We start from the raw sequence: 72,089 nt of genomic DNA on the forward strand, positions 1-72,089 counted from the left end.
CAAATCAACCGGCGGAGGTAAGAAATTCCAAATACTTTAGGAGATATCGAATTTTTTAATTTTCATCACAATACCTGCGTAGTATGCGGCAATCACCATTGTTTCTTGTCATAGATAATAAGGTTTCTTGTTTACGAGTATCATGTTTCTTTTTGGACAATTTTGTCACGTGACTGTTCTGTGATTGGCCAGTATTCAAATGAACCAATAGGTGATTATTTATTCCGTGATTGGTCAGTATTCAAATGAACCAATACGTGATTATTTATTCATTTATTGTTCAATACGATGTTTAATTAATCGGTCAACTTCTGCCGTGAACGACTACATCATTTCCTTATAGTGGCAAAGGAAATGTACCCGCCTCCAACTTAGGTGAGTTTTTAACGTTTCTAATTTTAAAGTTTTTTTTTATTTGGATATTGTTGCGCAAGTATTAAGTAAAAAAAATTATGTGAGTTGTTAATGTTCATCATTTGTCCGGGTTTTGTTAGGTCAGGTCAGTTACATTATAAATAATTTAAAACTAAAGAACCATTAAATTAAATTCACATTATTTTTAATGTCCGCTTAGTTTGAAAGTATTTATAATGTAACTGACCTGACCTAATCGACCATTTTATTTATTACGCATTCACTAACACACGTCAAAATAAAAAATGGCGACGTTCGAAGGGTTAAACGGGCGTTGTATTGCTAAATTAAAAAATTCGATATCTCATAAAGTATTTCGAATTTCTTATCTCCGCCGGTTGATTTGAAAAGAGGAAGTGAAAGAGCACAGAATAAAAGTGTTTTCGGATTTTTAGCATTTTTTTTTGCATCTACCGCGTCTGTACATATTTACCTAGTGCTGTACTCCATTATATCTATATATTTTTTTAATTTCTTAACCTATACTGTACAGGAATTTTTATGCTGTACATATTTGTGTTTTTCCTTTCGTTTTGCATTTTGTTTGGGTAGTGCTGTACTGTTAAAATATTGAATAGAGCTAACTTCAGCCCAGTGTTGCACTTTAAATGTGTAGTCCTGTACTAGCATTTTATTTCATGTGTGTAGTGCTGTACTTTTTTCCTATGTTTCATTTAGTATGGGTGGTGCTGTACTCCATTATATCTAGAAAATTTTGTCTAATTTCTTAACCTGTACTGTACAGGAATTTTTATGCTGTACATTTGTGTTTTTCCTTCCATGTTGAACTTTATATGTTCTGTAATGTACTTGCATTTCTTTTCGTGCTGCATTTCGTATGTGTAGTGTTGTACAGTTCGTTGCATTTTGTATGGGTAGTCAAGCACTTTTTGCACTTTTAAGTGTAGTGCTGTGCGATATCATGTACATAGTTTTTGTGTTGCCTTTTATGTGTAGTGCTGTACAAAAGAATGTGTTGCATTTTGTATGCAAAGTACTGTACCATAGCACAATTTCTTTTATTTACGTGTTGCATTTTGTATGTGCAGTGCTGTACACAAGAACGTGTTGTATTTTGTATGATCAATACTGTACCACTTGGCTCCGCCTACATCTCCAGGTGGGGGAAATGAGGGGAAGGAAAATAAAGCTGGAATAAAGCCAACTTCAGCCAAGTACCTATAAGCCTATATTTGTGTGGTTTTTAACTAAAGATAACATTAAAGGAACTAACCCATACATTAGCATTCATGTTCTACCGTCAACGACCATATAGCGGTATAGCTACAGTAAGTAGAAAACTTGTTAGATGCTTTAGCAATTTTTTAAATCGCGAATATCCTGCTAATACATCACATAAATAAAAAATCAGACTGAAAACAGCGCACATAAAAATATGGCACGGGAATGTTTGAGAATAATAAGCCTACACAAGACATTCCACAATAATCTTAGCTTTTAACCTACAGCTTTACACATTTCGAAGACGCATAAAAGATTGTTTCTATACTTGCTTACGTGCGAAAGTAAATACAAAAAATAGTACACTAACATGAAATAAATAATGTTCAAACTTACAATTTATGCACCACACATAAAAATCCTAAGTACCAAAATACTGTGCCAAAACAAAACATTACACTTCACTTCACAATAGGTTCTGGCCTACGAACAAAACATAACATAATACCAAATCTTTGATAATACCAACGGATAATGGTTGTTGGATAACAAGGTTGGATAATACACAAAGACATCAAAGATTTCTAAACTTCAGTGACGACAAGCATGACGGGAAATTTCAATATAAATTCACAGATACATTTCAGAATAAACCACATTTTAATATTGCTAAACGAATATTACTGAAATCTTCCTGAAACTTCATTTATAGACATGAGTACTACATGTTCAATGAAATGTTTATGAAATATTCCAGAAACATGACAGTTTAATGTAATCTATTCGAAACTGTTACTGCAATACCCCAAACATGTTACTGAAACATTGTGTGCTGTATGGGAGGATCCCTTCCTACAGTGGTGAGTGGCATTGGAACCCGGGCTTCGTATACTGCTCAAGACAGTATCATGTTAACTTTTACCAACCTCCAATTTTTTTTATTAGTTGTAATTTTTATATAAATTAAAAAATGGTCAAATCATACTCGTATACTTAAAGTACTATGAAACCTACTGTGTTTTTCTCATGGCAAAATTACATATTTTGTTTTGAAGATTTTAAAATAGTCTAATTTGTGAAAATTTAAAATGTTACTATAATGAAAATCGGTAGTCTATAAAAAGATTTTTACAGACAATTGTGAAACAATAAGCTAATACAGTTTTATGAATATACATATATTTAAGGGAAACTTGCCAAATAATAGTAAAACATTCTAATCTAGCACAAACATATTCATTCAACAATGTGAAGACCTGCTGCTAGTGTGTTAACACAACAACAACAACAAAATTAGACAATACTCTTTTTATACGATGGCCAGACTCGGAAGTGATGCTTAGGTTTCATCAGTAGAAATAAGGGAAAGTGGTCTAAAAGTTGAAAGCAGAAACGGTTTCTATCCTTCTATTGGTGGACGCATCTGAATTTTGAACAGACGATTGGAAGATTTTGTGTTGGTCATATTGAAGTACTTCACGAATAATTAAAAAAGTAAGTGGAATTATGCTTAATTATTCTTAAATATACGTATAGAGTGCCATTTAAGTTTATCGCGTTTGGATGTTAATTTCAAAAGTATGAAACCTTTTCCGAGTTCGCAATATTGAAGCACTTTGAGTGTCGTAAGCATAAAGTTCGTCGGTGTAAAATGTGTTTGATGGACGATTTTCAACAATGTATTTGGTTTATACAAAGTTACTTTCTTAATCCCTTGCATTGTTGCCTCACATAGTTGCCATAAACCAAACAACACCAATTCTGAGTACTCTATAATAATAAATTACCCAATAGTGCAACCCAAGAATTGTTGGCTTCCATTGCAGAAATTTATTTTTTGTTCCTTAGTTTTATGAAAAGCCTTTATATGGAATAAATATCGTAAGGTGAATTAATCCTGTTTGTTTAAATGTAAACGGTAACAGAAATCAGAAATTTATCAGTTGCAATATTCTTGCAAAAAATAAAGCAAGCTATTTAAAAAGCACTTTGAAAGCAAATTGAAACATGTTTGTTTGAAATGAGCTACACAAAAATGAGTCTAAAACATATGATAGTAAAACTTACAAAAATAAATGGAAGCTGTCATCAGGCCATTGCTTAAAAATTTGCTCTGAAGTTATTAGGTTTAGTGCCATTCATATAGGCAAAGAGACTGTGTGAGACAAGCCAAGGGGGTGATGTTGCTTACGTACATAACTAAACTGCTTGGAAAACCAACACATACACACACACACACACACACACATATATATATTAAGTACCAATATCTTCATATAAGCTAAGAGGGATGTTATGCTCAGACTAAGAAACACGATGTGTGCAGTCACATCCTTCCTCTGTTGAGTATGAAATACAATTTGCAGAGGGAGGGAAAAAGAGACATTAGCACTGTGTGGGTGCCTAGAGCACTGTGGGACTGTGTTGTTTTTGGGAATTTTTTATTTATTGCAACCCCAGAAGGTTTTTAGCATGCATTTTGAGTCATCTCTCTACTCTGGAGTAGTGAATAGTTTTGTTAGAGGTTGCAGTTCCTCGTTAAAGCAGGTAGAGATATAATATTGAAATTACAATTGTGAGACAAAAAATTACTTACTACAAATGTTATTTTTACTGGATTTAATTGGGTTTCATTGAAAAAATAAATTGTTACCATGCATTGTTAATTAGATAACGTTGTCATCAGTTAATACCTACTGTGTTACCATAATGTGGGGATGTTGAATCCCGGGGGCACCAGAGGTGCCTCAATGAGTTTCAACTTTTTTTTTTAATGCTTGGTTTTACCTCGATAGGAAATAAATTACAGGTCTATTGTTAGGTGTAATAGAATTCATAGGAAACCATACGAGTAATGTAATATACATAGGTCATGTTTACAGTTATGGTCACAGTTAATGTTTACCAGTGTTTAGATTTTTTTTCATTGTGGGCTTTGAAAAGGTGTACATTGAAAAATTAGAGAGGGGGAGCAGATGACAAAATTATTTGCTCAGGGTCTTATGTTTCTCTTGATGGTTATTAAGAATGGTTTTGATGTCCATAATAATATGGGTTAAAATACATTAAAAATGAGTTCATCCTTGTGTCTTGAAAAACATTTTAAAAACTTTATTGTATATTATGTATTTATAGAGAGCTGTAGGTGGCTATTTGAATTGGGGCTTTTTAATCCTGTATACATAATATAACCAATAAGTAGGCACACATACTTTGTTTTGTCCTATTTTACATTTTTAAGTTTTCTTCAACATAATCTGTTCACTGTTAATAATGAGATCATTAAATTGTGTCAGAATATTAAGGTCATTGATCGTAGCAGACTGAAAGACAAATTATGCATTATTAGGAGGAGACCATAGGACATATTTGAAACTAATGTCTTGCATTGAATGAATGTTCATGTGTGCGAAAGCTCAAAGTAATGAGACTTGAGAATTTTTTAGTAGTCTGTGAAATACTTGTATGTTTTGTGCTGATCTGATGCTTATTCTTTTAAGTTATGGTTTCAGGCATTCTTGTTACATGAGCTAGGAGTGTAATTTATATATAATGTTACCAATATATATAAGTGTATATATTATAGTGTAATTTAGTGTATATCTAAACCATTGTTAATTATTTTACACTTATACTCTTACAAATAGTTAGTATTTAAATGTTTCTAGAGGCCCTTCTTCAGAAATACTTTCATATGATTGTGTAGCCTTGTTCCACTAGTCAAAATCAACATGGTTGCAGATGTGAAATAGCTAGAAACACAAACCTAAAACATTTACCTGGATTCTTATGCTAATTTGTTTGTGACAAAGGAAACCACATTTAATGGCTTCCAAATAATACTTTGTTAAAAATGTCAACACATAAAAATACTTTTCCCAGTCCACTGCCAACAAACTGGTTGTATACCAGGCAACATGTAAGTTAAATAATTGGTATTTGCTTGTTGGTTGGAGCTTTTGGCTGGCGTGCTAAGGTTGCAGGTTTGATTCCCAGGCGGGTTGAGGATTTTTCACCCGTGGAAAATTTTCTTCTCAGTTTCAACACTGCGTGTTGCATTGTCTCTTCACCTCTGTGTTCCGGAAGGCAATAGCGAACCATTGCAGAATCACCTTGTCAAAACTGCTCTGGTTTTACAGTGGTTATCTCCCTGCGATTGTTGTTTGGGGATCTAAGCCAGTCTCCATGCTGGTGACCCCCCTCATCAAAACATAAGAAACAGTGAATTTATTACTATAGTAATGTCTGGTATTCTCGTGGGATGAAAAAACTCTATATCTGCGGGGCGTGTCTCGGTTGCAGGTGGCCCAAATGCACAGCAGGCAACAGCGGTTCCTGCAGCCTCCGGCTACCCCGTCGCGGCAGGGGGCCCAGCAGCAGTCGTTCGCGCTGCAGCCGGGCCGGCAAGCACCCCCTGCGCCGGCCTCCCAGAAGCAGTCGGCGCCCTCGGCGCCCAAGCCCCAGGCCCTCCAGCAGCAGCAAGGGCAGGCGATGCTGGCGAAGCAGGGGCAGAAGCAGGCCGTGTCGCAGGCGCCCCCGTCCGGCGTGCAGCAGGCAGCGCAGAAGCCAGCGCAGGCCCAGTCCTCGACGGAGCAGGAGGCCGAGGTGAGAAAACCGATAACACTTCTGGAATGCTCAGGAACTGCAGAGCCGCACCCTTGTTAACCTGGGTGTCAGTGCCGGGGAATACTGAAAACCTGGAATGGTCAGGGAACTTGGAATTTGTGGAAAAATCAGAGAATGGTTGGCAAGTACCTATATACTAGGTCAGAGGATTTAAAAAAATAAGTTGGCTTAAAGACTCATCCTGTAATGCTTACTCACAAACTATGATATCTGTAAGGTTTGTTTTACTCGCTGTCTCTTTTTCTCGCTAGCAGTTGTAACAAATGTACCCAGGTAAAAAAAAACTTGGTAATTCTCATATAGACGAGAACGACTTAAGTAAAGTTTTTTTTAGAAAATACAAATGCAAATTAAGATTTGTCTGAAGGTGAAACTGCTTAGATAATAAGTACCTAATATCGTGCCACGAGGAATGAGAGCTTAGTTAAATTATTTTGTGTGTGTTTAATTGTAAGATCGTCAATAAGGATATACTCCACATAGCTTGTAGTAGTTAAAGAAATTCATATTAACAAAAATAATTTATTCATAATATATATAGGTATACAATCATTACTGGTATATGCAATATGATAGTTAAATTATTCATTGTTTTAAAAATCACAATACAGTGAATATTACCAATAACACATAAGTATTTGATCGCGCCAAAAAAATCAGCATATGAAAACCTCACAACTCTTTCCTGAGAGGAAGAGCAATGATGGAATGATCTGTTTGACCTGAGAGCATCTGCCATACTGCTTCTAGCAAGTATTATGCACAAGGGTGCCCTGAGAGTTACAAGGTCACAAAGAGACTGTGAGTTAAAGAAATCTATAATGTGTTTGAGTTCAGTCTTTGTTGTGTTGCAGTGCTGTTGTGCCATGTATTTATGAGTATAGTCGTATTTTATGGCATGTGATGCTGCCTAGAAGTGTGATTGTGCATAATTCCCAGGCTTTTTTTGTCTCAGTGTTGAATAATTTGTTATTATGTTATGACTATGAAAGTGTTAAGAAGTAGTAAAAAAAATTAAAATTGTTTTTGTTTTAAGAAATATTGCATATTTCATCAGCCAAACACTAAAAGTCCTGGAAAAATTAGTCCAGTTTTAAGTACTCGACTCAAGTCTAATTTTAAACATAGAAAAATTCAAGCAGTTCACTGTTTAGTCTAGCGAAATAATAAAACACTCATTAAACATCACTTATACAAACCTGGCATAATCATGTAATAGTGAAACTAGAACTATGCAGTTTGGTAGGAAACATGATTATATGAAGCAAAACTGATTAAAAAAGTCATCATAATTTAAGTACTTCAGCATGCAACGCTTATATTCTCCTTCCGTTTCATTATTATTAATGTAAATAATTAAGTATTGGATTCGCCAAGATGGTAATTATGATTTTCATTTTCGTAGGGATAATTTTGTTTACGTTAACCTATACTACTGTCGTACTAGGGACTTAAGGGAACGTAAGAAATGAAATGTCGGAGTGGGCGCCACCACGTGATATGGCCACGTGGACCCGGCGGAGACTCCTTTCAGGGCGTGACATGACCCGTATAGGGCTAGGCCCGGTTCCCTTAGCAAACGATACCGCGCCAGTGGGCTCTTAAGGCGTCCCACACGCCTCGTGGTCCAGGAGCAGGAACACGTGGTCACTCGACTAAATACTCACAGGTTGGACGCACTCCTTTTATTCCAGCAATGTTACAAACACGTCTCCAGTTGCGCTACATCACATTCCATATTAAAACTGTTAATAACGCCATTGGCGGGAAAGAATCGGTTTACAGGCTGACCAGGTCATTTATGTTTGTAATGGAAAAATGCAAAATTTTCTAGAAAAATATGTAGCTGTTTTTCCAGAAAATTTCCATACCCGCATCTCTAGTTGGAAGTGTAGTGGGCGTGCAGTTATCTGTCGGAGGCTGTGTTTGTGTCACTTGCCATCGGTGGGTGCCCGGGGAGCAGGGTGTCCACAGTTAGTACTTTCGTACTAGATCTAGTACTTTTATAACTTTTTTAGTGGTTTAGTACAGATCTAGTACATTTTTCTTTAAGGTAAGTGCACCGGTACTCGTCACTGCTCCAATGGTCGTCACTAGCAACTTGAAATGTAAATAATAGAGAAGTAGCTCAATATATCGCCAACTTAAATATTGACAAAAATTTGGTCGACGTTCTAGCTGAAATTACCACAATAGTTTTCGGAACAAACACTATTTTCAATCAAAAAAAGTCCGTGCATCAAAAGTTCGTAGAGCAGTGAAGATAAATAGGGGAATTCCTATACTAAAACACTAAGGACGTACGTGCACATTTTTACTTCTAATTCTGTAATTTTTCATGTTTATTCGTGATGTTTTGTGCTGAATGTGTTAGTTAAATGTTCTTGAAGAGGTGAAAGTGTTTATTTAAAAAAATTCGTTTTCTTTGTATGATTTAGTTAGGGTGACGAAAACTGGATCAATAAAAACCTTGTATTGCTAGTGTTCGTCATACCTGACGAGCACTGGTACATTTAATATTTTATTTAAAGTTGTGCTAAGTTACACTCTAGAGTTCTTAAATAATATTGGTTCTTTGTTGTTGATAGACAAAGTACATTATTATGATCAGATCCAGTAGTCGTCACCTATGACGACTTCCGATGCATGTGTATGACGACTTCTGGGTCGGAAATTACTTTACTTTATTGATTGCAGAAATTGTGTAGGCATTGTTGTTTACATTAATTTAGGGGTCATTCGATATATATTTTGACATTAATAAGTAAATTAAACATTGTAATGTGTCCCGTTCTTTAATTACAGAGCAAAATGCCAAAACGGAAAATACTGTTGTATGAAGAGTCAGCCATGGAAGCTGCTCTTAAAGATGTAGCGAATGGTATGAGTATAAAACGAGCAGAGGAAAAAAATAGTGTGCCAAGAAACACATTGTCCGATAAACACAAAGGCAAATCGCCCTTGGGTAGGAAGATGGGCCCTGATTCATTTTTAAAGTTTACTTCTGATACCGCATAACATGCTATGTTATGTTGCAGCAACGAATCGAGTCGTATTGCGTACGCTTACAGTATGACGTCGCGTAAATAATAATAAATATAATATAAACAATTAACAATATTTGATAGTTAAACAGTTTTTGTTAACCAAGAAACAAATAAATCTCATTAGGGCGGCTTTATTATATCTCTTTTAAGATAAGAACAAAACAAAACGTGAAAATACGCGATAGTAAAAAACAAAAAAATTCATATTTCTAATTTGTAAAAAAATACTTTGTTACGTTGTTTCTGTTCCAATCTCAAACTTTGTCTACACACATAATACCTTTAATAAACAGTAAAAAAACTTAGACGAGGAATTTCCAAATTATACTTTACTTAATAAATAAACATCGTTCTTTGTAACGTAAATTCATCGAATATGCGCACGCATGCGTAAAATATACGAGAAATGCGAGTAACAAAATGCAGCCGTGTGTAACGTTTCGTTACTCGTTACTAGACGGCGCACCCGTTACTCAGTAACGAATACATACGGTTTGCTACAGCTCTATATATTTTCATGCTAGTTGTGCTGTCCCTCTTTGTTCCGTGAGTGCTGTAAGTAAATTCAAAATTTAATGAGGATTATTCATTATATTACTAAAAGATCTTTATGAATTGCCATTTTGATGTTTAAAATATAGTACCGGTACCAAATAAAATTTGAAGCCCAAATAGTACAATACTATCATTCTGGATCCATGAATTAAAACTAATGCAGCCGAAATCGCACATGACGACTACTGGCACAAACACGTGACGAACACTGGCAAACACGAAAATTTGCATGACGACTACTGGCTCGAAAACACACTTTTTTCAAAATTATAAATCTACAAAAATAATTTGTTTTTATTGAAGAGTGTTGGATAGCATTGTAGAGTAAAGTATGAGGTTAAAAACAAACATGTAGGGGCAGTAATACACCTACGAGGTTATGTAAACAATTTTTTTCTTCTAAAACTCTTCTTAGCATGACGACTACTGGTACATTTACCTTAATATATAATAATATTATTGTGACTCCAATGTGTTTCATTATTAAGCGTAATTAATTTTAATATAAACTATGGAACGTATGTGTGTGTGGGTGTGATATTTTAAGTTCGAGCATTGCAATGTCATAATAACTTCCTAAATTGTTAAAAACCGTAACAAATTACAATTTAGTACTTTTTTTTCTAATCTAGTACTTTTTTTCTCGCCTAAGTTGGTACGGAAATATTTTTTTCCTTGTGGACACCCTGCCGGGGAAGTGTGGCGAGTCGCGACGGGGCCGTCCTCCAGGTGTGCGCGGCGGGGCAGGACAGCGCTCTCGACGCAGAGACGCTGAAGCTGAAGCTGCAGCGCGGGTCGGAGCAGCTGCTGCAGTGGAGCGTGCAGCAGGAGTACGCGCTCACCGACCTCAGGAAGCAACTGGACGAGTCGCTGGAGGTGCGAGACCGCCTCAAGAAGAACATGCTGGACCTGCAGATGCAGCTCGAGCAGAACTCGCAGAAGTACCAGGTCGAGAAGCAGGGCCAGGAGATGCTCATGGAGAAGTGAGATGACTTCATTTTTACGCTAGGGTTGTTCATATGTTAGAATATCCAAGTTCCATTTCCAGAATGAAACTAAAGTGAAGGCTTGTAAATCCGGCGTTCCATCATTTGGCAGATTCTGTGATCTGCTACTAATTGAGCTCAGTGGCGTAGCCAGGATTTGTGTATGGGGGGTGTTTAGATGCATGGTCCCCCCATGTTAAAGCGGGTGGTCCGGGGGTTAATTTGGATTTTAAGGTGTAAAATTGTGCTATTTTAGCAGTTTTCGGTACTTAAATTTAAATATTGTAATGGTAAAAATTTTATTTATTTTAATATTAAATTTGTTTGAGTGATGAATAAGAAATTAATTAAAGATTTGGTGCTAAGGGGGGGGGGGGAGAGGTTTGAACCCCTAAACCCCCCCCCTCCTGGTTACGCCCCTGATTGAGCTTCTCACAGTAAGTGGATTCTGGCTGTTGACCCTGGCCTCAAGGTTGCATTTCTGCGCTGCCTGCGTATTTAGTTTGTTCTTTGTTTCATCTTCAACACAGTGTTTCCTGTTTCCTGGCTGGTTACATTTTACATTTCAGTGGTACATTTCCGTAATTTTTTTCGAAAAAGAGGTCCAAATCATGGACCCGACGTGATATCAGAGGCATTATTAAACAGTAATGCTCATAGTATTTTTCGTTTTTAAAGAGCATTTTATTATATTTTTAAATACCATTATATTGTATCTATAAAAAAAATTTCTTTTGTATTATCATTAAGACTATAGATACTTATGAATTTATCTTGATGTTTGGACATAACCTCTCTTTCACCATACCCAAGTGGCAAAATATCGACACAAGTAATTTTTAATTTTAAAGCTTTTTTTTCCTGAAAGAAAACACGTGGACATGGTCAAAAACTTTTTAGGACAGTTGAGATACACTATGTTACTCATTTATAGGCATGTTTTCTTTAGGAAGGGAGAAACAGGCATAATTGTTGAGTGGTCATATATTCACCTCAACTGTGGGAAACTTGACATGTGGACCCACTCTCATCTCAACATTACTTACAGTGTACATATAATGTTCCAGACGTTGACACGACATGAAATACTTTTCTCTCAACTAATATTATAAATGTCAAAGTGTTTTTGCTGGTTTGTTGGTTTGTCCTTTTTTCATGCAGCAACATATCGACATGATTGTTGGCATAGAGATAGTTAATGGGCAAGAGAGTGACTTAGGCTACTTTATTTATAAAAATACACGGTTTCTGTGGAGTAGATTTGGAGCGTAATTGCAGGCGTTAGTGCACCTGCAAACAGGAGAATTCGAGGACCATACAGAGCAGTCCGATAATGCATATAGTTTATGCCCTAGCTCTGTCAGGGGTAAGCATTCTATCCCATTTTGATATAATTTATTTTTAATCTTAAATATAAGAATGAAAGTGTGTTTGTGTTCTATTTTGTTTGTTTTCTATGCATTTGTGTATTGTTCATTTGATTGAGTTGAAACTTTGCACACTTTACCTTCGAAACACGAGGAAGGTCACTACATATCTAAATGAGATTTTAAAAAACCATTTGATAATCCCATTCCCACCCCTTAAAACAGAACTTCAACACTACTTGATGAAATTTTGTTCACTTTGCATTCAAAATAAGGATAAAATTAGTCAGTAATTGATTTCAAATGTGAGGTGGGTCACTTTCTACATTAACTGAAAAAAAAAAAAAAAAAACACACCATCCCCTTTCCTCACCCTCTAAATTAATATTTGGAATTTTTTTTATGAAATTTAGGACACTTTGTATTTAAATTAAGAGGGAAATTAACTGATTTAGAAAAAAGGGGAATGTAGGAAAACCACCTTCATCCCCCTTTCCCACACTTAAAGGCAGAAATTTGGTACTACTGTACTTGATGAAAATTTGTGCACATGACATTCAAAATAAAAAGAAAATTACTGTTGAACTTGTGATGTAGGAAAATGTGTAAGGTCACTGCCAACATGAGATTTTGGAAAAACACCCTATCCCCTTTTCCAGTCCTCAAAGCATAATGTTGGTACATATAAATAAAATCAAGAACAATTATTGTTAAAAAAAAGTAAATTTACTGCTTTATCTGATTTAAAAACAGCCATCCTGTCCCCCTTTTCCATCCTACAAAACAGGATGTTGGTATTTCTTTATAAAATTTTGCACTCTTAGCATTAAAATTGAGAGAAGAAAGTTCAACCTATATAGGGAGAATTCCATTTCAAGTTCATTTATATGAAAGTGGGGTAATTTTTGAGTGGACCTTACACGAGATGCTATTTAGGTGGAGCAATTATATACCATAAAAGACTAAAATATTTCTTTTAAAAAATAAAAAGATTTCTTAAAAAGTTTTCAGGGTTTCTATTTGTTTCTTATACAAATATATAGTTTTGCTCTGATCTGAATGAAATTTTGCACACTTGACTTCAAAACATTAGGAAAGTCACTACCGAGGTGTGATTTGGAGAAAACCACACTTAAAGCAGTATTAAATTTTTCTTGATAAAATTTTTCCATTTCATCAATGATGATTTCATCTTTTCCATGGCTGTGGACTTTTGCAATGACAGTGGCACACCCACGAGGAGGGGCATGTACAATGAGCAATGTGATTGGTCCTGATGATAGGCAAGGGTGCCCAAATGATAGTATGTAAGGGAGGAGGGCACCTATAACTGGGGGTATGGAATATTTTAAATAGTTTGGAAGATGTATGGCGACTCGTAAGTAGCCAAAAAAAATTCCAATTCCGACCATGCTTTGTAAAAATATTTTATTGTTTAACCACTTCTACATAAAACTGACTTTTAAATTATTTTCTTGAAAGAAAAACATCTGACTTCACTTTATTTTTTTCCTTTCCCTGAAAGCTGGGAGGGGGGGGGGGGGGTTTGTCTGCAGCCCTTGCACTTGGATATGGGCGCCCTTGATAGGTAATGTTAAATTTCTCAACTTGTATACTGCAGAATATTCGTGAAACTATTAACAGTATGCATCGTTGGTGTTAAAGATATCTCATTTTTAAAATTTTTTTATTGTATTACATTTCATCAGTAATCTGTGTACATCTGCTGTAAGGCATGATTGTATGTTTTCAGGGTCCAGAACACTCGTGCCATCTACTCTGTGCTCCACGAACACTTCCAGAAGGTCAACGAGTCTCTCGAGAACTGTTACAAAGTGAAAGATCAGATAGTTCAAAACCAGCATTCACTGAAGGAGTACCTAGATTCTCTCAGAGAACCTGTCGAAAGGGCCGAAGCATTGTGCTACAAGAGAATAAAGGCTATGGAAGAACTAGGTACAGTCCCTTATCTTTACTGATATGCATAAGTGTATTGTCTAGGTTTGAACCATAATTTATGCACGTTTTTGAAGAAAGGGGCTTTGATAAGAGCATATTTGTCTTGCATATCAAGCAAGCATCATTTCGAAATCTATATTAGTTAATTAGTTATAAGCAAAATGAAAATAGCATTGAATCTTATGAGGTTAATGCGGGTTGCGTAGTGCCACTGAAACACTGGAGTGGCCTCTTAACATTATGTTTTCAGTTTACAGTGGTCAATTCATAGGATTTACTATTGAAATCTTAGCATATTGTTACAAATGTAAGCAGGTCTGCAGGTCTGCAGCGCGCAGCTGCAGAGCTAGCTGGCTGACATCACGTGGCCACCGCAACGTGAGACGTGCCGCGTGCGTCTGGTAGATTACAAGGGTTGCAGTTTTTCCCCCTCCTTCCCTTCGCTCCCCGCACGGCGCTGTTAGCTTGACATCCGACACCTGACAGCTGGGGAGTTCCGTGCGCCAATTGGCAGCTGCCGACGCGTGTCTAGAGATTTCTCGCGTTGGGTCGGCACGGAATGATGCGACAGGCCCCAGCCCAGCATATCAGAATTGGTTATTGTAGGACTGAGAACCCAAATAATAACATTAAATTATTTGATACAGCCTTTGTATCAGCATATCACACACTAAATAATAATCTGGGAAAAATTAACCTGGGTACTAACTGCCACTGCTTTTTAATAAAAAGCTAAACAGGTAAAAACAAAAAGACGGTTGGTACGTATGAAATATCAGGCTTAATTTACGTAGCTACAATTTAAATGTTTACACATTAAAATGATTGACTATAAATAAGCATCTTTTCAAAAAGCTGGAAACAGACTTATGTACCAATTCTAAAACACTGTGCTTAGAATTTTACTTTTTTTTTACATTTATATTTGTAACTGTATAAGTATACAGCACCAAGAAACATAAACCGTCTTAATATTTGGTAATAAGAATCTTGCTGTCTTTCTCATGTTTTATGTATTTACATTAAATGAACTAAACCAATTTAAGTGTTAGATGTACTGATCTCTTTTATACATATACCTATTATTGCAGCTTATTTTTAAATAATGAAAGATAATGAAAATAGTTGTAATGAAAGAATTTCCGTTTGTTAATAGTGCTCTGTTTCCCCCAAGTGGCATCTGATTGGAGGATAAGAGGAAAAGATAGCTCTGTCTAGTTGGGAAGGACAATTTATTGTCTGTTTACAGGATTAATGTATTTCTGCAATTAATATCCTATTCTTATTTCCAGGTCTCAGACACATAAAAATTATTTTATAAGTCATAAAACAATGGGACAAAGAGAGACTAAAGCCAGTATGTAATGCAATTTTAGTATCCAACATTTATGGTGGTTTTATTTTACAAAAGTTTATATATACATATATATAAAGTCACCTTACGTCACAATGAGAAAAATAAAGTTGACACCTTTTTACTCAAGTACTCAGGTGACTTTTTTTTATCATACAGACATGAGAAGCTAGAATCAGATGAAGATCACATGTTCCGTTGTTGTTGTTGTTGTTGTTGTTATTGTTGTTATTTGCTGTTGTTATTGTTATTTGGTCAATCACAAAAATTTAGCATGTCGAGATTGCTGAGTTTTTTTGTACATTCAAGGCCTTAAATTTTTCCCACAAAATCTACGAACATTTCCTTCTCTTCAAAAAATTTGAATGAAAATAACTGGGGTGTGGGCTGCCTGACATGTTTCAATCTCTCAACTGATGAACTAATGTAGTAGGGAAATAAATTATTTTATGTAAAGATTTAGCCAACAGTAAATCTAAAGAAACATTTTTTCTCTTACACTCTGAATTAAGGAGGCCTTGTGTGCTGTTACAGAAATGTGCGCAGTTTTACAGACATATTCTGTGTGTTGTCTGTCTATACTTATGTTCTTATTTATTTTTAACTACTTGACTGGTTATATTCTCGGTAAAAATGTAATTAACTGGTGCAGCATGTGTTATTTAAGGGCCTGGATGACAGAATTGTTTCTAACTTTTACTGTATTGTTTTCTAAAAATAAACGTCAAGATCTTTAAAGTATCTTGGTATTTTCCAGCAGTGGAAGAAAATGAGTTTTTGATTCAAATTTGGTTTTTCGAAGCTTCTCATATCTCTAATATGCATTGCTTTCGTGCATCTAGTATGTTATGTAAATGCAGTGCACTCAGTTATTGTTGCTAAAGAGTAGTAAAAATATTCCATTGCATTAAATTCTTAATATAAAAAAATTGTTCTTGATATAAAAGGTGACATAGACAGTAAATTCTAAATAATTTTATGTGTACTAGGGATGAAATAAAAATATATTAACTGTGCCCTATGATATTAAAGCAAAACCCATCAAATATTGGTTTTTGAAATAAATTTAGTGTATCTATATTTTTATTTTATTTAAAAAAATTGCATTTTATAAGTACAATACATTAAGGAATGGTAATAAATATAAAATCCAAGTAGAACTAGTGGACTTAAGAGTTGTAGGTAAGTGTTAAATGTTTAAATTATTAAAATTCCTCCAATATTTTTCTTTGAATCCTTGTCCTTAAATCTCAAAACTTTTAAATAATCAAGATTTAATTGTATTCAAGAATTCTGCCAGCCCATCCCCGATGTAAACTAAATTATGTTAATATTATTGTTGAATTTTTACAGTAAATAACTATAAAACTTCTTTAGATTTTAGATTTACATACCAAACTGAAATGCACATGTATTGAACCACAAAAGTTTGATTTGAGTTAACAAAATTAAAAGTTAGTAGCCGGAGTTTGGTTTTGAGCGGGAAGAATTCAGGTTAGTTCACCCTCACTGAAACTACTTCAGACCCACTCATGTGTTTGTGTTGGTGTGGCAGTGGAAGTGCAAGAGGAAGTTCACAAAGCAGAACTTGAAAAGGCAAAAGCAGCTGCGAGTGACTTGGAGCGGAAGCTGCAGGAGGCAAAGCATCTGATGGATTTGAAAAGTGACAAGTGCTTGGAGCTAGAAAGTAAGCTCGATTTGGCCTCGAAAACTGTTGACGTTATCACAAGTGAGAAAGACAAAACTATTTCACAACTGCAGCAGGTAAGTGGTAATGTGTTGCTTAAAAATTTTTTTAGTAATCAAAATCTTTGTGAATTTTTAAGGACCCATCTAATTATTTAATTATATTTACATAATTATAAATGGTTATTATGGGTTTGTGTATGTATGTATGTATGTATGTATGTATGTATGTATGTATGCATGTATGTATGTATATGTGTGTGTGTGTGTATGTATATATATATATAATATTTATTTTATGTAATTTTGTGTTCATGCCTTTTACATTATATTCTAAATTGTTATTTTACTGCAATGTTTGCAGTTTTTTATGGTTATGTTTTACTACTACCTATATTACCGGTACAATGAAGTAGATACGTATTGATAATCTCAATGCGAACTCATGTTGTTAAGGAAAGTATATTTGTAAGATGTAAATATGTGCATGGAGAACTTGTCTACAAAATTACCTCATACAGGACTAACGAAATCCAGACTTTTTTCAGTTAGTACTGCACACAAACTTTAGATAGTAAGTACATTGATATTCACACAGTACAGAATCTTTGAGGGGCTTCAGAAAAAAGTGGATGTCAAACATTTTCATTTTTAACCCATTTGCATCCACTCACTTTAATGTTAGACATACCATGGAATCAATAAACTTGTTTATATATTACTTTTATTAAAGTTATTTTCTATTTTCATTATATTTTTATTCTTTAAATAAAATTTTAAAAATAGTTTAAGTTTCACGATAATATACCTTTGTTATAACAATACTAGCTACTCTGAGGGGTTATTTAAATTCTAAAGGGATTTTTTCAAGTTTTTCGGGCAGATAAGCCATTTTGCGTACCAGTACGCCTATGGTGTTATCGGCCAGAAAAACAGCTGCGTACTAGTACGCTTGTAGATGCAAATGGGCTAAGTTGCCTACCTATTTCATCTGTGAGATGTTCAAATTATTATTTCCTATGGTTGACTAAAATCTACAAAATTTGACATAAACCATGTTCAGAAGCCCCTCTTATTATTTGATGTTCTCTTGATTAAAAATATTTATGCTTATCCTTGGCTTCTAGCTAAAATAATGAAACAAAAATAATGTCTAATTTAATCTTAAGGTCACAACAAATTATTTTATATCCCGCTACCAGATGTAGGTTGTAGTTATGACTTACAAGGCTAATGAGTGCTGCAGAATAACTGTCTGGCTCTGTATATTTTGCAGGAAAATATTTTAAAGTCAGTTCGGCACTTTGTTGAAATTTTTTTTTGTTAGTTATGTGTGTATTATAATGTATGTATTATTTTGCTAGATGGACCAATAAGGCCCATGCAGGTAAAATAAATGTTTGGTGGGACAGGAAAAACTGAGGGAAATTGGTTGAAGTAAGAGATTGGGAACTCTTCACATTCTGTTATTATTATATCACTACAAATGTGACTGAATCAATAAATGTGAATTTTCTGGGAACCACTTAACTATGCTCTGATTATCTTCAGGGAGTGAGGAGTGAGGTATGTGGCTTACCTACTACAAGAGCCCACGGGTATTGTTAATTAACATGTAATAGCGTAACCAATGCTTAGTACAAACCTGATATTTTATGGAGATGCAGTAAGGCGGTTTTGAGTCTCGTCTTAGATACGGGTGATGTCACCCCCAGAGAGAGGGAGAGTATGTGTGTCTCCACCAGGTCTGGGTTGCCCGTATCATACTGCGGCCACCATGCCGGCACGTGAGTGGAAGTTTTATGTTAAGCGGCCACATAAGTCGTGGGGAAAAAAAAGAAGAATTCATAAAAAACTTAACTAAAATGGTGGATGAGACAGATCATTTGAAGAGAAAGGGCAGTTGTGACAAACGTGTCTGGACTCGAGATCTTCCAAGGAAAGGCAGACTTTCCGTAGACAGCCAAAAAGGCTGCAAGGGAACTCATCAGGCTGTTAGTGCAGTAAAATTGGTTACTAGAGATTGGTGATTTGACTTGTGTGGGTGTGTTAAAGCCTTGTCCTACTACAAAATTTTCATCTCCAGCTATATTCCACAACAGAATTGAAGGAGGAATATTGAAAGGGATACAGCTGATTTTCTCTGTCAATTAAGTTGGATATAAATATCAAATATGTTTTAAATTTTGTCACATTGTCAGAAGTTTGTAACTGGATTCAGGGGCGCAACAACAAAATTTCCAAAAGGGGGGCAATATACCTTTTTATAAAGAATCATCGATCCCCCCTATTGAAGAGGGGGGGTCCGGGGGTCCTCCCCCGGGATAAATTGTATTTCAAGGTGGAAAATGGTGCTATTTAAGCAGTTTTATTATCTAAAAATTGATTACACAGCACTTTCTTTGCCCCGTTTGCCCCCACTTCAAGTTTTCAGAGGGGGGGCAAAATACCCTTGCCCCCCCTGTTGTTGCGCCCCTGACTGGATTGAACTAGATCAAATGTTTCAATTTTAATCTTATTTTTAAGTGGTGTTAATGCATTTCATTGCTGGATGGTAACTTTTAACATTTTGAACATATGTAAATATAAATCTCTTTAATACTCATTACATAATAAAATGGGATTTCTGTAACTTACTTGTTGCATACCTCTGATGTGTATTTTCTACACTCATGCTCCTTTCCACCAGATAACTCTACATTAAGGTAGGTTTAGGAGGGAAAATGTCGTAACTGTCTGAAAACGGGACTGGGGAAGCACCGAGGGTTGGCTTCGATGCATGTGCTCTTCAAGGAGATCACACCGTTATTCGGAGATTATTCGCTGAGGCTTCTCCTGTGTGCATTTCACTCGCAGCTGCTATATGCTCTGATGCAAAGCACCTCATGACATGAGAGGATGGCATGCTATAACTGCCGTAAGAAGCAGAGGATCATCACCACTTTTGAATTCCTAGGGCCAGCCTTTTATAATCCAATCTGTGTTGAAAGTTTCTCAAGCAGAAAACAACATATGGATGTTAGAAGTAATCAATCCTCATTACCGTTGTGTTTGTTTTGATATCTATTCACAATTGTTATCCACCTGGGGCATTTTTGTTTGTTTCAGGAACTAAAGAGTGTTTTAAATGCTGTCAAAGAAAAAGAGGCACTGATAAAAAATAAAGATATGAAAATTGAAAGTGTGGTGTCTCAGATCAAACATTTGGAACAAGAAATGAACAATGTGAAACTCTCGTACAAGAAAGCTTGTTTCGAGAATTCGGTGAGTAATGTGCAGCTTGACAAACTATTTTATTATTTTGGTGTTAGACAAATTAAGTAAGTGACTTATGTTATATTGTTGTTATGAGGGCTCTATTTATTCAGTTTGTATGTTAGGTCTTGCAGGACAATTTGGAACATTTAAAAAGTGAAGTAGAGGAACTTGAAGGCCACAGGAATTTGTTGGCAAAACAACTTGAAGACTCAAAAAATGACTATCACAAACTTGAAGTGGAAAATCAGGCAGTGAATGCAAAGCTTGAAGAAAATACAGGTGCTCAAAAATTACTGGAACAGGACTTGGCAACCATGAAACTTCAGTTACTGCAGAAAAGGTTACTTGTTATGTTTTGTTTGAATTTAAAGCTAGCTAAATATAAAATTACTGAATTTGTTTGTTTTCTGAATTGTTTGTCAAAACAAACTTATAAAACTGTTTGCATTTTATTTCAGCACTGATATGGAGTCTCTTCAGAGTAAGTACCTAGCTGAAACTGAAGAGTTAAAAGCGTCTGTTACGTTTCACAAAGTAAACTATGAAAAAGTTGCAAATGAGCTGGAAGATACGTTGGCAACGGAAACGGAAATACAGGATATGCTAAGTGACAAGGATAAAGAAATTGCTGATCTCACTGCACAGGTACCAGAGTTAACTTCAAAAAATTTGAAGTATGTTTGCTTGGACTATAAAATGTTTTTCTATAATTATTATTTTACAGTAAAAAATATATATATAAGTCTTTGAGAGAATCTTTTCTAATTTTATCTGGCGTGTCTTGATAACAAGGCTGTATTTTAATGGCTGTAAATTATAAAGAGGGGTGTGGGGGGGGGGGCACTTTCTCTCTCTGTCTATCTATCACTATATATATATATATATATATATATATATATATATATATATATATATATATATATATATATATATATATATATATATATATATATATATATATATATATATATATATATATATATATATATATATATATATATATATATATATTAGAATTCTCATGAAAAGTTTAGAATGCATACCTGGTATTTTATCATTTTGCACTTTAAGGCTAAGGCCACATGTGCATGTTTTCACGCTGCAGCTGTAGTGTGTTTTTACGCAGCATGAGATTCTGAGTGACTGATGGCCACATGTGTGTTTTTTCACGCTGTAGCCTAGCGCGTGATTTCTTGCAGAATGAATCCGCTACCCGACCACATGAGCATTGTAACGTGAACTGACACCATCTCCGTTGTGCATGCTTGATTATGAATTTATTAAGGAAGAACCAACATTTGATTGGTTTTCTTCGTTTAACTCAGCCCATTTTTCTCCTAAAACAGCTGCTGTTAATAACAACCAAGATTCGCACTTCTTTTCTCGGTCTTTAAAGTCTTTACTTTTGGTGTCCTACAGACACTGGTATTTTTGTACTTCCTAAATGATGAGTTCACTGTCTAAATCCATTACGCGACACTACACATGAAACACCACAGTATCAGAACAGAACACAGCGTGAATTCCTGCATGTTTGGCCAGGTATTGACTTAAACTCTGCGTGAAAACACGCCAACGAATTGACTGCAGTGCATTCTAGAGCGGGCGACCTTGAAGACTTGCCTACCTGTCCTCTCCCCGGCGGGAATTTCAGCTGCGTCTGGCCGGTCTCATTCTCCTTGCTGCGATTCATATTTCTGGCGTGATTTCACACAGAATCTGCGTGAAAACATGCACGTGTGGTCTTAGCCTTACTAGGTACTATTTCCTACTATCTTTCTACATTATCTTATTTTTAATAATATAAGATTTCTCTTCTGAAATTTTTCTAACTCCTACAGTTTGGTTTTAATGGTTAGTTACATGGTTTTGCATTACTTTTATTACTTGCTTTGCTATATTAAATATTAATTGATAAATTGATTTTTTTCTAGTATGTACAGTTACACTGTACATAATGCTTGATAGCTGATAGTGATAGGTCATTGAGCATGCTGTACAGAGTAATAAATTTTTTCAAGATGTGAAAGCAACATCATTATGATTTTGAAATGAAAATTTACACATAATTTTAAGGGTTAATGGTGTAAGGTTAGGCACAGTAAGAAATAAGGCAGTAAGTTCTGTGATTTCAATGAGCTATGAACCACTTCAGGCACCAACTCAAGGCTTATAAATAAACAGCGTGATGCTGAAGATTGGGTTTAAATCATTGTGTCTAGCTTTGCTATTTGAGTGTGGCACATTTGATCACCAATTTAGACTTAACTGATATATAAATACTCAATAAATAAATGATTAACTACTTATTGACTTATTAGTTTATTAGATTTAATCCGTCTCTTTGACTCCAACCACATAAGAATTCCCAGAGCTATTAAGAAGCCCAAGCATCAGGGAGGCCTGTTTAAGTTTTGATATTTTTTAAATGTGTGAGTTTATTTTGATAGAACAAAAATTACAAGTCTTTTGCTAAAATAATTCGTTGGCAACCTTATAAGCTATGTAATACAAGCAGATCACATTTACAGTTATGGTTATCGCCTTGGTAATGTTTATGTTTTTTTTTTATTGCCAGACTAGAAAAGTTGTACATTGAGTTATGGGAAGAGGGCCCGACAAAATTATTTGTTCCCTGGTCATTGGTTTCTCTTGATGGCCCTGGAATTCCCACATCAAAGAACTATATGTGTATTTGTTTTTGGTTCAAAGTCATATAGGCATGTCAAGTTACTGATGGTTTAGTTAATCGCTCAAAGAGAACTTGGTGGTAACGTGTGTGGCAAAAAAATAGGGTCTTTAATCGTTATCACGTAAGACTCCTTTGGATAGTTTGTATAGCAAGTGTACATGTTTCAGTTTGTTTTTAAAATTTTATTTAAATTTGTTATTTCAGTTGCAATCTCAAGTTGCTGAGAAGACTGAAAACACTAACAGAATGATGAAACTGGCCGCAGAAAATGATGCACTTTCAACTAGGCTATCTGATTTTGAAAACCTGTTGACCAAAGAGCGTGAGCACAAGGACCTTCTGGAGAAGGAACTTGCCGCTGCGAGTTCCAAGCAGCAAGAGCTCCAAGAACAAATATGTAAACTCAGGTTAGAGCTGGATGATAAATGCAGCACTATCGAGAATGAATGGAAAGAAAAGATGTCTTCAGAAGTGCAGAGGGTCACAAGGGAAATGGAGGAAGCTCAAAAATGCCTGAAGGCCCAAATGGATGAGAATCTGAAACTCGAAGAAGTGAAATATACAGAGTGGCGAGATGAATTTGCTTCAGAGATGCAAAAGAAAATGGATGAAATAAAAAAAGAATACAGCGAGGTCACAGAGTTGAAGACAAAGCTGGAAATTGAAATCCAAGAAAAAGATGAAGTGTATAAAATGGTGGTTGAACAGAGTAACACCCTTGCAACTGAAATTCACGAGAAGGGAAATGATGTCATTAAATTGCAACAGGCTTTAAGTGCTTCAGAGAAATCTAAAGAAGAAGCTGTAAGTATACTGATGAAAAAGGTTGAAGAAGTTGAAGCTAAACGCATGCAGAATCTAAAGGTACTGTATCAATAAGGTGTTCTCTCATATATGAAATGTAGAGTTGTAACTTAAGGTCTATTTTATATTGTGAATTTTACTACTGGTTTTGGTAACTAGCTATGTAATTTCATGCCTGATGGTTTTAGCTTGAGGTAAATGGGATAGATTTTGTAAAAGCTTTGGTTAAAAAGCAACAATAGTGTAAGTGATTCATGTGATATAATTTTTCACAAGTTAATTATGTTCAGGTGAATTTTAAGGATGAAATAATAAGTTTGCATTTTAATTAATTATCCGTCTGTAGAAGCCCAAATCCTTGGAGCTTCCCGCTGCTTAATGTAATATAATCGTTATCTGCTAGTCAAAGCACAGACATAACATGAAAGACATGATCAAACCACGAGGTTGCTTTGGTTATCCAGTAAACCGATTTGTACCGTAAAGCTTTTGTACCGTTAAAGTTTATACATCAGTGTATGAAAGGCACATGATGTGATGGCGTGTATAAGGTCTCATTTACTGAATCACTTGTAATTTTGTGTGTTTGGTCACATGCTGACCATTTACAGTGAGTTTGTGTATGGGATGCCTATAAGAGCCCACTTAATTACTAAAATTGATTAATGAGATAGGAAAAAATATTTTGTTGGCCAGGAAAAAGTCAGGAAAATTGTTTAGACTATGTGTGTGTTTGTTGTAGAAAAATGTGTTTATTAAAAGGTCCTGAAATTGGTTCATCAAGATTTGTAGATGTGATGTATAAAAAAATTTAAAGACTTTGAACTTGTGTGTAAATGCCATTTTGGTAAATTTTCAGCTTCGTGCTTGTGAATTAAAATACCTACTATTTCTTTTGGTCTAAATGTGTGTGTGTATGTGTGTTTTTTTTACTTAGGATCTAATGAAAGAAGTAGATGATGACATTCTGAAACTTAAAAATGATATCTCCAAAAATATGGAAACTATTTCTAAGCTTGAAAAAAATATAAAATCGAAAGATAGTAACATAAATGATTTAAAAAAGAAGCTATGGAAGGCAGAAAAAGCTCTAAAAGAAGCATCCAAAAAGGTTGGTTTTATTTTTTCATACTAAAAATTTAATGTTATATCATTAGTTCCTTAGGGGTGATAAAATTTATTACTGCTTTTGGATTACCTGTTTTTTGTGTTGTTTTTTTTCGTACAAATTTTGGTAATTGATTGTATTTTATTTATAATCTTTTTCTTTCAATTTTCAGGAAAATGTCAAAAATTTGACTGGCGTGCTTAAACCTAAAGCAGCATCTCAGGATAAGGTTGAAATTCCTAATTTTGAGGTATGTGTGTATTAAATTTATAAAATATTTATCTGTCATTTTTAAAGGATATGTTTTATCCTCCCTACACAATTCTCAGCCTACTGTTAGTACTTCTCCCGCTCTCTAATATCCTGTCCTACAACTCTTATACCCTATTACAACACACATGACTGAATGACCTTACAAGCTACCATTTTCTTCAACTGTAGGCCTACCACCCTCTACAAACCGCACGTCCTATACAACAGTATGTGTATTAATTTTTTTAAATTTTGTTTCTGTGTTTAGTAACATGAATTTTTAAGAATTAAAAAAAGGTAATTTTTTTTTGCCTTTACAGATATATGACAACTTTCTAAACTGTCCTCAAAACCCCATTTTTTTTAACCATCCCTACCAACTGACTTAATCAGTTTCCACTAAACTTACAGTCTGTATCACATTTCAAAGTAGACATTTAGTCCTAAATACATATTTCTTTGCTCTTGAAAAAATTAGGTTTTTGAACTTTTATTTTAAATATAAATAAATTACAATTAGGCAGTAACGCGCAAGCATTTTTTAAGAATTTGTACTGTCTTTTAGTATTCTACATTAAATATATCACATCCACCCAAGTATAGGTAAAATATAACCATCCTACATGTCAGTTAAGCATTTCAGGGAATATTTTTGACTAGATGTCAAATCTGTGCTGAAATATTTTAGTGGCAAATACATCATTTAGAAGTCATTAAAAAGAAAGGGCTTTAGTGTGTTGTATTCTAGTTACAATGTGTTGTGTCCTCGCTACACAACTTCCAGCTTGCTGTTATTGCTTCCACTACACTACAAAATTCGACTGAGGGCATCTGCATGAGGTATCTTTGTTCCCAGCATGTAAATATCTGAAACTCAAACATTGAGTGCCTCAGCCTCCATTGCAAAAGAAAAGGTGACGGTATGTCTGGGGTTTGCCGCTTGAGATCCAGCAAGCACAGCAGTGGCTTATGGTCTGTCACAATCGTGAATGAATGGCGACCACAAATTGCTTGAATTTGGCAACCCTAAACATTACTGCCAATGTCTCCTTATCAAGCTAAGAATAGTTTCTTTTATATGTTGCAGCGTGCATGATCAGAAAGCCATTGACGCTTTCTTTCCGATGTCTATGATGTGTGCTAACACTGCACCTACCCCATATAGTCTGATTCGTGGCATGTAAGTGTGAGAGGCTTATTCAAGTCATAATGAGTGAGCACTTGATCAAACTGCAACCGGTTTTTTGCCTTGCACAACGACTCTGTATTCTCCGGCTTCTAAACCCATTCTGCTCCCGTATCCAAGATGCGATGTAAGAGCTTCAGGACTGCGACTTTATTGGGCAAGAATCTTTCCTAAACATTAAAAAAGCTCAAAAATGCCGGCAGTTCCTTCCTACTTGCAGATACGGTGCCTCTCGGATGGCTTTTACTTTCGCATCTGTTTGCTGCACTCCTGCCCTATCGATTCTGTACCCAAAGAATATAACTGACTCGACTTTGCCCACACACTGTGCCCTCTTGAGCTGTAATCCTGCCCTATCTATCCTAGCCAAAAGTCCTTTACTCTGTCCCAGTGTTAATGTCTTCCTTCCAAAACTGGAATCTCAGCTAGCAATGTTTCCATAAGTTGCTGAAAGATAGTTGGCACCAACTCATCTCGAACTGTAGGCGCCTGACTCAAACCAACACTTAAATTTGTATTTACTTTTAATAATCCTGCTGTCATGTCATCCACTGCCACCTGAAGGAATGTATCTGCTAAATCTAGCTTCCAGAAAAACCATCCCTCTTGCTAAGTTTGCGAAAGCCTTATTATTCTTTGGCTTTGCATACTTTGTTCATTGTAACTTTATAGTCCCCACAGAGCCTTTCTACCTTTATAGCCTTCTAAATGGGCACAAAAGGCATCGCCCAAGTGAGAATTCCGCTGGTTCATACACTCCTTGATCAACCAGTCAGCAAGTGCCGCAGTGCGAATGGTACTCCTCGAATGTTTCAGAAAATTGGCATGGCTCCCGGTTCCAAGCTCCTATGTCACTGTGGGCTCTGCATATTTTCAGAGAGTTAAAAGCCCAAAAAGAGGCTATGAGTAAAAAAAATCTACAGCCAAGTCATGTGAGCTGCATCAGCTGCTATAATGCTTATTTATCCTGATTACAGTGTAGCAATTTTATTTTTTTATTTGAAATATAAAATCCCTTTTTTTTTTAATTTTTCCCTACTTTACCTGTATTATTTTTAATATTAATGTGTGAATGACATTCTACACTGTCTTGAATTCATGTATGTTTGGAGGATAATCATCATTCAGATTTCTTGTGGTGTTTCATTATGTTTATGTCTTGTGTGTGTATTTTCAGTCACCGCTTCCTGTAAGCTCTGGAAATTCGTGGAAGAGGGTCACATTTGATGTTACAGATGACTCTGATGTGTCATCTATTGATATGCCCATTGTAAGTATAATTTACTAAGTAGTTATGCAGTATATTATTAACTTTATTAAGTTTTTCATTTATGTAATATTTGTTCAAAAAAAAATATTTATATTAAACTATTTACCCAGTTCTTGTTCAATCAAGAAAGTTAGAGTTAATACTGATACCTAGTAAGAATATATTTGTATCAGAAAAACACTTTTTTTTCTGGTTCCAATTTTTAGTAGATGGTAATTGCTAAAGTGTCTGTAAAACTCTCATACCATAATGCACCTTGGACTGAAATATCAAGGTTTGGCATGCACAAAATTGAACTTTCTTGCAATCTTTTACAAAAATGTTAAGGAATCTATTTCGAATTTGTTATTTTTGCAATGGAATAAAAACTATACAAAAATTTTATTTCCTTTGTTTAATGGCACAAAGCTCTCCTACCTATTTGAAGAATTGGAGAAAATATGTGAATCAATAATTAATTTTATTAATGTTATCAGTATACTTTTATGATTAATAAAAAAAAAATAACTATGAGTTAGCTACACATGGCATCCATCATGCACAATTGATTGCTTTAAATCTGCATTTTCAATTTTTATAATATGTAAACAGCTTATTATGGATGAGAGTCAGCAAATTATTGTAATCATTAATTAGACCACCTCTAAAATTGAAAAATTTTAGTCTGAAACAGTACTTATTATCAAGTTTTTTTTTTTAAGTTGGTGTAGTATCAGCCGATACTTGTACCAGGTATTTATTTTAGGCAGAAAAACTATTGTGCCTTGATATTAAGATGATTTTTAACACAAGAAAATGTTTATTATGTGATATACATATAAATATTGAATGTGTTTTACACAGTATTTAATTTTTAAAGCAGGAATTGGGTCAATCAAGATCTCAAATAACATCCCATTTTTAGTATTCAAAAGATTTTACTTTCAAGGGAAAAAATATATAAAAACACAAGCTGAAAGTACATTCAGAAATCCAACTCCAGAACCTATGTAGTTAAAAAGAACTCCATTATGTTACGCCACAAAAAAAATATCAAAGTAATTTTGCCATTTGCCACAAGCTATCTCAAAATGTTTGTTAAGCACTTGAGGGACTATTTCTGACAAAAAAATGAAAATTTTTTGTTCACTCCCTTAACATGTAAAATACTTTTTTGTTTTTATATGTAAAATACAATTTAAAGTTTTGAAGCTTTTTAAAAAAACTTATTCCTCATATATAAGGCCATGTATTTTTCACAAAAAAATCAGAATACTAATTACATCAGTAGACTATGCCCGGCCCTGTGGTTGCTTCCTGGCAATTGGCTGCCATCTACAAGCCATTCAGGATGTGTTTTGCTTTTGCACAAAATTTATGTAATTGGTACGCTGACAGAAAACATGCATCTGAAATTTACTCAAAACAATCATGGAAATCAGATGATGGTACATACATAGTTTTAATGTGAAACCAATCTTTAAATCTTTGTGCGAAAAATACATGCCCCTACTGATATATTATTGTTACGAAAGCTAGCAACGAGGCTAGCTAGGAGACTACCCGCCAGCTTGCAGGAGGGAATGCGATGCAGGTAGAACCTGACTCTATTACCATTGTGCTTTCCAGTCGAGCTCGGAGATTCACTGCTTCTCTCGAGGTTTTGCCATGTTCCCAGAACCTCGTCTGCGTGACTAGGAGACTATAACTAGGACAGTTTCAAGTGCAACACTTCGGAGGGCTATGAGACCTCTCCAGGGCAGGACTTTACAGGCATATAAACAGAGAGACTGACATTCGAGGGAAGTATAGTGAAGAGATTAAGTGAACTCTTGGTGAGCAGTAGTGGGTTGTAAGCTACAGACTCCATGTGCAAAGATTGGTGCTTCGGGGATCAAAGAATTCGGGTGTTGTATGTGTGGTGGATGGGTGAGTAGTGCAAGGCAAGAACGTGGAGACAGAGGTGCACGGTAAGAGACGAGCATTACGGAGAGCCACTGTCGAGCCGAGCTCCAGTGGGGAGAGTAAATTGTGGACTTAATGAAAGAGAGTTTAATTTGTGAATAGACAGTTAAGTTGTTATAACATAGTTATTAGTGCAAATATTAAATAAAACTTTAGTTCATCAACTAGGCTAACCCTTCTAGACCTATCTTTTTACCACTTGTAACATTTGGTGTCAGAAGTAGGGATAGATCTACTCTATATATATTTAGGGATAAATTTTAAAATTAAAATAAACAAAAAAAATTATTAGAATTTACCTTTTTGAAATTGAAGTTAGTGATAGGAACTGTAGTAGTGTTATTTTGGAGTGTAATAAAATTAGTGTTAGGTAGGAGTTTAGGCTAGGTCATAGATTAAATGTGAGTGTAGTTATTAGTCAGAAGTGAAAGAAAAGTTGTCAGATGGTGTTAAAGAGGAAGATGGCAGCCATCATACTTAGGAACAAAATGGCTTTCTTGGTCGAAATAAAGAGTATCCAGAAGAAAATGGAGAGTAAAATGGATAGGGCTCAAGAGAAGATGAAGAATGTCATGAAATGATAATTGAGGAAAAGAAGAAAGGCCAAGAAGAAGAAAAAAGGCACAAAAATATATATGAAACCAGCGAGCGATAGTGCAGAAAGATATATGGCATGAGTTAGTTAGTGGCTGCTCAAGAAGAAATGAAGAAGATTAGAGAATCCAGCATTTAAATGGAAGGTAAGGTGCAGTGTTTTTTGAGCAACATCTAGCCAAACATGAAGGGCAAGTTGCATGACAGCTGGCTCAGCAGGCCACTGAATAGTGTGCAGCTGCTGTAACTGATCAATGTCGATGAATCATTAAGGAAGGTACAGCTGCTACAAACCAGAAGACTTGGGGCAGTAATGAAAAAGATTGAAATTAATAAGATTTAAAAAAAAGAGAGAATTATGGGAACATGACACTAGAGTGCACAATTTAGGAAAATACACACACACGCATGTACATATACATGCACACACACACACCTCCCCCCCCTCCAACACAAAGTGTCAATGTCTGAGTGGAAAAGGTTTGATAAATAATATGTTTCATGCATGCTTCTGTTTCTCATTGCTCTGAGTGATCCAAATCTAGTCTTATTGGTTAAGTGTATGGTTTTATTTATATAAAGTTCTTTTGAATAAATTTAGTTCAGCTGGTCTGGAAAAAAAAAATTTGGAAGTTTATTTGGGATGAAATTTTTTGAGGAAATGTAAAGAAAAATTAAAAACAAAAAAAAAAAAGGTTCAAATATCATTTCCAAAATTTGGCTTCTTATCACTGGGTTAGTAATTTTGGAATCATGATTATGTAACAGGTATTGAAAAGGGTTGGTATGGTCAAAATTTTCACTGCATTTTAATTTTCAAACATTTTAAATGGAGAGCAGCTTTATGAATATATCTTAAGATTTATTTGAAAACTTGCAGTTTGTTGTTGTTAACAGATGTGTAAATGATTTGCTGTTTTAATGATTAAAGTTTGTTTTACTTTCAGCCTCGAGAAAACGATGAAAGTAAGGTTTTCGGCTCTGAGACCAACAAGGCAGCCCTGATATTCGGAAAACCTAAGGTATTGCATTCTTTTATAAAATATTTATTATTTTTAATTATTTTCATAGTTTTTTAATGTTTTTTTGCTTGATTTTTGTAACAGTGTTCCCTGCTCAAGGTTTATGTTATGCAAAATACATGTGGTTAGGTATTAATTTAATCTTCTGTTAAAAAGAAAACTTTAAGATTTATTTTATGGATACAAGCTTAATGTTATATCCACTCTATACAACTCCCAGCCTGCTGCTGTTACTTCCTCTGCTTTCCCAACATCCTACCCTACAACTCCCTGACCCAATCACAACACACACGACTGTATGACCTTTCAAGCTGCCATCTTCACTCAGCTTCAACTACAGGCCTACTCCCTCTCTACACCACATGTCCTAAACAACACCTACAAAATTAAAAAACTTTGTACTTTTTGCCAGAAACCTCCTCTCCATAATTGAATATCTAATGGTCTCAATATTATATTTATTCATAATTTAAAACTCTTGAGAGAAAGTAAACCTTTGGTTTAAGTTGTATATTAATACAGCCTAGAAACAGTATTGTCATTGTGACATCACTAACAATATTGGCTCATTGGTACTAGTACTAGGAGATGTAAGACTGTGTGTACACAAACCTTGTCACTTCATTGCTTACGTAAAGCACCTGTAATGGTGGCCTAAACAAAGACTGGTACTCCACCATAAGTTTGCTGAAGATTGTTTCTCGCTTTGACGAAATACTCTTCTGAGCCAACACCTACCTGTTAGTGTATCTTACTTTTTTCTGCCCCCGTCAATTGTTTTCGAATCCAAGTGCAGGAATGCCAAGCAATTCCTTCCCATCAGTGTGGGCAATGGTTTTCTTTGGCTGTTCACCATCACCGAATGTAATGTCAGTAGCTGGCCCTGGTACTCCATTGGTATCTAACATTCTCCTGTTAGCTGCAAGGATTGTCCTGAATACGTCCTCAAGGCCATTTCGGTTTTAACTTAAAAGCTCATACTTTTTCCCAATAGGTGCTGTTGGAACATACGGAACCGTCTGCCCTCGTATCAACGATCATCTTTTCCCATTCCCCGTTTAACCTCACGTCCATTGTAAAATTGTTGGCTTGACCTCTTCTTTCCTCATTATGTATAATCAATGTTGGGCTACTCTAACTCATCTGGATTTCCGGCCTTTACCCAAAGCACCCCTTGTGTCTAGCACTCCTCTTTTATGTGCCCCCGTTTCTTACATGCATTGCATGTAAAAATTGCAAATGAGCACTGGATGGCCAAATGACTAGTACTACTGCAGCAGTAAGACTTTTTGTTTTCTCTGCCTTTGACTGTTTCCTGAAAGCTTCTTCCGTTTGTTCCCTTTGCCTCCGCCCCCATTTGCGAATGTGAGAACAAATGTACCTATTAAGACATTCGCATGATCTTCTAGCTTGATCAGCTTAAAATCTGGTCTTATTTTCTTTGACTCTCAGGGCAGTTTACATAATTAACGCCTTCTGTAATGTTGATTCAAAAGTTAGGTTATCGTCTACTAACAATTTCTATACAATGTCTTTATTTCCCCAACTGCTGACGACAGTAACGTGCAAGGCTTTATCAAGAAACAAACCATATTCACACGACATAGTCATCCTCTGTAAAGTTAGAGCGTAATATGCTATGCTGTCCGATATTCCCTGTCTTTATCTTGGGGGCTTAATGAGTCATAAGTATTTCTACCAATGCTACATACGACTTGGTTTCCAGCTAATAAGGCACACAAACTCTTCAGCACTATGTAATTCTTTGGTGTTAGCAATGTCAAAAAAAGTTTCTTCTTCCTTTATTATTTTTGCCTTGAAATGATGCTAAACCTCTCCACATAGCACTCAGAATCACCATCCTCCTTGAAAAATTCTTGAAGTTTATTTTTGGAGAAAACTGGTTGAGGGAGGGCAAGAAAAAAAAAATATATATATATATATATAATTTTTATTTCCAGAATTTGGCTTCCGATCACTGGGTTAGTAATTTTGGAAACATGATTATGTAATACATTATTGAAGAGTGTTGTTAGTATAATCAAACCTTGGTATGCATTTGAATATTGAAACATTTTAAATGGTGAGCATCTTTGTTATGAATTTGTCTCAAGGTTTGTTTCAAAACTTGCAGTTTGTTGTTATTAACAGAATTGTAAATATTTTGATTTGCAGTTTTAATGATAAAAGTTTCTTTTACTTTCAGCATCGAGAAAATAAAGAAAATCAGCTTAATGAAAGCAAGGTTTTCGACTGTGAGACCAGCAAGGCAGCCCTGATATTCGGCAAACCTAAGGTATCACATTCTGCTGTAAAATAATTTTGATGATTCCAGTAGTATTTTAATGTTTTTTTCTGCATGATTTTTGTAACATTGTGATCTGCCTAAGTTTCATGTGTATACAAAATACACGTGATGACATATTAATCTAGTCTTCTATTTAAGTTCTCTTAAGAAAACTTTAAGGTTTATGTTGTGAATACAAGCTTACAGATTTGTAAACTTTACTTTTTGTTGTTAACCTCCTCTCCATAAATGAATGTCTAAGGGTCTCAAATCTCAATAATATATTCATTCCTAATTTGAGACTCTTGAGAGAAAGTTGTATATTAATACCGTCTAGGAACGGTATCGTCATTGAGACATCGCTAACAATATTGCCATGATGGTACTAGGAGATGTAAGACTGTGTACACACAAACCTTGGCACTTCATTGCTGACGTAAAGCACCTGTAGTTGGTAGTTGCTTTTATTTTTACCATGCTTTTATTAGCTTGACATGTATGTATGAATGAATGAATGAATGAATGGACTATGTAATAAAATATTTCTATTCAATTATTTTTGAGATCCGAATGTGTTGAAATTTTGCATACATATACAGAACCTCTGACAATACAATATTTTGATAACTTAAGACCTTAGTGTTAAAGGGGAAGGGGGGTGCTCAGAAGGTCAAAAATACCTCATTTCAAACTATGGGTAATAACAATGCTTTTTGTGTATCCATGAGATTGGGGCATGATGGGAATTGGTCCAAGGGTCACTCGGGGCCTGGGGATATGGATGGATTCCAATCCAAAAGGTCGAGTTATGGTTGAAAATGTGCCCCTAAATTTAAAAAGTATATAATTTTGATTTAGAGTATTTAAGAAGTTTTGTTATGGTGGAAAATGTGCCCGGGCTATGTCTTTCTTCACCTCGTAGGGTTGGGAAGAGGGAAGTTGAAATTAGTCAGGGAAAGGCAGGAATTTTTCTTTAAAACCTGGAAAAGTCATGGAAATTCCTGAGTGATAATAATCTGAGAGGGAATATTATGCTGAAATATGCTATTACCCAGACTTTGAGCACTTTTTTTTTTTCTCCCAGATGATGTTTTAGTGCATAGTCGGACACACTGTAAAATGGCGTATGCAAGGTTCTGTTGGAACTAGTACATTCATAAGATGGTGGAGGCTGGATGGTCTTAATTTCTTTCAGGTAAATGCAAAATAGAAAAATTATTTGTAAAAATGTTAGGGAAATTTTTTTACAGATTTGTGTGGACACCTTAATAGCAACAATAGGAACTGTTTTGTTGGGAAGGGAACAAATATTAATTATTTCAAAATGTAAGTATTTAATATAAGATTGAATACAATTAATGAATTATTTATTTTGATATTTGAGGTTTAAAATTTTAGCACATACACTAGCAGTAATAAATATTTTCTTTAAAAGTTAATTTAAATATTTACAATTTCCTGAAAAGAAAAGTGAATTCTAGGAATGCAAATGCTACCTATGTGTGTGTGTGTTTGTGTGTGTGTTTTTTGTGTGTTTGTGTTGTGTTTGTGTGTGTTGGTGTGTGTTTGTGTGTGCGGGGTTGTGTTTTTTGTGTGCGCGGGCGTGCATGTGTTTTCCCGCCCTGCAAGAGGCAAGTAGAGTCTACGCCACGCACCCCTAAAATAATATTTTAATTCATATAATTTGTAATTTTACTTATGTAATTTTAACCCCTAGTGGTTTGTTTTCTTTCAGCGTAAGTAAGGATGGAGTAGCGCCCTATGCAGCTGTTGCCAGAACTAGCCCCGAAGTGGGCCTCTCTCATTTAAACTTAAACAAATATAAAACAGCTTTTTAATTCATGTTTTGTCATGGTAACATGTATAATTTTTAGGTAACTAGTTGTAAAGGTTTGTTCTTTTGTGTGTTCTCTTACACAGTATTCGGTAACTAACTGTAAAGTGGAAGCTCCCTGCTGCCATGACACCCTGGCAAAACCCCAGTCTCTCTCGATCGCCACCCGGAGTAGGACGTAGCCGCTAAACCTCATGGACTTCAACTGTTGCATCTCTGATCCGTTTACATCCGCCTGGTATTAATTATTTCTTGAACCTTTTATTTTGCTTCGGGGTCTACTCCGGGAGGTAGACTGTTTTAATAATCATTTAAGTCCCTAGGTGGAAATTTCAAACCAGGCGACAATTTTAACTTCTAGGCCAGGACAGGCATGTCCGGGCCTGCCGTAAGCTGATTTATTTGCCGTTGGCACTTTGTGACTGATATTGCAAGACGAGAGGGTGATTCAGGTGTAGAATGGGGAGTCAATAAAACCTGTTCAAACTGTGACACATGTTCTTCTCTATGCCGAGGCTGAGTCGTGTGGGCTGCCTGGAGAGCCCCATCAACCATCCTTCGGTAAAATTACAGAGTGCCAGACACTTAGAGCGGGCTGGCAGGTTAGGTTTCATTGTATAGGGGGTTGCAAGCCTCGTTGCACTTGGGCTACGTCACGGCCCTGAGAGGGGATGCCTGGGTCCACGTGCCCTTAAACCACGTCGTGGTACCCATATCCGGTAGACTTACAATGCTTAGCTATTTCCAACCCCATTGCGACAGCAATGTGTATTAATGAGAGTAATCACTATATTTAAGGCATAAGCAAGTTTCATTTTAAACATAAAATATGTTGGTTTCAAAAATGAACTTAACACTTTTATCACAAGGAGCAGCTCCAGTTTTGTAATTAGAGAGAAGAGCTTATGGTTTTGTTTTTGTCAATAATCTTTAAAATACGTTATTTTTATTTTGTTGGTGGTATTTTTTTTGTTTCAATTCTGTTTATTTGTTAAAATAGTTAGGTATATGATCAGTATTTCAAAAATAAAAAGGTTAATTAATAACATTTTCATTGAAATAGCATCACTTGAAATACTATACAAGCTGCATTTGTAAAATTGAACCCATTAGTGACGTCGACCAGGGCTACGTCTTCCCTTAAGGGCCTTGCCTACCTGGGCACACATACGGTGTGCAGAGCTTCAGGAAAAACAACGCGATTTCAAAACTACTCAAGACATCCGAGTGGGGCCTATTTACGAATAGCATTTAAGAGTTCGCTGAGGGCCGAAAAGTACTTTTAATTTCGGATAAAGTTTTTAAACTGTATTTTTAGACGCGTTAAAATGGCTAAAACGTGAGTTTTCAGAGTAATTTTTAGGCATAAAACAATCAGTACAGATTCTTGAAAGCGCTTAAGGGACTTGCATAACACCTTTATCCTCATTTCTCCGCCATATAATGTTACGGTCACCGCTCAAATTTCACAGGTATTCTGTGACGACGAGACGAATGCGCGCCAGTTCAGAGACTTGCGCTTAGAGGCTATACCGCGCTGGAAATACCAGCGAGCGTCGCGCTTATCATCCCGCCTCACTAACACACATACACCCCTGACGAGGCGGGCCCCTTAAGCACTATGTGCCTTTCCTGGATCACCCACCTCTCCTCTTGGCCATCATCAACCACCAGCACACTATGGCTGCCACGTATTTTCGAACCTCCCACCAACAGTGTATGCATGCGAGTGCTTCACTTGTCCACCGCAAGGGGCATGTGTAGAGACTGTGCCATGTACCCCAATAATATTTAATTGACTAATTTTTATTATAATTGTTGACTTTACTTTTTTATCTCACACCACAAAGTAATTATGCATTTCAGGTAATTGATGGAGCGGCACTATGTGCACTGAATTAGGAACACACCCTGCTCTAGCGGATAACTTTTTGAACTTTAAATAATATAAGGATTTAATTAATAAAGGTTAACCCATCCAGGTTTTAGTGTATGCTTTTTTCGAATATTGAATGGTTTATTATTGTGTCGGTCTACTTTCGAGTAACCACATGTGTATCACCGAAAGACTAAGGGGTCTGGGTCACCTTAAGAACCCACATAATTAACATCTATAATTACTGTAAGCAGTGTACCCGACGCTGAGAGCGGGAGAGGAATGAAGCCTAGCACTCCCACGGTCTCATCACAGCCGTGTAATTCAGTGTCTAAGCCAGGACTGTGCGCCCATCCACATGGGGGTGCCCGAGATTTGATGAACATCCATAACCATTAAAAATTCACGTCCCCCCTGACATCATAGTAATATAAATGTCTGGAGTGTATTTACTCACAACCAAAATGCTTTTTTTTTTTTACTTGTGTTATGCATGAATCTGAATCAGTCATTTATATAGAAGATAATAAAATTTAATTTCTGCACTCCACTTTGCTCACTGTTTCTTTACATACATGTTAAAAAAATGAAATTCCTTGATTTTGTATGTTGACAAACAAAATCTCAGTAAAGTTTTGTTTGAGTTATGTTTTATTTTATGAACTAACTTGCATTTTGGTGACAATTGTGCATTAACTTGCATTTTGATGTTACACACGTTGTTTTGACACACATTTTGTTGTTATTTATGTTTTATTGCCTGTCACTATAAAATCTTGCCATACTAAATATGATTGCGTAGATTTTTTTTTCACCTTGTAGGTGACATTCCAAAGAAGTTGCAATTCCACTAGCAAAAACTAAAACTTTCATGAAAATAGAAAATGGATTGCCAAACTTTCCAGAGCACAATATACATATATTATTATTATTAACCATAAACTCTTCCATATAATCTTTCAGGAAACTTCCATCATTAAAAACTAGCTTAAGATGGTATTATTTGCATTAAAAATAATATGTGTTGTCTTTACTATACATGTGGTTAAGAATTAATTTACATTAGATTTCATGTATGTACTATCTAGACAGAAAAATTATGAGGAGTGGCTATTTATTGGTAGCTAAGTGCTAATTTGTAATGAATGTTGTTTTTAATTTAATTTCCAGGAGGGACCACAGGCAAAGGAAATAAATCCTTGGAAAACAACTTCTGCATCTGGCAAACGAAAGGTACCAATAATATTAATTCCTCTACTATTTTTAGTTTATAAATGGTTCTTATGATGCTGAAGTTTGCTCTTAGAAACAGGTTTCAGTATTTAAGTAGAAATGATTTTCATATACTACATATGTTTCTATTGGAAAAAAATTAGATCTTAGATATTGCATGGAGATTTCCATACAGTTTCTGATGCACTTTGTTCTGGATTCTTACGGATTAGGTCATTTACATTTTGGTGTTAGGAGCTAGGACAGGCCTTCTCAATATGCGACCAGCAGGTCAAATCCAGCCTGCAAACAAATTTATGCTGGTCCACCATGAAAATTGTTGAGAACAATTATTGAGAGAAAATTACTTAAATGTCAATTGAATCAACACTTTATTTATTGGAGCACTTTAATCGGCTTGGGGATTAATGTATTTGCATTTAATAAGTACTTTATAAATGATTGCCCTTTATTAACGAGATAGCATATTGAACATGCTCTTGTATCCGCGCTTGCGCTTAGTGTGCTTTTGTAAACTGCACTTAAGACAGCAGTTCCGTTATTGATGCATGAGCGATGGTGAGTGAACTGGCTTGGCTCAGTTATAAGCCAGCCGTCCAGTGGCGGGGTAGTGGAGTTGTTTTATTATTTGTACATATATGATTAGGGTTCGTGTGTTAAAAACAAATTAAATTAAGATTCATGTAAAAAAAAATTTTTTTCACATGGCCCTCAAGAATCTCAGGTAGTACTGAAGTTAACCCTGTCACTAAATTTGACTACAGAATTGGACAATTCAAATCTCAACGAAAACATGAAGTTTATCAAACCTTTAATGTGTGGGTTGAGGTGTACCTTCAAGATTCTAGTGGACTATGAAACATATAAATTTTTTTTTACTTTTAATAATTATTATGACATAATTATACATAAATATTATATTTATAGCATACCAATACTAGCAAACAAAAAATAAAAATAAAAAGTTAAGTTACTGTTATGTAGATGACAATAATGCCGCACATCGCAGCATTCATGTTACTCATATTTCACCTCGTTCACACACAACACAAAACCTGCCGCGCCCGTTGTAGCCGCGTCTCGCCATAATAACCTTCTTGTTTACAACATGTCGCACTGCTGCCAACTTACGAAAGGACACAACAGTTACAGTACAAAAGTAAAAATGAGGGATATCTTAGGAATTTTCCAAAGTGATACAGAAAGGGTTAATGCAATTGGCCTGAAGATAAACATATCAAGAAAGTCTGAGCTAGGTGGTGCTATGGTTGGACTTGTGCTGGACTCTCATTTAGCATGATTTGTGTTAGATTATAAAAAAAAAAATTTAAATAACTTTTGAAATTCCACATGTAAAATATGAATCAATAATTCATATTTATTATATTACTAAATACTAAAATTCAAATAAATGAATCTTTTACTGTCCACGGCTATCCACATTTTTCCGACCATGTGAGACTTTGGGGACTGAGTTGTTAGATAACGTAATTGCCTTCAACACAGTCATGAAAGGTTAATTTTCAGCGGTCGAACCAGGATTTTTTGCAAGTATAAACCATGGTGGAGTTATACAGCGTGCTGTTATTTTTCTAATGGTGCTCCTATTTCACCCACTACTATATGCATTTTGTCTCTGATCCAGTTTTCATAGCTTCACACCTCACTATGACCTCAATGTCAATCTCCGCCTACTGAGCACATATACGGAGTGCAGAGCTTCAGAAAAAACCATGTGATTTGAAAACTGCTCAAGATATTCAATTGGCATCTCTCGAGAAAAATCATTTAAGATTACTCTTAGAGCAGATGAGTAATTCTGTTTCTGTAATTTTTTATTTTTTTTTTTCTTTCAAACTTGATTTATAAGAGGTTAAAAATGGCTAAAATTGTGTTTTAAGAAAATATTTAAACATGAAACACCTGGTACAGATTCTTGAAAGCTCTGAGGGGATTGCATTACACATTTATCTTCATTTCCCTGCCATATAATGTTATAGTTATCACTCAAATCTCATAGTTGCCATTTGCACGACGAGAAGATGACGTGCCAGTTCAGAGCCTTGCGCTTAAAGGCAGTACTGCGGTAGAAACACCAGCGAGCATCGCACCTATCATCCTGCCTCATCACCACAAATACATTCCTGACCCGGCCAGCTCCTTATACCCTTATTAGTTTATTTATTAATGTTTTATCCTACCACAACACAAATTAATGTTCAACAGCACTCTTGGGGCTTGATCCTGGCACATATTTTTGTTCTACTCTAGCCTCAAGCAGAAGAAAACATGAAGAATAAATCCAGAAACAAATTTTTTAAGGGCCGTGAAAATAAGAAACAAGATGAAGGCTCCATTGACTTTGGTTCTCTAAATTTTGATGATATATGAAGCTGCAAGAATTTGTGAATGGGTAAAAATAATATACATATTGATATTTTTTGAACATTAGCTGTTTTTAATTTTATTAAGTCAATGTGAAAGTATTGACTGTTGTTATTTAAATATTATTTATTTAAATATTATGGGCAGTAAATCTCTAGTAGAAATACTGTCTGTTCTGTAAACAATACAGTTGTAGTCTAAGGTTTTTTTCATACATATGAAAGTATGTTATTGAATCTGAAACATGGTCATTTCCTTGTAGTGATAAAACACGGACATGTTCTTGATGAGAATAGTTAGGTTTTTTTGGGTACTCAACCTGTACTCCGTGTCTGTTTGCTTAATTTATTTTTGGCATCTTTTAGGTTGGAAAACACCAACATTTAATTTTCAGTAAATTTACAAAATAATTTATTGTGATTTCCTTTACCTTCAATAAAAAATTCCAACTGTAGTTCTTTCTTTCCTAAACCTAATGTTTCTATTACTGATATACCAAATATCATGACATTTGTCATGTCTTATTCAGTTTCTTTTATCAAGGCACATTGGTTGAGTGTCCCACTAGGGCGACCGGGGTTCATTTCCTGGTGAGGTCAAACCTAGATATTCGAAAATGGGGAATGTGGTATACGTTGCCAAGTTTTCTCGGGGAACTCCCATTTCACCCACTAATTCATTCTGTTGCTGCTCCATTCCCATCTCATCTCACCTTAACACATTCTCTAGGCTGGCCGGAACGACAGGTCTGTTCCTCGGGTAGGGCAGCAGGCTCCTACGAGTGTCAGCCCCATTTCGTCCATGCAAACTGTGCCTCATTTGGGTTAACTACTTGTTGATTTTCATTTTTCATTCAGTTTCTTCTCACAAATAATATATTTTCTGTACTATCTACTTACTGAAAGTATTTCTCAGGAAAAAAATGTATTATTAATGTGTTGGGAAAAGTTCTGAAAAAAAAATGTCACTGCAATTTGTTACTAATTCATCTAAATAGCTGCGTGTTGAAAGCATTGTTACTTGAGCAAATTCGTTTATGGAAATCATGTTGTTTTCTGCATTATTTAGTATTCTAACTGGCACACTCAATGCATTTTCAGAGTTTAATTTGATAACATTGTGAGAGTTTTGAAAATGTGTTACTTTGAATAGCTACAGCAGTCAGTGTCCAGACTCTAGATTAAGCTCTTTTAAATTGCTATATACATATTAATTATTTCACTGTCAGAGGAGTCCTCATGCAACACAAAGTATTTGTTGAGTATGAAAATTGAACTTATCATTTAGTAGATACTTTTGCACCATTTCATTATTCCTTTATATTCTCTTTTATGATCATCCTTCAACCAAATCTTGTTCCTGATTTTACGGCTATGTGCCAAGTAAGGTAAAATTGAGTGGAAACGCTTTGCTCCTGAAACAAAACTTTCACAGTTGAATGAGTACCTAAATGTAACAATTATTTTTTGAAGTCAATAGGTGGATTATAAGTAATACAATGAATCCCTTTTAAGTAGTTTGTTTATAAATTACTTAGAAATTTAAGACTTTTTAATGGGATAATTTTATTAAAATAGAAAAATGTTATGTATATGTTCCTAGTTCATGTGCTAATTTTTTAAATATTTTAATATGCAGAAAATTTCCTTAAGTAATAATTATTTTAAGAGGTATTTACTGTAGCTACTATCAAACCAAATACTTGTAATGGAATACAAAGTTATTATTTAGATATAGAATATTCATCAATGCAACCATTCCTATACTAATATCAATATATATAATTTTCGAATCTTACTTCTTCTGGTGTGCATTTTTGTCTGTATTCAAAATCAAAATTTGCTCACATCAAATGTATGGCCTACCTGTTATCAATGTAAATGTACAGCTTCAATTAACATTTTTAAGTAAGAACGTATTAGGTATTTATAATTACATTAGTATCTTGTATACTCCTGAGTACGAAACTTGTTGAATTTTTTTTTAATTTTAATGATTTAAAGAGGTATATATTATTTAAAATATAAAAAAATATTGAAATATATGACCAACCCCCAACTTAGTAGGTATGCTTATTGTCATTGAATATGTTGTGTTGGATTTAGCCAAGTCATAGTATTTATGTATCTATGTATATAATGTTTGTATGTATATAATCTTTTTTTTTAGAGCTGAAATATAGAAATGCTAGAAGATTGATTTATATACTTAACAGTGTATCAGTTTAGTAATGTAATGAAACTTTCTATTTCTTCTTCATAGTTTAATGTACATATTTATACTTTTCATTCTTGTACCAAATTAAAGGGTGTTGATAATGTTTTTGTTTAGCATAACATTAATTTTGAATTACTTAAAACTTACATATTTAACAAAAACTCATTAATATTAAAAATGTTTTATCTGTACCTAGTCATATAAATGTTATTATTTATTTCTTAGTCTAATTTTTACTACTTAGTACTAATTACAGATGTGTTTCGTTAGTCAAATTTATATTTACTGTTTTGGTAAGCATGAAACATTAGTTGCAAGGCACCTAAGAAGCCCATCGAAAGATGATGAATATAACAAAAAATTTAATATACACAAAATATTTATTAAAATTTCCATTTATTTTAATATTGTGCAAATTAAAAATTATTTCTTATATATAATGATAAAAAAGTATTGGACAAAAATTTTTTAATGTAGAATATCTTGAAACACTACAGTGCGTGTGAATTGCCTCATTCAATAATCTTTAATGAATTATGACATACTCACGTAATCAAAATTGATTTTCAGCAATAAATTGAATATTTAGGTACTTAATTTGTAAAGTTTTTTATTCAAATTATAAAAGTAAAAGAATGATTAAAATCTCACAAATTAAATAAAAATAAAAGTCTTCTTTAACTTCTAATGCCATCTTTTGGTGAAAAATTCAAATGCACTTTATAAAATATATAAAAAATATGAAAGTGTTGCTGTGTGTGAAACAGCAAGTGCGGCTACCTGCACAGTGCCGGCCTCAGACACCTGGTGGGCGACTTCCCGTCGCACTCGCATTCTGCAAGTAGGCGCTATCTCACAGCGTTACGTGATCATTAAGTCAGTGATGAGCGTAACTTTATGTAGGATAATTGGGAGCCATTGGAGATAAAGACCTTGGGCACAGCCATTATGTGAATACGTAAAAATAAAATATATTGTAATGCTATGTAACATAATTTAAAGAGTTAATAAAGAAACTTGCTACATATTAATGTTTACTTTATTGTTGCATTTCTTTCTCGTTGCCATGCTCAGCTATCTCTCGAGAAGCTAGTGAGGAACTGGCTGTAACTTCTCCTGGTGCCTCTGTGCGGGGTTTTCAAGGAGTCTGTGCACACAGCGGGTCTGCCCGGAACATTTTTGTTTTTGCCAGGGCTCCGAAAGAAGGCCCTAATGAGGTGGGATGCTACATTAGTGCATTAGTCAAGCCTCACAAAGCATGATGTCTGCTGGATCACTAAAGCCGATTGAGTGTAAGTGTAAATCAAGCAATAGTCCAAAGAGGGGTTGCAAACCTATTGAATGGGGGAAAACATGGCTAGGCTGGTAGGCATTTTTTTTCTGAACACATTATCTTTTTATTTCTCCCACGGCATGTCACACAACAATTGAACACAGAATGAGAACCACCTTGTCTTTGTTCGCCCCCACATCCCTAAATCTCCATATACATATTGTGCTGAAACTCACTCAAAAATTTCAGGAGATATTTTCTTGTAGAAATTGAGATAATATTTATATGCTTCACTTACAGTCTATTTCAAAACATAAGTTTGAGAGTCATTCTTGAAATTAAGATTTATAAATTTGATTTTTTAACAGTATCAAATACTATTGGAAATCAAAATATTTTTTTAAAGAACAGTTATGCTATATACATATAGTGTTTGACCAACTTCTAATACTGCTCTTTTTTTCTTTGACAAAATAATAGGGGTGGCACCACCCTCTCTTATTGCATACATACTTTGTTTCTCAATTTCAAGGATATCTGATGCCATTTTATTGGGTGTATGAGCTAACGTACAAAAATTTTGCTCATATTGGAGATTGCCTAGGATGCACATTTTTGCATGCCAGTCATGCAAATGTTTCTTTGGTAATGACACAAGGCCTGGAGGTAGGCAGTACTTTCTTCACTCAGATGTAATCACATGGTAAGCAATCAGGTTACTCGTTGATTGATTGACTTCTCTCAAAAGCTACAACTAAAAAACATAATGGCAGTTGGTGTTCAGTGGTCTTACATGTGCGCTACATAAGCAAGGCAGCATTTGCCTGCGAGCTCACCAGATTTATCAATAAAGGTTTCGAAACCGCATGTCTCCTAACGTACATGAAATAATTGACGTACAAGTAAGAACATACTGTGTTTTATCGCATAATCACTGCACCATTATATTAGGGCGTCAAAATTTGGAGAAAATATTCTCACATAATTATCGCATGATATTCTTGGTTCCGCTGTTGGAGTCCAAGCGCAACAGCAAATGGTTTTCAAGTTGCTGTCAGGCAGTTTGGTAGTTATAATTAGAAAATACAGCAATTACAATACACATTTAAGATGTACTCGCACAATACGATTTTTCATCCAATATGGTCAAATTTTTCGGTCCCGCCATTTTCTCAATAAGATATGTTATTTTTTTACATGTAAGGTATTGCAAATAAACTTCTTTTCCCATACAAAATTATGTGTTTAAAATTTGAAATAATTTTTTCATTAGGATATTACTGCTTACTTATTTAATTAACAGAAATACTAAGTTGTCTGATGTGTAAATTTTCTCTTAAAGACATTTTTTCAAACATTATAACCTTCATTTGTTCGTCATCGTCATGGCTGTGTATTGCATGTAAAAATGTAGCCAGCGCTATTTGGCATCATTCATGTTTGGTTACGTTGATACCCGTATACAGTGCCCGCACGTACTCAAATACCAATCATTATAGCTTGCTGATTGCATGCAACGCACGTGCTCTGTCTAGCGTCAAGAAAACTACATTTGATAGATTGCACTCTTTCATGGTTAGTGTGTACCACGATGATAGTTATGCGCTGGTTCCAGCTCACATTTGGGTCACTGTTTTTGTTTTACTATTTAAAGTTGATCAAAATATGTTTTTGTTGCATGACATATAAATTTTAATTGTTTGGCATGCTTTTGTATACTCTATACTTTTTAAACAAACGTACTTTCCATGAATAGGTTTTGTTTTTATCAATAACAATTCTTTTTTTGCATAAAAGTGGCACCCTTAAATTTCAAACTTGCTTGTAGTATAAAATGTGCAATTATTATGCTGTCAGTTCTTGGTGAAAATCTGCTGTAATTCCACTCCTACCAGGTCAATGTATGCTGGATAACAGAGACACAGAGAAAATACATTATAAACTATGCTTTATGTATTCAAAAGTAAAATAAAATAAAATATCCATATTGGGTGTGATTCTGAGAAGGTTTCTTTGGACTTCTGTCCCTCCTTTTGTGCAAAACATGGATTTAAAAAAAAATATGAATTGTCACTCAAACACAGAAAAATATTTTTGTTTATTAAAAATATCTCTAATAAGCAAACAAAATAAATAATGGTTCATTTTATGTGAGCTACCAAATTTTAATACATAGCAGTCAAATTGTACTATTTTTAGCATTTTGACCTGGTTTTTAGTGTTTGTTCTAATTTTAACTTTTCATAAATAAAAAAAATTAAATTCTTATCATACTTTTAATATTTGTAACCTTCATTATGCAGACATTTTTTTTTCTTTAGTTTTTAGCATAGAAACATATAACAATAAAATAACAATACATATATTGGTACATATTTGGTTTACAGTGGTAGTTGCATTTAGCATTAGAGTAGCCTAAAGGTGTGTTTATAACCCTAATAATATGAAACGCTCACTATAACGTTCATGTAACCTCCAAATTATTGTAATTATTAGGAATCTGTAGTACTGTGAGCATTGAACTCCAGGTTCTTTCCAGTGTAGCTGACCAGACCAATACCATAACCTAACATCCTTGGGCAAGTTCTTGTAAATTGTACTAAACTTTTTTTTTTTTTTGAGGCTGGCAGCAATGTGGCTAGTGAGGCACGCGACCGCGGAGTGCTAAGACGCGCCGCGCTCGTACGCAGACTTCCATATGTCGACGAGGCAGACGGACGAGTGGAACCGGTAGAACATGGTGAGAGGGATGGTGAGGTGTTTGAGCAGCGCCCACGGGATGGTGCCGTAGATCTCGAAGCGGTGGTCCCGTCGGTCGTGGGACTTGATCTCGAACGTCTCGGTGATCCACATGGCGATGTTGCACACGATGAGGAAGGTGACCAGCTCGCGGCCGGGCTTCATGAGCCGCAGGGCCCGGGAGTTGCTGCACCTGCGCAGCCCGTCCATGATGAACGGCGTCTGCAGCAGTACTTGCACCACCTGCCACATGAGCGCAAAGCGTGCGCATCGCGCAACGTGATGCGTGGCTAGCACACACACTTGCATGATGTAGTCTGTCCAAGATTGAGTAACATAGACCGGTGAATGTTCTTATGAAATTAAATAAATAATTATTGACACACAGTGCTGTATAAATCCCTGTTTATTACGTCACAACATTCAGTTTTCAAAGTCTTAAATTTTTGCTACAGCACCTGTCTAAAATTCCTTTTTCTTGAACATGTAAACTGGAATTTTACTGTGGAATTACACCCGAGCTTGAAGAAATTGCCATCTTGTGTAGATATCGTAGGATGAATTGAATTATGTATTTTTTAATAAATATTAAAAATTCGGGGTGAAGCTTTACATTACAACTGAAGCTTTGACCAAAATGAAATAGCAAATTTCCTGGCAAAGTCAAATCAAATACTAAAAAGAGTTTCAATTGATTTGCTTCGTACAGGCGTAGTATTAAGTGAAAAGTGGTCACAAAATTCCAAATGACTTGCATTACAACGAAAGTATTGGTTTTCGTTTGCAAGTGTTTTTTTGTATGTGCACTCGGGCATTTACAGTTCCAGGCTTACCTGCAGTATGATGATGGTGATGGATACATAGTTGTGGAACTGTATGGCAGGTATGATGCTGAAGATGGCGTACAGGAAGAAAGCCGGTATGCACATGAACAGCAGTAAGTCGTCCAGTAGCGACAACGGGTGGTGGTTGATGTCGAGCTGTGTCACTTTGTTGTAAGCGAAGACGACCGCCGCCGTCATGGCGATCAGCAGGAACAGCTCCGTCACTGCGTTGATCCTCAGGCCGATGCCAACCACTTCCCTGAAACGTGGACAGGTACGATGCCTGAAATGGGAAATGTAAATCAAGCAATTGAGAGACATTTCAACAACCGTGACAAGATTTTATGGTTTTATATTTTGGCAATTCTGTTATTTTTATTCTTATGAATGTTTTACTTGTCACTAATATTCAGTATAACTATATAAACTCTCTCGTATTTGACATGGAACATATTTAATGTTACTTAATCAAGATCCAATTACAACTACAGGTCTTATTTATTTATCACATGATTTTAAACTGTAAAATACAAGTTAAGTTTATTATGTTAATTTAAATAGATTCTTTGTTTGGAAGGTGAGTTGTTATTTATTTTTTTTTTTTATTTTTTTTTTATTTTTTTTTTTTTTGGAACAGCGTCTTTTATGTTGGGGGAAATACATGTACTATTAATCTTAAATGTCGCTGATCCCTACTCTCTTTGATTTTAAGTATTATTTAGGTATAATTTTTCTACAATTACATTAGTCCAGCTGATTCTATAATTAAAAGTCAAAGTGCCCTTGTTTTTAGTGTGTATATTTAATTTGCAATGGTTTTGAATTGGTTTTTGCAGATATTCCAGCAAATTATTTCTAAAAAAAAAGCCACATATGTCATTTTTTACATGTTTTGAATTTAATGGCCGATATGAATTGTGCTTTTAAGTGTCAGTGTCTGACTGTGTTGTAGGGCAATGGTATTAATTGGGTAATTTAAGTGTTAGCATCAGTTGGATTGCTTGTGGCACAGTGGGACAGTTTTCCAGTCTCAGAAAAAAAGACAGAGAGCACGACAATCAGGTGCCTGCCCCAGAGACATAGTTATTTTCTTGTTATTGTTAATTATAAAATCCTGCACGTAGGGGAATGACTGCGCAGCTAGGATATTGCGTCAAGTCGCATATATGTAGCACACTTATTTTCAACATTGTTAACCTTGGGGAGCTGGCCTTGAATTTGAAGGGCCTGATGTATTTTCTTATAAGTAGGGACAAGATTATATAATGGATTGCGATAAAACGAAAATAATGTAAATACAACATAAACTCCAATATGAAAGGTAATACACCATTTGGCACTAAAAATAAAAAAAATAAAAAATACATGAAATCAATTTGACGTCAACTGGGGTTTTGCCTCCTTAAGCCCGGTCAGACTCTATTCCTTTTGCTTTTCCATCTCGCTTCTAACCACTTCTTCCTGGCATTAGTACCGCTGATATGTACGCACATGTGTGTTTACAAAGCACGCCACAGACTCCCGCAAGAGGGTGCCGTAGCATCAGTGCTCTGTCCCCTTAAGTAATCAAAAGTTACCTATAATGTAAACCTTTAATTTTTGTCCCAAGGGTTTTGTGTCACAGCAGAACAGCCGGGAGGGTTTTGTTTACTAATTTTCATGTATAGTTCCGCTCAACATAAAGATGGCACCGAGGCAGACCCGAGTCCAGCCAAAGCCAGACTTTATTTAAATTTTAAATTACTATATGATATTAAGTGATCCACCCATGAGAAAGCATTACAATATTTGTACTAGTGTTTTATGTGTCGTACCTTTATTAACCCTTGGCATGTTATCGTGATAGCATAACGGTCACCTCATTCTGCACGAAATATGCAATGTTACCCACGAAGAGCACCCGCTCACTCCAGTCCATCGTCACCACCGGCCGAAAGCAGACACGCCAGGACCCCAGGGACTTCATCTTTAGTCTGCACTGATAAGTCGCTTCCATTTATTAACTAAGTCTTTTGAATCATTTATGTTTACTCTCTGTGCTACTCTCGGTCAGCAGGCTGTTTAAATAATTATTTTATCGACTCTTAACGATTCTTTGACCACCGGTTATATAATGTCTGTGTGGCCACGTGTGTGGACCTCACCGCAACTTAAACGGATCCGTGCCTTGGGGCTTTTACCTGCTTAAGAAAATATGTGTATGGCAGCGTGTAAGTTCTAAATAAATCTCCCCATGCTAGTTAAATTGTGTCCTTGTTTTTTGTTCGTCCACGTTTGTAACATCTACGTTATGACGGCATATGGATGTCCTTAGAGCCCATTGCGTTCATTACTATAGCGTGCCCCATGCTGAGAGTGAGTCAGGTCTTTGCAAGTGGTACTCGAAACTAAGAGGGTCCGAATCTCGCCCCCACATGGCCAACATCACACCCTGAGAGGGGTCTCGGCTGGATGCGTGTGCACTTGCCATATGGTGGGCACCCATTATCAGCAGAAACTGCCCTATGAGTAGGCCCTCACTTGGCTTATCACCGCGGGACTAATTAATGACAATTTTTCCCAGGTTAAGCTAACATAAAATTAGAAATGACAAAACTTAACTTGAATTAAAAAAATTGTGTCTATTATTTTGTTACATTTGTTGAATTTTGTTTACTTACTTGTTTAGCATAAATTTTGTACCAAAATGTAGCGAAAAAAATTATTATGTTGTTTGATCTTGCATCTCTCTTTATTCATTATAACCATTCTTATTACTAATGATTTTATTGTATAAGTGCATCATGTGTCAGTTAAAATAAATCTATTTTGGTAAAAAAAATTAAGAAATTTTTTTCATATTTGTTGAATAACATACTTTTTTTTTATGATTAAAGAGAGTGTACCAAAGTAAAAACATTAACACCAAAATCTCTTGTTTCAAAAACAAAAATGACAAAAAAATAGAACCATAAAATCTTGTTTCTACTAAGAAGGTAATGTTTGTTGTGATTGGCCCACGGGGCTGCCTCACTCTGTTCCTTGGACAAGGAAGGTAGCTGTGTTGTCCACTAGTCAATCATTTGATGCTGTCCTGACCAGTCGTGTCTGGCGACTACTCACCAAAAATCGTAATGAAGTAAGGAAGGGGCAATTTAATGCTCCCTGGTTCGGCTCAGCCGCTAATCAACTTTTTTATTTTCGGAAATGTAGTTAAGAGATTAAATAACCATGAGCGTAGGCAATGACCCATGGCGACCGTGAAGTTTCGTGCAGCAATCGCCCCAGTAGCCTTGTGCCCTAGTTTGTACTTGCTATACAAGTAGTTGGGAAATTTTACAGAAGTTTAATTGTTTGTCATCAGAAAAATGTTCAGAGAGTAACTTTTCATATAATGAACTATGTGTAGTCACTAGGGACAAGATTATGTGGTGAAATGCGATAAAGCCGAAATAACACAGTAAACTGTCAGTACACCATATAGCACTGAAATGGAACAAAAAATTCATAAAATTAAACATCACATTTTATCAAAAATCAACACAGATTACAAAAACCTAACCTTTTAATATAATAAATTAAATTAATGTAAATTAATGGTGTTGGTACCTTCATATAGGTACTAAATAGGTTGCAACTGTTATTCGTAACTAATTTCTACATTATGCCATTGATACTTTTTTTTAAATGTACATGTGCTTGCTGATTTATTTTTGTTGTTCCCAGTAGTTCAACATGCTAATTATTGTTACTTGTATTACAAAACTGCATCTTGAATCAGTCATAATGACACTGTTTTGTTGAAGTACACATTATTGATCAAGTAAGAGTTGTATTTGTTGAAAATTTTGTTATCTTTATGGGGGGAAAAAGTTCATAACAATAATAACGCCAAATCTCTCGTTTTAAAAACCAAATTGGCCTAAAAATAAAATCATAAAATTTTGCATCTAATAATCACGTATGTTGCAATTGTTTTGAACTGTACAAGGAAATGTATTTAATTAAGTGTTGGTAACATGAATAAATTTCAAAGGACAATACAACAAATTTATTTTCTTTATAATAACTCAGCAAAAACTAAAAAAAATAACTTCAGGATTTCAGTAAAACATTCTATTGCATATCATCAGTATCAAATCTTCAAGTGTGTTTTAAATTATAGTCGCCATTCTGAATGGCCTAGCCAGGTCAATTTGGAGTGTGATAATAAGTATGAGTGAACAATATACAATATGTTTCTGCATTGTGGCTCAAATAAATGTAAGTCATGGCAGTTATAATATTTGGTTTTAGTATGTATGTGTGTGTGTATATGTATATATATATAATATGTATGTATGTATATAAAATTTTCTTCATATAATGTAATGATAGTAGAAGATGTAAACAACAATAGGATTAAATACCATAATTTAATTAAATTACTTACTTGTCTGCCATTGTGAGGAAGAAAAGGATGATGCTCACCACGGACCCTACGAGTATTATCATCCCGGCAAAAAGGCCCTTATTGGACGAGTGGCAATCCGCGTGAATTACCAGGTTGCTGGCAAACTCCTCTCTCTTCGTTCTGCCTTTCATTCTGCGGTTTGCGGCAGGTGTTTCTGACTGCTCACACCCTCCAATGTTCTGCCATATCACGTACAGAATTCCAACTGCGCAAAAACATTGTGCAAACACTATGTTAATATTTTTCATAATTTAAGCTCTTTATTAACTTTAAGTAGATATTTTCCATTCTCTTACATAAGCTTACAAAAATAACGAAATACAGGACAGCACAAGTGACTCACTCACATTAGCAGAATTTAGTGATGATTTTTTCTCAAATCCAAAGCTCGTATTCAATTCCTTAAAAAGAAAAAAAAAATTGGCCCAAATATGTTTTTAGCTCTCAAGAGTCAGGAATAAAATATGTGAGCAAAAACAACAAAAATTTAAGTTTTGGAAAAAAAAAAATGGTGCAATAAATTTTTTTTGACAAAATAATATATATTTACATGTTTAGGATATAAACAATTTATTATTGTCAAAAATGTTCTGTTAAGTTTCAAGCAAACATTCCCAGAAGATGTTAGGCAGTTGCAGATGCAAGTATTTCTTTGATAGTTCCAGTTAAGATCAATAATTTAGTCATCGCCAATTACACATGTGCTAGTTTTTTAATTTCTGAATTTCTCCTTTGATATTTTTCTTCAGTTGTTTTTCCTTGATGTCAGATCTTTTGAATAATACAATTTGGTGGTATTTAAGTATTTTTTCAGCCTATAAGAAACCCAAAAACCATGCAGGTATGTCTACAAAAAATTAATTAGGAATTTAAATCCTTTGTGACTAATGAAGAAAGACATTAAATATGTAATGACCCAAAAATTAGGATTTGAAACCTCAATAATGAGTATCATGAATGATCATTGTTGTTTTCTTCTTTTTGGCAATGGATAAATATATTTATATTTATGTGGTATAATTTTTATAAATGTTCATTAGTTACATTTTACCATGAATTTAAAAGTTTTAAATTATATTTTCATATAAGATGACAGGGTTGTGTTATATATCATCCAAGGCACTTCAATTTTATGTCTGGGTTTCATTTAATGATTTAACCAAAATGATACCTACCTACCCTGCTTTCATGTCAGTTGCAGTTTAAAATTTTTACAAATAAATTATTTCTTAAAAAGGAACTAGATATTGCAAATATTAAATGACTTTTATAAAATTTAGCTACAAAAAGAATGAAAAACAAAGTCTGTAACAGTGCATTGTAATGTTTGTCATTCAAATTGGAAACAGTTACTTGCCTACTAAGATGTTGTACTCTATGGTGAAGGGGTAGAGGTAAGGCGAGAAGTTGTCGTATATCTCGGCCATCTGTGGCGGTCCGAGGCAAAAGTTGTTGAACACCACACTCTTGTTGATGTAATGTATCAGTTCCTCGGCTCCCCCTGAAACATACGCATGCCACACGTACTTTTCATTTCGAAACTTTGAGCCAGGGGTCTCTGAAGGATCGCTTCATCAAGAATAGAAATACTTACAGACAGTAGTGCAGCCAGAAAGTATTGAAATAGGAGACTGGTGTTCAGAAACTTTTTTTTTCTCCAGAAAATATCTGTTTATTGAGTGTGAGTTACGATTGAAATGAAAGGAGTATTCTTCAGTTACCTCAAGTTACCCCCAAATATTTTTACTAAAAACAGTTACAGTAAAAAAAAAAAGGCAAAAATTTTTCCAATCTATTTAGTACATACATTTTGGAACCAACTCAATATTTAATAATTTACATTCATTGAATTGAATATATTAAAAGATTAGGTTTTTGTTATCTGAGTTAAATTTTGATTATATATTCTGATTAATTTCAAGGTTTTTTGTTTCATTTTTGTGATTGTTGGTGGGTTTACTTACATTTAAATGTTATATTGTGTATTGCATGCTTTTCGGTGTTACTTCAGCTTTACTGCAATTCACCGTACTATCATGTTCTTAATAATAACCAATGGGATAGTGATCTTTCTGTAGACTGTCATAGAGAAGCATGGGTGCATTGGCTAGCATTCAGTATTGTTTGGTTTTGAATGTCATCTTTTATTTAGGGTGGTGTTATTTTTAGGTAGAAACGGAACTAGCGAGGAATTAATTTGGCTTAGTTAGGCAGAATGGTACGTGTAACATTCGCTGGTGCATCTAGTGTAGTACCTATATTTTTGTCATCCATAGGGCAATTTATAAGATTTTAGTCATCATAACTTTCACGTACCTGTGGTACTTTCAAGAATACTTATCTACCAGGAGTTTCATGCATTATTCTGAAAACACTGGTTCTATCCATTTTCACTCTCCAAAGAATACATTTTAAAAATGGAATTAGGAACCAGATATACTGTTCTGATCTCAACTTATTCTTGAATGCTTTTCATAATACATCACTTGGTTATTTTGAGCAGTTTAATAAAGAAGTGTTGATTCTTTGGAGGCTCCACATGTCATGTGTGCCCAGGTATATGGTTACCATATTAGTAACAAGAAAAAAGAGAACCTGTATCACAGCAAAAAAGAAGACTACTGATACACACAATTGTTTGACTGGTGTAATAAAAAACTATCTTTAATTTTGCATCCAAATTAATTAATAGCAACAAAATAATAAATTGGAATAGAGTGATATTTTAAATTTGGTTGGTAGAGTATGAATTCAATCAAATTACAATTTTTTGTTTGTATGGAACCTTTTTTTCATCCTGTCAATTTTTGTTGCAGGCTGCGTGCACATTGTAAAACTTAACTGTCATAATTTTTTTTGTAAAGTGCCTAAAGAAATATAACTGTAAAAAAAATCTCAACTATTAAGGAATATAGTTTATTTAGGTATTTGCCTCATGGTCAATTAATAGTAAGCTTCTAGTATGTCATTTCGCCAAAGAGTTTGGAAATGCAGAAAGCATTTCCATGTAAAAAAAATTTTGTCTGGTAACTAGGGATGGGCAACCAATATCCTCAAGTCCTCAAATACCATAAAATCCTCCGTATTCAAAAGATTTTATATTCAAGGAAAAAATTATTGGAAGAAAATTACTGGAGAAAATTAAGTAAATTAAAAAAAATCAATACTGACAAGTCTGAAGGGCTATCATATTGTTCATTTGTAAAGTAATTATTAGAGACCCGGAAATTTCACGAATTCTTCTGGCCTCAGGATAGAATTCAAAGTTATAGGTGTGCTGGACCCATGTTTACTTTCCCATTGGTTGATTTCTTAGCGAGAACATTTTTATTCTTGTTATTTGGCACTACCTGATTCGTTTACTTCTCTCCTAGCTGGGCATCATTGGCTCACGGTCGTAGAGGGGCGTGTCCAAACAACTGCGGGCCAATCATGAACACAGCGTGAGAGTGTGAAGGCTTGCATTCTAACTTGCGACTTAATGAATACATGAAAATTCCGTCTCTAGTAATTATTGAAATAAAATAAGAATTTTTATATATTTGGGAATATTAGTAAGTGGAACACAAATGAAGCAGTTAAGCGGGGCTCTTAACTTTTAAGGATTGGAGAAGCTGTTTCAAGTTTATATTTCCTTCACTCGGATGAACGGAATGCTAGTCGGTGTCTCACTCTGCTGGTAGGACTGGAGCGGCATCGCCACAGAGACGTGCAGCGACTCCTGCAGCCGGGCCACGGCGCGGTGGTCCTCCTCGCGGTCGCGGTGGTTGGCGTGGGCGTTGATGGAGTCCATCGTCTCCCGGATGATGGTCCACACCCAGAAGCACAGGTTGCAGGATATGCAGTGCATCAGGGCAAACCTCGCCAGCTCCTTGCACCGGTTTATCACCACCTGAACACAGGAGGCGACCGCCACGACAATCAACAGAAAAACTTAAATGTTCTCCCAATTCCTCTTACAGTGGGGAAGATTGATTTAACATAATATGTTGGACACACCATCAGGAGCAAACACAGAATTTCATTTGCAGTTTATTTTCAAAATAATTCCATTTGTTGTTAGGAATGATCAATTTTTTTGTAATTTTCGGGGGGGGGGGGGATATTACCCAATCTCTCCCCCCTTTCCATGCTTAGGGCCCTGCACTTCAAAAACTAGCAAAGGCATTATATCGAACATATTGTGTTAATCTATATAAAAAGAAATAAATGTTTCTTTGTTCAAAAAATCTTCGAATGTTCTTCACCGATTGCTTTGAAATTTTAACATAACATTGCATGTGAATACGTTGTGTTTTTATATACTTTTGCCACACCTGTGATAGGTACAAAGATACATAAAAATATAGATAGGTAAAAATAAATACTTAAATTAATGATTGTGTGTTTTGTTAAGATATAGATAGGAAGATACAGACATAGAGACATAGAAAGGTTTAGAGATGGAGAGATAAAGACAAACTGAAATGGAGGGAGAGAGAAGTGATATATATAGAGATGTAGAGACCGAGAGAGATAGAGTGATAGGGGTACAAATATAGAAAGATTTTTATATAGATAGAGAAATATTGTGAGATTCATAGAGAGGGAAAGACTTTGAACAAATTACAAAACAAATTGTGTTCAGTCCCTTTTGCTGCATAGTTCACTTCCTTGGGGAAGCCTAAAATTCATGTTTCGTTTCTGAAAAGTCCATTTTCGTGTTAACTTCAGAATTGTGCTTTCTAGGAAGACTTATATGATTTTTGAATCTTTAGATGCATCTGACATGGAGATGGTACAAACTGATGTAACACAAACACATCCCATTTAATATTTTCACTAAATCACGGCTAAAGCATGTCTTATAGTCTGCGTTATAGTGACACCCATTCAATAAACTGTATTTGCCATTCCTGTAACAATTCAGAGACATTTAAAAATCTAAAAAAAAAAAATTATAGCCTTAAGAGTTACTAAAATAATTAAAGCATACGTAGTAGGTACTGAAAGAAAGTTTGCAACAAATAAATGCACTAGAAGCCAAACTAATTTTTGTGATATCTGTAAGTAATAATTCTAATTATGTTTTAAGAATATGTATCACTATTGTTACACAGAAGATTTGTCAAAAGAAAAATTATATTAAAATAAATATTAAGAGTTAAACTAGTGTCAATAAGTATCTTAGGATAAAATGTTCACAATGATTTAAGATAATGTGTCGCTTTGTTTTCCTCATCTGAGATTATCATTATTGTATAAGACAAGACAATGACTAAAAAGATATTATAATTGTGAGTTAAAAATAAAGAAGCTTCCTCATTACAGAAAGTCTATATGTATTGCAATGGGAAGATGATCTATACTATGCTGACGTCGACCGGGGCTACGCTTCCCTAAGCCCGATGTGCCTCACGCCGTCGCCACCCCTCTCCTCCCACCCCTACCCTCTATTTCAAACCTCCCACCTGTGTGCAGGTGTGTGTGTGTGCGTGTGAGGCTGCCGACAAGAGGCGAGAGTAGAGTCTGTGCCACAACCCCTTTTGTTTTCTTATTTAATCTTAATGTTTACGTAAATGCTACATGTCTTTTCTTTAAGTAATATCCCCAAGGATTATGTTTGCAGTGCTAGTTGGTAAGGACGGCGCAGCGCCCCACACGGCAGGCAATGCAACTACCCGCAACCCAGTTTGAACCATAATCCTAATTAAAATATTTAATACTTAACATAAATAATTAAAGGAAGCCTTGGTGTAATTTTATTATAAAAATTTTAGTGTGTTTGTTTTAGTTAAATATGTATTAATAAATAACAGGAGAGACTAACGGTAAATCCAGTGCTTTCCGGCTGCCATGTTGCCCTGGCCTCTTCAGTCGCTTCCGTTCGTCACCCGGGGTAGGATGCTCGTTGAGCACCTCACAACTTCACATTTTTACATTCAACTGATCTCTTAGTATCCGCCGGACTTTTTATAATTTCTAAAAACTTTTTGTATCTGTGAGGCCTACTCCGGGTGGCCGACTCGTTTCAATAAATATTTAAGTTCATTTCGAACATTTAAACACTAACCACGTCTTAGACTGATGAGGCCAGGCCACGAGGAGACCTGGTCAGCCTGTAAACCGATTCTTTCCCGCTGTTGGCTTTATTAACAGTTTTAATGTGGTAATGTAGATGTAGCGCTACTAGAGACTTGTTTGTAACGTTACCGCAATAAAATGAGTGCGACGAGTCTGTAAGTATTTAGTCGAGTGACCACGTGTTCCTGCTCCTGAACCATGAAGCGTGTGGGACACGTTAAGAGCCCACTGGCGCGGTATCGTTTACTAAGGGAACCGGGCCTAGCCCTACACGGGTCACGTCACACCCTGAAGGGTGTCTCCGCCGGGTCCACGTGCCGATATCACGTGGTGGCACCCACTCCGATATTTCATTTGTTACGTTCCCTTAAGTCCTTAGTACGACCATACCTTTGTCACACCTGTGATTGGTACAAAGATATTTAAAAATATAGATAGGTAAAAATTAATACATAAATGAATGATTGTGTGTTTAGTAAATAAATAGATAGGAAGATATATACATAGAGAGGTGTAGAGATGGAGAGAGGGAGATAAACCGATATGGAGGGGGAGAGCGAGTGATATATATAGAGATGTAGAGACAGAGAGGTAGATTGATAGGGATAGAGATATAGAACGATTTTTATTTAGATAGATAAATATTTTGAGATTTGTAGAGGGATAGAGATGCTTTATATGTGCACATACTTTAAACATATTACAAAAAAAAAAAGGTTTTTTTATTCTCTCTTTTCCATTTAACCAGACTGAGCCACAGCAAAGCATGGTCGGTACAGCTAGTTAAGTAATAACAAAAAAACATTTTTACACAGTATGTGCTTAAAGCACTCTTCAGCCTTAAGGATCTTTGAAAAGTGCATCATAAAAGTCAGCCATTTTTATGAGATCCAGCCTTTTGTGAACAGATAGATGATTTTCTCACGTTCTTAGATGCATCATTACGGCCATCCAGGGGTTTGTGGTTTGGTTTCTGGTAGAAATGTAACACTTTTTTGTAGTTGAACCAGCCAAATGTTGATCACATTTTTTGTGTGTCTACATTTTTGTGAACAGATGTTCAAATTGAATGAATACTGCTTACAGATAGGTCGCAAAGCATCTTTCATTTCAAACCTTTGACTGCCAAAATGTAATTTTTTTTAAACATAGTTTTGTGTTAGCATTGAAAGAATGATATCCTTTCATGAACACATTTAAACTAAATTCAATTTTTGAGTACCTTGTTGGAATCAGTAGCTGATGCCATTTTTCCAGTGCAGCAGTAGAACTTTCATTATTTTAAACACACAAAGAAAAGGGCCTGCGTCTACTGGGTATATAAATGTACATGATGAGTGAGAACATTTGTTAATAAAATCTTTTCAACTGTGTCCTCTGTATGACAGCCCCTTCCAAAAAGGCTTCTTAGAGCTACTCCACGTTAGGAACGTAGCCAAGGGGGAAGTGCTTTCATCGCAGCTACCTGTCCGTTGTCACTTTATCCAGGGGGGGGGGGGGGGGGTATTGATTATACTGTAAGTTTGCAATAATTGTGGTAGTCCCTTCTCTCACACTGATTCACGCCCCTATTTTGGGTGGTCGAGTTTCCTGTTGGCTAGGATGCCTGAGCCAACCGTTCTGCACTATGTTGTAGCTGTACTTGTTTGCAGGAGCGGAAAAGAGAAGGGAGGGGGAGAAATAAAATGTCTATGTCTGCTCTGTTTGCTTTCAAACTCTTTCCTTTGGTAGTCGGGGTTTCGCTATTCCCCCAATTTCCCCCCCCCCCCTCCCCCCACTAGCGTACGTCCCTGCTTGTCTCTTGTCTGTACTTCCGCGCAACAATAAAACTGTGTCTACCCGTACGTAAGTATACCTAACCTATATCCCTATTGCAGGACAGGTATAGATAGACCTGTGCTAATATTCCATTTCCAAAAATAAATAAAACCAATTATTCATTTTTTTCATATTTTATTCTATTTCAAATACTTGCAGTTCGAAATAATTGATATTTGTTGGTATTCGACACCTTGTGCAATGATTAAGATTATCGTAGTCCTTGTTGTAGCCTGCAATATAAATTGACGCTGGCTGGTCTCCACAGAGGGAGGGAAGACTTTGCCGGCGTTGCCCTGGTTTTCCCGGCGCCAGCCTCCCGTGGTAGGCTGGAGTGTGGACCGTACGGCCCGTTACCAGTGAACACGTGACTGCACCGGGAGAGACTAGTAGCAGGGAGCCGGCCATTACGCCCAGTCGGCCCACGTGTTAGGCCCGTGGACACGCCTTTTCACACACGTGGACAGGACAAGCAGGATAGATTGAACACATTGTTTAAAATTTCCGTCTCCTGATTAGCTCATAGGTACTTAATTGCTTCTAAAGTCTAATTTTCGATCAAGTGTTTTATGCAAATCGGTAATTTGAGAAGAAAAAAAAAAAAATCACATGGAAGGTGTTTCTCGTTAGTTTAATTTATGGTAAACCTTTCTCTCTACAGATCGAATGATTCAACAGTCGACGTAGCTGTTCCGACAGCGAATTCTAGCGGCGTGTGCCAAAACTACCTGTGTTTCACTTTCAGAAATGTAGTATGAAACACATTTAGCGTATATTTATCACGCTCGGCATTATCTTAAAGAATGCTTGTAAGTGTATTTGCAACATGAGAACACAATAATTTATTCGTTACCGAGGTAAGATGTTAAACACATCTGTGACATTTGTTTCCTACCTCGCGTATTGTTGGACTTCCCACGCAAAGCCTGAATTACAATAGCCCGTCGCGTCCGTCCGTCAGCCGCCGAGTGATTTACAACACTCCGCTCGTCCGTAATAGTATCTTACCATTTCAATGCTGACAACTGTTAAGAAAACTTAAATTTTTTCTAAAAAATTTTAAATTATATAATTATTTTAGTTAAACAATCATGTAAACTAAGTGCTTATAACTTATTAAACTCAATTTTTTCTTTCACTGTGAAATTTATTTCACGTTTCCGGTGTTTGCCATGCGTAGGGGCAGGTATTTTTCGCGATAAGATCTCAATACTTATTAGATTGCAACAAGATATACCCGCACCAGAGGTTTCTTCCTTGTGATTGGCGGCCGTCTGCGAGAGAAGTCATTGCCTTGTTTGACCGAGCCACTCACGACGCGTTTGCTTCCGCACTGAATTACTGTGATTGGCGTTTTAACATTCGATATGTGCCTGAAAGAAACTCACCCAATCACGAAACACAGACGGTGCTACAGTGTTTTAACTTTCATCTAGTCTCTAAATCTTTTCGCGTAATCTGCACGCCCCTAACCAGGCGTAACTACCGCAGGGCCAGCTGCTGGACTCACGTGGGAGTACTTGAAGACGAAGAAGAGCAGGAAGAAGGAGTACGCGGGGTAGACGGCGTCCAGGAACAGCGAGACGATGCTGGCGCACTTGAGGAACTCCTCCTGCTCGGAGGTCAGGAACACTATCTGGTAGCTCAGCAGCAGGCCGCTGTGGATCAGGTGGCCGAAGCAGAAAACTGTAGGGGAGCAACAACAACAGCAAAAAATTGGTTGTCTGTAAAGTCGTTTTACGGACGATAGTTTAACGCGACAACGTCATAACAAAACATTGATGAAATGATTGCATACTCTTATGAATAAAATTGAATCATTTTTATTGAATTATCACTATTTTGCATGGATACAAAGGAATGAAATTAAATCTACAATTTAATTGATAAATTTACTTTTATTTGCACTCCATTAATTCAAATATGTTTATTACTTTAACGAACAGATTATTTGAACTATAAGTTTTTATACATGTTTGCTATTTAACTTCTTCCAATCTGTGTTATTCTGTTAAGGATAGGACGATGATAGGAAAAGTAGGAAACGAATGGGAGTGTTTCAAGTTTAATGTGCTTCGAAAAAGTCAAATCGATGGTTGTTCCAATCGAGTGGAAGAGAGATAGATGCGGCGCAAGCGTACAATGAGCGTAACGGGACACATTTTCGTGCGTGCAGCCGGCGTTCATCGATTTATTAGACGTCACGTCAAAAAAACTCTAAGATTCCTGATTTTGTGATTGGTTTCGACAGTTTTTTTTAAATGCCAAAATTAGTATTGAAAATTTGCCTTCGTGGAGGCAGGCGCATCGCCAGGAAGACTTTTCGGGAGGGACAATCCCACAAAGAGAGAATGTAGTTGCAAAACATTAAATATTTGAGAATTTTTAAAATTAATGGTCTCAAATCCATATTTTTATACCAAACTTTTGATTTTTTTAAATGTGAGCGAATCATTCTGTATTCGCCAAAGATGCAACATCAAACCTCGGTAACGAGCGATTTTATTCATTCTCATGTGGCAGATATATTTATTAAATGGAACTTGGACACGAAATTTGACTGAAATTCTTTAAAATAATGCTGAGTGCGATAGATATGCGGAAATAGTATTTTCAACTAAATGTCTGTACGCAAATCATACGTGGTTTCCGTACCCACCGCTAGAATACGTTGCCGGGGAAGCTACGTCGACTATCGAATATTTCCACTTGGAGACCGAATTTTTAACTACATAATGAAACGACTCCAACAAAAGCGAGACAGACTTGAAAAAATACTGAACCCCAGTTATGGTCCTTTTTTTTCGACATGGACAGTTAATATTATAGAATTTCCTATTGCTTTTGTAAACTTTTATTTTCGCAATTTGCCACAGATGGCAGCACCGTGGTCACACATTTACGTTACATTCACGAAACTTCTACCAAATGACGTAAACCGAGAGCTAAGATGCTACACATAAAAAAATAAATAAAGTTTAGTCTCGGGAAAATCCCTACCGCCCGCCCCTGATCCTCCAACACTGATAGCATGCTTGCGTTGAGGCATATACGAGGGCTATTCGTAAAGTAAGCTCCATTTGGTCAAAAAAATAAACTCGTGACAAAAAGTTTTTATTGGCAGTTTTATTTTACTACATTTAAACACTTCAAATTTCCACATAATGGCCATTCAGTTCCAAACGCTTTTCGTAACGCTACACCAGTTTCTTTAACTTTTCTGCATAGAGTTTCGCCGCCTGGGAATTGAATGGACGCCTTGGTCATAGGCATCGTGGTCTTTGAAAGCGCAATGCGTGTAGTCTAAGTAGGTACAGATGCTTGGTAAACATCCCCGAAAACGAAAATACTACACCAGATATACATATACTATACGGTATTTTATAGCTGTGTGAAAGTCACTTTCCTGATATTTCACCGTTATTACTTTGTAAGTATTTAGTAAATATTGGTTAATAAAATTTAAGACGAATCATAAAATGCAAGTGCGCTACTTGATATATTTAAAGGAAATACCTTGAATAAATAAAGAGGAACGACACGAGAAAAAAAACGGTGCAAAAGACTAAGCCCAGACAGCACATTTGACAAATCTAGAAACAATTTTGAGTAAGTTACTAAACAGAAGTCAACCTAAAAGTTGCTTGCTACGGGCTCATACAGTTCGAGAGTGAAAAAAAGGTAAGAAGCTCCATTCATTAATATTTATAATGATACTCTTCAAAGCTGGTTTGTACAACCCATGTTCGTATTGTTTTTCATTTATTTTATTTAAGTACTGTTTCTAAAATTTTACCTTTCTACTTACCTACCTTGCATTTGTTGTTCCACCACAAATACTTCCAACACACATTCACTTAGTGTGCTATCACGGTTGTAAAAAGGTGCGCAAGTGATTGTGTAAATCTACACGTTAGGTGTTTGTGTATTTTTACATGTTTGTCGTGTGATTAAAAAAACACAAAGTTTGTGTATTTCTACACATTACTTGTGCAAATTTCCTACTGCATCGTGTCATTTCACACCCAATGTAAGAATATATTCTAAAAACTCAACATGGGTGTAAAAACACACACAGCTGTTATTTAAATCAACGATTCTTCTGACAGCTTTACACCCACAATGTCTATGCATTTTAAAACACTATTAGTAAATGTAAATTTACTCACTTTCATCCCTGAGTACCTATCACGCAACATTCATGGTGCAAAATTACCACATCGTGACATTGTACACCAAACGTAGTTTGATATAAAAATTCAACATTTCCTGTAAAAATGCACAGTTTCCTTGTAAACTGAAGGGGGAGCAGGCTTCTCCATCTTTGCAATTTAAAATTTTTTGATACAGTTTGCAATAAAGCTTCGTGCTGATGTTGAGCGTGGTATATGACTTAAGATATGACTATTTGTTGAAGTGAACTGGTGTGGTTATCATGATAGTTGTAGTCGCCCGCGTGAGATTATGGCTTGTTTACTCGCGGCATGTACAGCCTGTTAGTCAGTATGTGGTTGCAAGAAGGTGTAGAAGATCTGGGAGATATTATTCATGCCTCAGAATTAGAACGACAGCAAAAGAAGATAGGAAAAATGCATGATTGCGGGCCCTGATCCCCCTAAAGGATTACTTTGGAAGCACGCTCTAATGCTGAGGCACCTACCAGCTGCGCCCATCTTCAGGTAGAAGCTGCCTGTGTGCTGGCCCTTGTGGAAGGCGTAGTGGACGGGTCTCAGCTCGTCCCCGGGCGAGCTCATCTTGGTCGGGAACGGGACGGACAGGTGGAGGTTGCCCTCGAAAGATCTTTGGATCTCCATGTCTGGGGCACAAGTGTCACCGACGTTCGTCACCGACATGCACTTCACATTAATAACAAACGGACCATAGTTCTATATATGGGTTGTGATCCTTAACGGGACAGTGTCCTAAATGATCTTGTTTCTAATAATTAGTGTTTTTCTTCTTGGAAAGTCTTTAATTGGTGTTTTCATGTCAGTTTTAGCATGCACTATAAGCATGGAATCGCGTGGTATACAGATTTGGATTAATTGTTATCTTATTTATTAAATAAATAAAATTTTATTTTTCCAAAACCTTGATAAATTCAGGTTTCAGTGGTTTTGGAAAATCCTAATTTTTATTGACTGTAAGGGGCATAAGACTGTGAGAGAGAAAAATCATAAATACAGCCGCTATATCTTTCTGATTTATTAATAAAATGATTTGGGGTATACTTAAGATACCCAGGAAGCTTGGAACTTTGCATCACCTACGCAAATATGTTTTCTGTAGTTAAAAAAAAGTTTCTTTTCAAGTAAATGACTATATGTTGATGTGGTAACGAATTATTATATATTATTACTATAAAACACACTTAACTATTTCTGATGCAAAAGACAAGTCAAACCGATAATGCCTGGTCAATAATAACCACGTGTGGTAGTACGAATTAGCTGCGGTAGTGATTATATTACTGTGGACTGATATTGTTACCACTACCTAATTTAACCTTTTAGGATGCATAACAGGGGCGTATTCTCCATGAATGCAATGCATGCAGTGCATGCTCTAAATGAAACTAATATTTTATGGGCATTGTGGCATTGATCACTATCTCGCTTTTTAGTTCTGTAATTGTTTTCTGCTTAAGTTATTCCCTTTTCTTTATAGCTAATCTCGTTCCGTTCACGATTTGTGCGACGTGTGGCAAACAAATGCATTAACGCTACCTATTGACTACAGTGTCAATTATACTTGTAATAGTTCCTCAGATTGTCGCGGTACGGCGCTGTGGTGTTCTCAACAGCCACTCTCCAGATGTGACGTCACTACCAACTCTCGCGAAGAAGGGGTCGCATGCATGCACAAGTTGCTTCTGCATTCACTGATCAGTAACACAGCACGGCCGCGAACGAGTCCATTTAGTGTCTGTTCAGTCGGTTTTTTTTTTAAATTAAATGTTTGGGTTAGAATTATATAACATTCGTAGACACATTTAGTTGTAATTCAACTCCTAATTTTACTATTTTTCCTTTTCACTGCAATCTTAAAGCCCTTTTCACAATACCACGACGCGACGCGACGCGATGTGACATGACGTCATACCAAACCAGCCAATCACAACTACATCGCCCGCGATGCGCGACAGCTCACTTGGCGACGAGGCTGTTTCGTCGCTTCGGCGATGTCGCTAATGACGTCAGAAATAACAGCCAATCAGAAACAAGATTGTGGTAAAGAAGAAGAAGAAGAAGAACAACTGAAAAACAAAGGTTAAGAAACGATGTATTGATGCATCTAAGTAATGTTAGTAAACAACACGTGGATTTTGTTCAATTGAAATTAGTTTTGAAGAGCGTCTGATTGATGTTCAGAAAAAGCCGTGTTTGTACGATGTTTCTAGTAACAAATATTGTAATCAGACGGAGAAAAGTAATGCTTGGTTAGAAGTATATTATGGGCTTCGCGATTCCTATCCATAATTAAATGCTTCTACCAGTCAGTCAGTGTACAAATATAATAACAACAACAATCTGAATATTACCGCCAAAAACTTTTGTTTACAACCATGTTGCAAAATATCCCCAGCAGAGTGCAGGCTGGTTCGGTTTTTTTTTTCGCCAGCTGCATGGCGTCGCGTCGCGCTATTATGAAGTGCACTAGCTGGCGACATGTATTTACGTCGCTGCCTTCGCTACATCGCGTCGCCAGATCGCGTCGCATCGCGGTGTTGTGAAAAGGCCTTAACGCGTGCGGCGTGGGTGCTTGTCGCAGCTTGTGTTAAGCTTATGTGTCACGTGGGAGGTTGCAGGTGCTTGAAGGTGACATTTTATTCAGCATGAACAGGAGTAGATTGTGTGATGGTTAGTGAATTAGTGATAAGTTTACAATTAAGTTTGTTGTAAAATTGTAGTTTTGCAAGATGAATAACTGTAATAATGACGTCGTAGAGACTATTTTTAATAAACCTTTTCAATCATGTTCATTTGATGAAAAGTTAGAAATCGTTAAAAACGGGCGCCCGACGCCAGCGCTTAGCAATCTAAAAACAGATAACAAAACTAAAAATTTTGTACGGACATTTAATCCTGAGCTTTATAACAAAATTGTGTGGTTATGTGGCAGTGAAACATTAACAAAACTCTTCTGTTGGCCATGTTTGTTGCTTGCAAATGAAAAATCACCCTGGAACAGTAAAGACTGGGGTTATTCAGATCTTAATAATTTGCACACGGCAATTTCAAGGCATGAAAAGTCAGTCTCTCATATACATGCGTGGATATCGCTCGGTACATTCGGCAAAAGTAGGGTTGACTTGCAACTGGATTCACAGAAACGTGCAAGCATTTTAAAACACAATGAAACTGTAAAACAGAATCGGGAAATACTGAAGAGACTGACTGCAGCTACATGCTTTTTAGGGCAACAGGAACTGTCATTTCGAGGACACAGGGAAAACAGTGATTTTAAAAATCGAGGCAATTATGTAGAGCTAGTTCATTTGTTGGCTGTTTGACGACAAATTGAGAGTCCACTTGTCTACAAGCTCTGTGTTCACTGGATTATCACCAATAATTCAAAATTATTTAATTCAAAGTATCAATGATGTAATGATTTCGGAAATAAAAAATGAGATTAAAGAAGCAACGTTTGTTGCTATTTTGCTTGACGAAACATGTGATGTAACAAATTTTTCACAGCTATCAACAGTGTTAAGATATGTGTACAAGGGGCAAGTATACGAAAGGTTCGTAGGCTTTCATGATGTCAGTGGAGACAGGTCAGCAGAGGCACTAGCAAAACTTGCAATAGACACTCTTAAAGTATTTCAATGTAAGGACAAACTGGTCGCGCAGACGTATGATGGTGCGGCGGTCATGGCCGGACATTTGAATGGTGTGCAGGCAAAAGTTAGAGAAGTGATTCCTCATGCTGTATTCGTACATTGTTACGCCCACAAGTTGAATTTGGTGTTATCGCAAGCAGTTTCATGTATAAGTGCATGTAGAGTGTTTTTTGCTAACCTTAGCGGCTTTGTCAGTTTTTTGTCCATTCCTCAAAAAGAACCAATTTATTAGACACTATAGTGCAGAAGAGATTTCCTAAACTTGCACCGACAAGATGGAGTTATTCAAGTCGCTTAGTTCAGACTGTCACTGATCATAAAGTATAACTTGAAGAACTGTACGAGCACATTTTATAAAATCCGGAAGACTGGGACACAACTGCTATTAACGAAGCTCGTGGATTTCTTATGATGTTAAGGGATTTTCAGTTCAACTTCTTGTTGTGTGTATTTGGAGAGTTATTTTCGTTGACAGATGTTACATTTAACATTGTGCAGTCAAAATACTTGGACATTACATTTTGCAGCAAAGAAGTTAAAGTTCTGAAGGATAAGCTAAACACAAAGAGAAATTGCGGTTTTGATAAAATATGGTTGAAAACTGAAACCGTATCTGACTGTGAGCCTGCAAAGAAGAAAAGGAAAAGAAACTGCTCAGAAGCCACTGTAAAGGACGATTTTAGGAGGATGTACCTTGAGATTTTGGACACAGTAATCATGCAGCTGAATATTCGGTTTCAATCGTTGCATGATTTGAAGTTCATTGAAATGTTTGATTCAAAAAAATTCTCAACATTTTCAGATGTTTTCCCCGAGGAGGCATTTCAAAAATTAAGGACACTCTATGGAAAATTTTTTGATATTGTTAGGCTGAAATCTGAAGTGCTATGTTTACATCTAAACATTTTGAGGGAAAGACAGTGCAAGAAATGCACCATTTCCTGTATCAAAATGAACTCCAAAGTGGACTTCCAGAACTCTATAAACTGTGTGTAATGGTTTCAACTATTCCTGCTACATCGTCATCCGTAGAACGTTCGTTTTCTGCACTAAGACGAATAAAATCATTCACAAGAAATGCGCAAGGACAAAGTCGTTTGTCTGCACTCTCCATCATGTCCATAGAAAAAGATCTGTTGGTGCAGATGAAAGCCCGTAACTCGTTTTTCGACGAAGTCACGGAGCAGTTCTGCAGGAAAAACCGCAGAGCCGAGTTCCATTATAAGTAAATACATGGTGAGTGACAATTTGATATCTTTGTTAATTCTTCTCTCTAAGTTTATCACAAAAAATTTAATGTTGTTACCAGTTTTATGTTTAATTATTTTTTAAAAAAACTGCCTAAACAGCACCATTTTGCTCCCTGAAAACCAAAATTTTCCGGGAGAGGGCCCCGGACACCCCTTGTTCCGGGGGGGGGGGGGGTGGGGGGGGGGGGGGGGTCTGGGGGGGGTTTGGATGTATTCTATATTGCATGCGTTACCAAATTTGTCAGGATACGCCCCTGATGCATAAGTATAGCAAAAATGTTTTAAATGATGAAAATACAGCACAATATATTTTAACTGCCACACAATGACAGAGTTCATTGTAACATAAGTTTATTTTACTACTTACCGTGTATTTCTTCGTTGAACCGTTCCTGCGCATTGACTCTGTTGTGGTATCTTCTGATGTCCGTGTAAAGCAGCACCAAGTATATAAATCCAAACGTTACCAAGTACATGTTGAAGCCCTATAAACAATTGAATCCACGAGCGAATATAATTTCAGTTTTTATTCCTTTTATTACCAGACAAATTTAAAAGAAAAGTGAAAGAAGTAAAGAGATTTAGGCGAGATATGATTGGGATTTTTTAATTTGACTTTTTTTTTTGCAAAAATTGAAAATGCACCCTTATTATTAGTTGAGAAATCTGCTTTATAATTATTTCCTAATAGTGTTATTTATGAGTTGCTCTCGTTACATACTGCTTTGTAAAAAAAAAGCTTAGTACTTTATAAGGAAAGTCCTTGGAGACTTAGTTGCAAAAGTTATCGCTTGTAAAACTGCAAGGTAGTGCTTGCTACCTACCAATTTTCATTTTAGTTTTACACGCAATGTCGTTGGCAACTGGGTATCCAAAAGGATTTTACTTGTAAAAGGACAATAATATTATACATTGTATTTAGGTCCACTTTTGAATCACAAGCCGCCGAATACGGTGATAGTTAACATAAGACATTTGAAATATTAAATTTGCATTTGTAATCTCAGGCAATTAACACTACAATTACAATCTTCATGACGATAGGTACAGATAGATAACCTCCAAGGATCCAGAAAATTATATAGGCTATTGAAAACTAGGTGTATTGTTTTTTACTCGGTTAACATATCGGGGAACTAACACTGGTTTAGGTTCTTCTCGCCACAAGAGCTAGGATTTCAAGAATATTTTAGAATATTGAGCATTATATACGAGGACGTATCAATAATTAACTTATATGCCAATTTCAAAGTAGTAAAATTGAAGTTATTTATTGAAATGGGAACTAGAGGGCGGTGCTGACTGGGAGCAAAGAAAGGTCTCGTTATTCCGTGTACCGATAGCTTTCGTCTGTCCGTGGTAAAATTTCGTCAGTGACAACCTCGTCATCTGTGGAGGAGCGACGAGCTGTGATAAGATTTCTCTGTGCAAAAGGAAAGAAAAGTTGGAGGGATCCATTCGGAGATGGTGGAAGTTTAAGGAAAATACTGTGCTGACCGCATCAATGTGGGAAAATGGTATTCGTGAAAAATTACAGGGATGCGGTTGGTAGGTTTTGGAGCAGCCATCCTACAGGTCATACCTGGCACCAAAGGCAAGTTCTTCGGCGGTAAAAAGAAGGCTATGATGACGAACTCGAACGCGCCGTGCTAATGTGGATCTTCCCGCAGACGACACAGTGCTATGAGTCCGAGATTTTCAAACTGATCCATTTTTTGGGAAAAAATGCCTCAACATGCATGGAAAATACGGGGAAAAGTAATAATAAATGGGCAATACTTTCATTTCAGTTTCATATTTGAATTAATTTTTTGTTTCTTTTCTACATAATGTACGTTACTTATTAATATCCCTTCGCACATAGTGTTGGATCCTAGCTAGTATTACGCTCACCTCAACTTAAGTAATATATTTAACAGGGCTTAACGTAGCACGGTTATGCAGATAGGTTCAAGACGACAGGATCTGCGTTGTAAAAAATGGGCTTTCTTCGAACCAATCGACTACCGACTCAGTGATCATAGATTTGAGCACCACCTGGGATTTGGGATAGAACTCTCGGCCCTAGCCAAACTTCCGTGAATTCAGGGGAGTTGTCATCCACTTAAACTCTAACTCTGACTGACTGACAGGCAACGCATTGCCTGAAATTTGGCAAAAAAGTTCCTTATATACATACTTTAGAGGAACACTAAGAAAGGATTTTTAAAAGTTCATCCCCTAAGGGGGTTCAATAGGGGATGAAAGTTTGTATGGAAGTTTATTATTTTTTTTTTAAGATAGAAATGTTGAAATTAGTGTTTAGGCTTATAATTATAAATAAAAGTAATTGATTTCAGCGTTTTTGTTAATCCACCCAAAATGAAGATCAAATACTTTCCCATAGGTAGGAGCAGGGATTTTTTGCGAATAAATCTGAACGCATATTAGACTGCAACAAGGTATACCCGCACCAGCGGTTTCTTCCTTTTGATTAGCGGCCGTCTGCGAGAGAAGTCGTTGCCTTATTCGACTGGGACACTCAGAACGCATTTATTTGCTTCCGCACTCAACTAATGTTATTGGTGTTGTAACAATCGACGTAGAACTGAAATAAACTCACCCAACCACGAAACTCAGATGATGCTACAGTGTTTTAACTTTCAGCTAGTTGCGGAATCTTTTCGTGAAATATGCATGCCCCTACCCATAGGGAACGTGGCTTGTTGT

General features: G+C 35.9%; 1 protein-coding gene across 2 annotated transcripts; it reads left to right on the top strand.

Moving 5' to 3' along the window:
• Nucleotides 1-2,859: 2,859 nt before the first annotated feature.
• LOC134531884 (myosin-2 heavy chain-like) lies at nucleotides 2,860-57,407 on the top strand. 2 transcript variants are annotated; one of them, XM_063367897.1, is made up of 16 exons: nucleotides 2,860-3,090; nucleotides 5,899-6,201; nucleotides 10,554-10,807; nucleotides 13,931-14,133; nucleotides 17,046-17,254; nucleotides 20,285-20,440; nucleotides 20,557-20,774; nucleotides 20,893-21,079; nucleotides 23,331-23,990; nucleotides 24,868-25,041; nucleotides 25,211-25,288; nucleotides 27,654-27,746; nucleotides 31,232-31,306; nucleotides 33,513-33,602; nucleotides 38,474-38,536; nucleotides 56,090-57,407. In XM_063367897.1, the coding sequence occupies exons 2-16, from the start codon at nucleotides 5,908-5,910 to the stop codon at nucleotides 56,300-56,302; spliced, it is 2,967 nt and encodes a 988-aa protein (XP_063223967.1). In that variant the 5' UTR covers nucleotides 2,860-3,090; nucleotides 5,899-5,907; the 3' UTR covers nucleotides 56,303-57,407. The 2 variants fall into 2 exon arrangements, with proteins under 2 accessions (XP_063223967.1, XP_063223968.1); XM_063367898.1 differs by lacking the exon at nucleotides 56,090-57,407 and adding an exon at nucleotides 40,808-43,413 and having other exon boundaries at nucleotides 2,866-3,090.
• The last annotated feature ends 14,682 nt before the right edge of the window (nucleotides 57,408-72,089 follow it).

This window comes from Bacillus rossius, chromosome 5 (assembly GCF_032445375.1).
Source record: "Bacillus rossius redtenbacheri isolate Brsri chromosome 5, Brsri_v3, whole genome shotgun sequence".
Classification (NCBI taxonomy): domain Eukaryota; kingdom Metazoa; phylum Arthropoda; class Insecta; order Phasmatodea; family Bacillidae; genus Bacillus; species Bacillus rossius.

Bases quoted from the DNA above. Each gene is read 5' to 3' on its own strand.
- LOC134531884 (XM_063367897.1), top strand. From the start codon at position 5,908: ATGCACAGCAGGCAACAGCGGTTCCTGCAGCCTCCGGCTACCCCGTCG. The intron at 6,202-10,553 runs GTGAGAAAACCG...GCCGTCCTCCAG, and splicing joins CGACGGAGCAGGAGGCCGAG to GTGTGCGCGGCGGGGCAGGA. The intron at 38,537-56,089 runs GTACCAATAATA...CTCTGCTGGTAG, and splicing joins CTGCATCTGGCAAACGAAAG to GACTGGAGCGGCATCGCCAC.